Source organism: Brienomyrus brachyistius, chromosome 16 (genome assembly GCF_023856365.1).
Source record: "Brienomyrus brachyistius isolate T26 chromosome 16, BBRACH_0.4, whole genome shotgun sequence".
Lineage (NCBI taxonomy): Eukaryota > Metazoa > Chordata > Actinopteri > Osteoglossiformes > Mormyridae > Brienomyrus > Brienomyrus brachyistius.
In genome coordinates, this window is record NC_064548.1 from 1920371 (window position 1) to 1992459 (window position 72089).

General features: G+C 42.8%; 1 protein-coding gene and 2 long non-coding RNA genes across 4 annotated transcripts; 2 read left to right on the top strand and 1 right to left on the bottom strand.

Moving 5' to 3' along the window:
• The first annotated feature begins 13888 nt into the window (after positions 1-13888).
• LOC125709989 (uncharacterized) lies at positions 13889-14628 on the top strand. Its single transcript, XR_007382895.1, has 3 exons — positions 13889-14010; positions 14096-14234; positions 14611-14628. It is a non-coding gene; the product is annotated as an uncharacterized LOC125709989 (long non-coding RNA).
• A 5738-nt stretch (positions 14629-20366) lies between these two features.
• On the bottom strand, positions 20367-41457 carry LOC125709941 (sodium/potassium-transporting ATPase subunit alpha-1-like). 2 transcript variants are annotated; one of them, XM_048979019.1, is made up of 22 exons: positions 41294-41457; positions 31424-31537; positions 31274-31333; positions 30463-30666; positions 29319-29432; positions 29081-29215; positions 28873-28990; positions 27134-27402; positions 26704-27012; positions 25526-25660; positions 25244-25436; positions 24791-24966; positions 24556-24692; positions 24264-24414; positions 23893-24061; positions 23645-23799; positions 23434-23557; positions 21515-21660; positions 21299-21429; positions 21100-21201; positions 20778-20869; positions 20367-20599 (listed from the first exon to the last, which is right to left on the bottom strand). In XM_048979019.1, exons 1-22 carry the CDS (start codon positions 41303-41305, stop codon positions 20571-20573), a joined length of 3075 nt encoding a protein of 1024 aa, XP_048834976.1. In that variant the 5' UTR covers positions 41306-41457; the 3' UTR covers positions 20367-20570. The 2 variants fall into 2 exon arrangements, with proteins under 2 accessions (XP_048834976.1, XP_048834977.1); XM_048979020.1 differs by lacking the exon at positions 41294-41457 and adding an exon at positions 40825-41187.
• Positions 41458-53786: 12329 nt separating this feature from the next.
• LOC125709985 (uncharacterized) lies at positions 53787-62242 on the top strand. Its single transcript, XR_007382891.1, has 2 exons — positions 53787-53938; positions 60173-62242. It is a non-coding gene; the product is annotated as an uncharacterized LOC125709985 (long non-coding RNA).
• The last annotated feature ends 9847 nt before the right edge of the window (positions 62243-72089 follow it).

Here is a 72089-nt window from a genome sequence, read left to right on the forward strand (position 1 = left end):
GCTCCTCTGCCTCCACCCACAGCTCCGTCCGCACCTTTCACTATAACCCCTTTGACTCCTGTCCCTCCAGCTCCAGTCCCTGAGGAGGCCCCGGACAACCTGACCTGGAATGGGACCCCTCGGGGACCTCCCTGCTAACTCCTTTTCTCTCGCCCCAGCGAGGCCGACCCCGGCCTGTTACCCGTATGTCTGTATCCCGGAAGGGGAGAGGGTACAGACGCAAGGCTGGGGTCACCCGCCTTGCCCCCTGGCTCACCCTCGCTCGCCTTGGCTGGGGCTCGGGGGGCACCTGCGGGTCCCCCTCCGAAGCCTTGTCAACCTGCCTCAGTCCCGCCTCCGACTCCTCCTCTGTCGCCTGCGGGTCCCCCCACTCCAGTGCGTTGGGGGACGTCGCCTTGGCCAGCTGTGGCCTTGCCGTCGCCTGCTCTCTCCCTCTCTCTCTATCCCCCTTCTTCTCTGATTCTCTTTGGCAAATAACATGACAAGGATTTTATAATCATTATTCAGGACTGTAATGGGACACCAATTGTCCAATTTGGAAAGATCTTTTTTAGACTTCGGAATTAATGTAATAATAGGGGGGGGAGTTCTTCTTAATCAATACTTTCTATAAAAACTAATAAAGGACAAAGTTGATCTGCAAAGAATAATAAAGATACTGTTGAAATTCCATCACAGTCTGGGGATTTATTATTCTTTAAATCCTCGATTGTCCTCATTACTATAGTGGAAGTAATATTGCCACTATCAGATATTACTTTACTGTTAGTGATATACCCTCTAGGATGTCCCCCTCCTTCCTTACCTTCACCGGTGTTCCCTTCAGCTCCCTCTTCGCCTTCCCTGGTACCCCCTCTGACTTCCTCCTCGTCCCCTGTGTCTGTCCCTCGCCCTGCCTCCTCTGCCCCTCCGAGGTCCTCTCCTGCTCCGACCTCCTGGTCGCCTGCGGCCCCTCCAGCTGCTCCCCATCGCCTGCTGGGTCTCCCTCGGACTCCCCTTTCTCCCCCGGCCTTTCCTTTTTCTGTTCCTGTATTTACTCCTCATCCCTCTGTTTCTCCTCTGTTTCCTCCGTATTCCTCTGTTCCTCGTCCCTTTGTTCCTCCTCCGTTCACTCCTGGCTGTTTTGATCCACCTGTTCCCTCAGTGTCTTCCTTCCTTCTCTCTCTGTCTGCCTTTCCCGTCCTGTGTCAGGTCTTGTCTTACTTCCTGTCTCTGTGCCTATTCTGTGTTTCAGTTCTGTTCCCTGTTTCCCGTTGATTGTTTTGTTCTCGTCTTCCAGGTCCTGTCTCCCCGGTCTCGTCTCATCTGTCGCCTCCCCTGGAGCGTGCCCGGAGTGCGCACCTTTCAGGGGGGGTTCTGTCATGCCCAGCTCGTACGATCCTCGTATGTGCTATGCCCCCCTGATTACCCACGTGTGCTTCCCTAATTGTACCCAGCTGTACCCTGTTGTTTTGCCATGTCTTGTCTATTTCAGTCCACGTCTTGCCCCACTTTTTGTCCGTCATTGATGTGAGATGTCTGTATTGTCGATCTGTCCTGCCCGTAGCCTTCTTCCCCTAATAAATCCCCAGTTTTCCCGTATTCTGCCTGCCTACCTGTTCCTTCCTGCTCGCTTGCCCGTCCGATCACCCACGATCCTGACACCCCCCCCCCCCCAACTTATTATTAAATAAGTATGAGAGCTGCAGGACTTAATAATAATATACAACCTCTTAAATTCTCATCTTTTCCCCCAAACGCATAGACATGCCAAGGCTGGGCTTGAACCTATGACCACCTGATCACAAACCCAGAGGCTTAGCCCTTACAAAAACTCACCACCTTGGTCTCCTAGTTTATCCTGAAATGGCACCTGTGGGTAACTAATGGTAAGGAAAGAACATCCAGCCACACACACTACTAGACATTTACATGGAGAAACTTTATGAACACCAGCGCGCTCACACACATGTGTGTGCACACAGGTGGACAAACAGGTACTCACAGACACACACTGTTTTGACCAGCTGTTGCTTCTAAACATATAATGTAAAACTAGTTATTTGTACTGTTCAACAACAGTTAACATTTAATGTCCACTGTGACTCATACAGATGTTGGTTATTGTTTTCTCTTTTCAGCAGGTATTGAAGCAGATTATCTGTGTTTTTTGTTTTCTTTTCTCTCCCTCTCTCTCTATCCCCCTTCTTCTCTGATTCTCTTTGGCAAATAACATGACAAGGATTTTATAATCATTATTCAGGACTGTAATGGGACACCAATTGTCCAATTTGGAAAGATCTCTTTTAGACTTCGGAATTAATGTAATAATAGGGGGGAAGTTCTTCTTTATCAATACTTTCTATAAAAACTAATAAAGGACAAAGTTGATCAGCAAAGAATAATAAAGATACTGTTGAAATTCCATCACAGTCTGGGGATTTATTATTCTTTAAATCCTCGATTGTCCTCATTACTATAGTGGAAGTAATATTGCCACTATCAGATATTACTTTACTGTTAGTGATTGAGTTCATAAACAGGGTAAATGTTTCCTCATAGTAGTTGGATCTATAAAGGTCACTACAGAAGCTAACCACAGGACCCAAAACACAATCCTCCCTCATGACTCCTCCGCCCTCGCCCCAGCGTGGTCGATCCTGGCCTAAACCTCGCCTTTCTGTGTCCTGAAAGGGGAGAGGACACAGACCGGGGTCCCGCCCGCCCTGCCCTCTGGCTCACCCTCGCTCGCCTTGGCTGGGGCTTGGGGGGCGCCTGCGAGTCCTGTGGCTCCAGGTCGGCGGTCACCTGCGGGTCCCACCTCCGACACCTTGTCGATCGCCTGTGGGTTCCCCCACTGTGACTCCTTGGTTGCCTGCAGGTCCCCCTACTCCGGTTGCGTTGGTGGATATCATCATTGCCTGCTGCGGCTGCCCCATTGCCTGCTTCAGCTCCCCCTCCCTCCTTGCCTTCACCGGTGCCCCCTCCAACTCCTTCCTCATCCCCTTCGCCTGTCCCTCGGCCTATCTCCTTGGTCCCTCCGAGGTCCCCTCCTGCTCTGGCCTCGCGGTCACCTGCAGCCCCTCTGGCTGCTGCCCGTCGCCCCCTTTGTCCCCCTTTCCCGTCTGGCCTCCTCTGTTTCCTCCTTGTCCCTCTGCGCCTCTGTTCACTCTTGGCCCTTTTGTCCCTCCATTTTCTGTTCCCTCTGTGCCTCCCTTCCTGGTCTGCCTGTCTGCGTTTCCTCCCGTCTTGTGTCAGGTTTGTTCCTGGCTTCTGCCCTTGTGTTTGTTCTGTGTTCCGGTTCCGTTGCCTAATGGTCTTGGTCTTGTTTTCCAGGTCCCGTGTCCCCGGTGTCGTCTTGTCCATCACCTCCCCTGAGGCACGCCTGGACTGGGGGGGGGGGGTTCTGTCACGCCCAGCTCATCTGATCCCTGTGTGTGCCACGCCCCCTTATCGTCCACGTGTGCTTCCCCGATTGTGCCCAGCTGTTCTCTGTTATTTTGACTTGTCTTTTGTCCACGTCTTGCCCTGTGTGATGTCAGTCATTGATGTAATGTGCGTCGCTGTTCCCCAGTTTTCCCAATTAAACCCTCGTTTACCTCGTGTACTCTATGTAAAATCTCTTTGTTATTTTTGTATTTTTCAGATTTACTTTATTTTAATGTGACTGATTACATCAGAACAAATTCCTTCTACTTGGGCCATATAGTTTGATTCTGATTCTAAATAAATAATACTAGATGAGAACTGCAAATCTCCACATTTCCAGCAGAGGGCGCTGACAAAATGTCTCTCCTATAAACCTTTCTCTATGTGCTGAGCTCTGGCTGGTCTGTGGCCCATCTTTGTTTAAACATGCAGATTTAAGACTTGTTACTCATTTCACAGCCCTTGGAAGCAGCACCAGTTGTCACTGTACCACTGAGAACAACAAAGGCCACAGAGTCACCTTAAGATGAAGTACTACAAAAATAGATCATTATGTGTCACACTCAACAGGATAGGAAACAGTTTGATATAGTAGTGGGGGGGATGAATGAATCCAGTTTAATTATTGGGGGTACACATTCCTCCATCCACCCTGCTTCTTACACTCTGGCTTACATGGACTTCAGAACATTTGCAGGCAAACTACACGTATAGGCCTGTGCCACAATGAGAGGGCAATTTTTAACTGCACTGCAAAGGCTTTAAAAGTTTGTTCCGGATGACTTTGTGTTAAATGGTACAGAAGAACCACACAAACAAACATACAGTTTTACCTGAAAAATTGCATCTAATTTCTGCTCCTTTAGTTGCATGTTGTATCAGCTTCACTGAGCAGCACTGAGGGGTCAAAGTTTACCTGGTTAGTTCACCTTTGCCTTCTCCACCCCATCCGAGATTGCATAACAGTCTTCAGCTTCAGCACAGCCCGCCCCTTGTTCTCAGGGAGGCCAGAGGTCACTGGTGCAGGCAGACAAACCAGCAACAGGACCTGAGGGGCAGAAGACCTCCACAAAGCAGAGCTCCTCAGCAGTTTGGTTGTGTTCTGCTTCAATATTTAGGTGATCATTATGGTGAGCACACCAGCAGGGAAGGTCACCCCCGTTAGCTAGCCAATGGGCCAGATCGCTTGACCACCCACAGGGCTGTTGGTTTCCACCTGCAGTGCAGTATGCAATGTATGACATCCCATCGGCTTCCAAATACTGTTAGCCAGTGACAAACATAATTATACTGCCTCAGCTACCCCAAAAGCACTACAAGAACAGTATGGTCAGGATTCTGGGGGATGTATGTTCTGGTCAAGTACAAAAAAAAATCAAAACAAGAATGAATTAAACATTGATCCGCTATGTGCATCCTGTCAATTCAGTTCAATTCTGTAATGCATTTTCACAATTTTAAATTGTCCTTGTTTAATGCCCCAGCAGAGCAAGCCAGAGGTGACAGTGACAAGTAAAAACATCCTAGTAGAGAAAAACCTTGGGAAGACCCAGACGCAGGAGGAGCCAAACCTCCTAGGGTGACAAAAGTAATCCAAAATGTGGGGGTATATTTCAAAAGGTTACAGTATATGCAGTAATACTGTATATAGTACAGATATAAATGCAGAATGTCTAGCTACAGTATGTCAGGACAGAGAGGTGAGGAAGATGCTTCCTTTAGTGGGATAAGAACATAAGAAATTTCCAAATGAGAGGATTGGGGAGAACATAACTAATAACTCAAGAGTTGTTAATTTATGACCAGGGTAACTCTAAGACCAGGAATCATTCTCGTAGCCCTACGTTGCACTTCTTCCAAGGCAGCAATGTCCTTCTACCTTTATTTCAGTGGAACCCATGAAATATCTGTGCTTTATATTTCTGCTCCCTGCATGGATTACCTTGTTTGTTAAATTTCAGCTGCTAGGTATCAGTCCAGTTTCTAATTAAATCCAGATCCCGTTGTAGCCTCTGTGCTGCTAGATCAGTATCTGCTGCACCACCCACCTTGGTGTCGTCTGCAAATTTAACCAGTTTACTGTATGTATTGGTGTCAATATTATTAATGTAAATTAGAAACAATAGTGGTCTTAAAATTGCCCACTGTCACATTGTGCCTCTAATGACTACTCGCTGCTTCCTGTCAGTTAACCAGTTATGGTTGGAGGGGTGGTGTAGTTTAGCAGCAAGCAGGTGAAGATGGCAGATATGTAATCAGGCAGGGCAGGCAGGGTACTGTCCACCATCAGGAGCTCCAAGACAGAGAGCAGTGCAATAATAAAATTGCGTGACAAATAGACACAATTATTTGAGGTATTCTGTAGTGTTGTATGGATATAATGAGGTTCTGGCAGGTCTAATTAACCATGGCAGCTTAACTAGGCAGGTGGGAGGGAATACAGTCATGAGGAATCTCTGAACACCAGCACTCCCATAACACATGAAACACTTGAAGGCAGAATGACAGCACTGGACACCAAGGTCATCCAAAATCAATGACTCCTATCCCCAATCAGCTCCACACATTCCTTATCTACCTCCTGATCACACTATAACCCTTGCTAGGATGGAAACTAGCTGTCACCATATGCTACACTAAAAATATGAGTTTTTAACCTGGAGTCTCACTGTTAGTTTTTTAAACTGAAACCTGGCTAGGACTGTAAACCTGTATTCCTAAGTCCTACGTGTCCCTCTCCTACTTTCCTGTTCTGCGCACCGTGCCTGAACATGACAGAATGACGGATCTCCAAGAGAAAGCGCCTGACCTCACCGAAGAGGAGAACCTCGTCCTGGTTGACGAGGAGTTTCATTGGCTATGGCAGCCTGAGGTAAAAGAAGATCCCACGGCTCAGGCTTTAGTCAACCGAAGCAGGGACATTTTAGAGGAGAAGTCCCAGACCCGCCGGTAACTCATGTTCCTGACCCGCCTGTTTCAGATGTTCCGGTTCCAGCGGCTGACACGCCGCCCTGCGAGGCACCTGCACCAGGGGCTGACGCACCGCCCTGCATGGCTCCTGTACCTCCATTACCCAAGGTTCCTGCGCCTCCAGTCCCTGCAGTGCCTCCTACAGTTCTTGCTCCACCCGAGGTCCCAGCGCCTCCGCCTCCTGCTCCGCCCAGGCCTGAGGTAACGGCTCAGCCTGTCCCTGATCTGCCCACTGTACCTCCTGCTCCAGTCCCCCCAGTTCCTGACCCAGCTCCAGCACCAACAGCTCCCAGGACTCCAGTCCCTGTGCCCGAAGCGGTCCCAGGCTGCCCGACCACTGCTCCTTCCCCCTGGGGGGGGAGGAGCTTGAATAGGATCCCTCAGGGATTTCTCTGATGGCCCCAATGGACCCCTCCAGCGGACTGACTCCTCCGCCATTGCCCCAGCCTTGGTGATCCCGGCCAGGACCCCACCTGTCAGTTTCCTGGAAAGGGAGAGGGCACCAACGCCGGGGTCGTGTCCCGCCCACCCTGCCCCCTGGCTCGCCCTCAGTCTCCCTCTCTGTGGCTAGAGGGGCGCCTGCAGGTCATCCGGCTCCGGCCTGGGTGTCACCAGTGGGTCCCTCTCAAATGGCTCGATGGCTGTCCATGATTGCTGAATGTCCCTACTCCCTGGCTCCATTAAGACCCATATTCCCAAGTCCTATGTGTCCCTCTCCTACTTCCCTGTTCTGCGCACCGCGCCTGAACGTGACACACATGGTTCTGGCCATGGAGGCGGCCTGGCACCTATTTTTAACTCCCTGTTAAAAATTGAACCCAAAATTCTAAAATATTTTGCAACATTTGAAGCGATGCTAATTCAAATGTTGTCTGACCGACCCATCTATATTGTTATAGTATACAGACCACCTGGACCATACACTTAGTTTCTGACTGAATTTGGGGAATTTCTTACTGACTTAGTCATTTAGACTTAGAGATTATTATGGAGATTTTAATATACATGTGAACATAGAGGCTGATGCATTCAGAAAAAGTTACCTGTCCCTCCTCGATTCTGTTGAATGTTACCAGGATGTCACGGGATCATAATAATACACTAGACTTAATTACCACTCACAGAGATATATCTGTCTGTCCATTCAATAAGTCCTTCTCTGACCATTTCCTAATTACTTTTGTGATTCAGCCACCCTCTGACTATGATGGAGAAGATTATTATGACACGTCACCTAAATGATAGACATACCCTATAATTTATTAATGCAGTAAGTAATGTGAACTTCATGTCTAGTACAGATGTCAGCAATGTCGCACAAGACTTTGGACGAAACAGCGCCTTTAAAAAATAAAATCGTAAAAACCACCAGACACTCCCCATGGTTTAATGATCACACACTCTCTTACAAACAGGAGTGCCACAGATTAAAACATGAATGGAAATCCATAAGTTTAGAGGTGTTCAAGTTTGCATGGCCCAACAGCCTGCAACAGTACAAAAATCTTTCTATAGGGTGTGTTCAGCCTTTTACTTTAACCTTATTGATGTCAATAGAAATAACCCTTGCTACCTTAATATGAAAATAGCTCATATAAAAAATAAGGCTTAACCGCTGCTACCAAGTAACAATGGTAATGAACATTTTATGGACTTCTTTAACAATTACATTACAAACATTGGACTTCAGACATATTCAAATGGATTACAAATAACTCAGATGCAAACAGAATGTGCATACACCATTAATGTTTTTAAATTAATCAATGAATAGGAGTTAAAAGCTGTAAGAACTAAAACCAAACTGACCACTCAACCACTTAAAAAATCCCTGTGCATTCTGGCAAGACCTGCCACAATGAGTGTCCTCAGCTGATATGCCTGACCAGTTTAAGTAGTAGTAATCAGAGCACTACTGAACAAACCAAGGTTGGATCCACAGTAGCTCAGCAATTACAGACCTGTCTCTAATGTACCATTTTTCTCCAAGGTTCTGCAGAAGATAGTCACTGCTCAACTTTAAGTCATACTCGGAGACACAACATACTGGATAGATTCCAGTCTGGCTTCTGCTCAGGATACAGCACTGAAACTGCCTTAACTAAAGTCTTAAATGACATAACAATGGCAACGGATGCTGACAATGTGACTTTGCTAATGCTGTTAGACCTTAGTGCAGCCTTTGACATTTGACCATTTTACTCTATTACGAAGACTTAAATTTGATGTTGGGCTATGTGGAATGGTTTTGAAGTGATTTAAATCCTATTTGACTAATCGATATCACTATGTTCAAGTGTTTAATAATTGTACTTTGCTGTCGGTGCCACCAGTCAAATATGGGGTACTACAAGGATTAGTTCTTGGTCCTGAAATATACATTCCAGTTATACCTAATGACAGCACATCTATTGTCACTTTAGCTAATTGCTTTAATGAAGTAAAGACCTGGATGACTGAAAACTTTTTATTACTAAATGCTCAGAAAACTGAGGTTCTGTTGTTTGAAGTCCGCAGATAAGAATGCTATAATATCTGCACTCCATTTCAAGGGGCTGAACGTTCCCCTCAGCAGCTCAGCCTGTAACCTAGGTGTCATCTTAGATACAAGCTTCACATACAAATTGCATGTAAATGCAGTATCGAAGGTTTTCAACAGCTATGCAGGATCACCAAACTACAGCGATTCCTTACTATTCAAGACACTGAGAAATCGATACATGCTGTTGTATACAGTAGGTTAGACTACTGTAATGCTCTGTTATCTGGGAGCACACACTGCATATTAAACACCTTGCAGCATATTCAAACTACAGTAGCATGAATTATTAACAGAAGCATGAAGTTTGAACACATAAAACCCCTGCTCTTAGTTTCCTGCACTGGCTTCCTGGACTAACTTCTCCTCCTTATATATTATACAAAATTACTTAAAGTTTATGAGGTGTAAAATTTCTTTGGTTCGTGTACAAATTGGTTCACCAATACTTTCCTGGAATGGATTGTGTTCGTGAACCGCAGGCACCACTGTAATAGCAACAGTTCAGGAAAAAAATTAAAATCACAGAATCGCTGCGATGGTTAAATACTTTCAAACTCAGGTGTAACCAATCACCTTCTCCATTGCACACTAAGCAAATTGGCTTCCACTTCATAAGAACATAAGAAATTTCCAAACGAGAGGAGGCCATTTGGCCCATGAAGCTCGATTGGGGAGAACATAACTAATAACTCAGAGTTGTTAAAATCTTATCTAGCTCTGATTTAAAGGGACCCAGGAATTTAGCCTGCACTACATGAACAGGAAGACTATTCCATATCCTAACTACATGCTGTGTAAAGAAGTGTTTTCTCAAATTCAGTTTAAAATGTTCTCCCACTAATTTCCACTTATGGCCATTGAAGTAGCAATTTGGTGAACAGCATCCAGACCTGTTAGAATCATGTCCCCCCTTAATTTCCTTTGCGCAAAGCTGAACAGATTCAGCTCAGTTAACCTCTCCTCATAAGCCATATAGCAACTTTGAAGTTGAGTTAGAGGATTTTTTGGCAGCGAGTGGTGATTGTGTGCATGTGACAACTAATGGTCCATAAATGTGGTTTATATGGGTGGGTTGCAAGAAAAAAGCCACACCTCAAGAAAGCCCCCATTAAGTCTCCATTGAGTTATGCCAAAATGCTCCTTGAAAATTCTGAGGCCAAATTGAAAAATGTGGTGCAGTCAGAGGAATCCAAAATCAAACTAAACTAAATAAGCCAAAGAATATATCTGGTGAAATGCCAATACAGCTCAGCATCCAAAGAACACCATACCTACAATAAAGCATGGTGGGGGTAGCATCTTGCTGTGGGGGTGTTTCATAGTGGCTGAAGGTGGAAAAGGTGACTGTCCTTGCATGGCTTAGTTAGAGCACAGACTTAAGGTCTGTTGAAAATCTGTGGAATGACTTGAAGATTGCAGTCCACCAATGGTCACCATGCACTTTGACTGAGCTTGAACAGTTTTGTAAAGAAGGGTGAGCAAATATTGCACAGAGTGTGCAAAGTTGGTAGAGAAGTATCCCAACAGACTCATAGGTGTAATCAAAGCAAAAGGTGATTCTGCAAAGTACTGACACAGGGTGTGATCCTTTAACCATCTCAGTAATTCTGTTTTTAAATTTTTTTCTGAACTGTTGCTATTATATCTTTCACCTAGCTGTTTTAAGTTGCATTGAGTTAACACAACTGGAAAATATTTGTGTGTGTCTTCATTTAAGGCTGTAAAGTAACAGAATGTGAATGAATGAATGGGAGTGATTCATTTTTATACCCATTGTACTAGATTAGTATTTTAATGGCGTTAAATCTTATTATCATGGCATATTCACTTTGTTCACTAGGTTCTTTTTGTAAAACAGTCATACATGAGTTTGCAAAAAGTTTAAAAAGAAAAATGTAAAAGGTAAAAAACTGCTCATCATACACGACAACAGTTAGTATGGAGTTAATCTGCACATTTTTTTTAAACTACACAATAGTTAAGGCTCATAATGAAGCCCTGCTGAAAGGGGGACCTGCATAATAGTGAAGGTTGATGATGAGGCCTGCTGGACAGAGGACTTGCACAATGGTGAAGGATCATGATGAGGCCTGCTGGAAGGGAGAGCTGCATAATGGTGAAGGTAAATGATGAGGCCTGCTGGAAGGAGGAGCTGCATAATGATGGAGGTTCATGATGAGGCCTGCTGGAAGGAGAAGCTGCATGATGGTGAAGGCTCATGACAAGGCCTGCCGGAAGGGGGAGCTGCATAATGGTGAAGGCTCATGATGAGGCATACTGGAAGGAGGAGCTACATCATGGTGAAGGCTCATGACAAAGCCTGCTGGAAGGGGAAAGTGTACAATTTTGAAGGCTCATGACGAGGCCTGCTGGATGGGAGACATTAGCAATTAAGGTAATATGCATCTTTCCACACTCATACCACCGCCCCCCCCCCCCACACACACAGACAATTATCCTTTCAGAATATAAAAAGTACCCATAATGAAATAAGACCTACGACGTTTGATGTTCTGATCTTAGTTAGCATAACACAAGAAGACATTCAATTCTTGTGCAAGATCTACTACTGTGGTCTGTTGCCACCATCTGTTTCCAGTTAATCTGAAATGCCACAGACACAAAACTTGGAATGTTGTCCTTTTTTGTGGTTGGTGCATGAATTCACAAGTGATGGATTTCATCTTTCTGTACCTTCCTATAGTCTTTCTTTTCCTTCTTTGGTTGGTCTGCCTGAAAAACTCCATGAAGCCTATGAACTGTACCAGCCTGCCATGTGATCATATGTTACCATTAAATAGTTACAGCTAAGGCCTCCTGTGATGCAGTTGGAAGACTGTAACAGACAGGCTATTTCATAGAGATGAAGCAATCACAGTAACAAGTTTACCATGGAGATAATCATACGGTGTGAATTTGCTTAACAATATCCTGTGGGTCACTGCCCCCTCCACTCTAACCAATGAAAATGCTTAGCTTATTGTTAAGAGACAGTGGCGTAACTAGACCTGGTGAGGAATGTCTTAGACCTTTGAAATATTGCAAAAGATATATATATGTGGTTAATGCACAATCTGGTTGTAAAATGTCTTTGTGGGAATTCAAAGTACAGTCTATTAAAATGAATGTAACCTTGAAGAGACAAGTTCTACCTTTGAGAGCAAACACATGTAGGTGAGACTGATTTAAGTGAACCATGAACCCAGGCAGCTGACAATGCCGTTTAAGATCTTAGCAGCCAGTGCCCAGTACTGATAAGCAGGTAGCTACCACACCTGCTCCAAGAATGCAGAGAACCCCTTTATTTCTCTGATTTCTCACAAAGTGGCATTCTTTTGAAATAAACATTGTGCCTCCTGTCTTTCTAACATGCACATACATACATACATACATACATACACAAGCTCTGGTTGCTCTTTGGATGAAGTCTGAATTTTTATTCAGTAACTTATGTTCCCTCTCACTTTTTTTTTAATGGAAGCCTAAGTATTTCTAGGAAAGAGGCCGTGCCAACAGAACTTTCACCACAGGGCTCCTTTCCAAATTTTCCAGACATCAGTAAGAACTGCAGGAAGGTCTACACCTTTTCTTGGAGTACAAGAAGGATAGATGAGGCTCCTTTTCTCTTCTGATGCAATCCCTCAATTTTCTAAAAGCATGGCAGCATGCCAGAGAGAGTGAGCATAAAAACACTGGACCTCTAATACCACCAGCTCACTATAATATCACATAACCTAAAATTGATTCATGCATGCGAGCTGGAACAGATTAAACTTATAATGGCTCCTATCGATCCACTGACACCCCCCGCTGGTCCGTGAAATTTTTGTACAACACAGACCAGTCCTTAAACATCAAAAGGTTGAGAACACCTAGTCTAGGTGAATTGATGCCTTTAGAATCCTACTAGTAAGGGGTTGTCCTAGACTTGTATCTTGCTTCTTGGGATAGGTGTCAAATCTGGGCTTGTATTCGCAAAGCATCTTAAGGCTAAAAGTAGCTCCTAACTTGCTGATTTAGCAGAAACTCCTAAGATAATGAGCGTGTCAGTCCTAAATGTAGGATTCCTATTTTTTTTAACTAAGAGCAATTCAAAAAGCCCCGTAGTGCTAAAATTAGCACCTCAACCTGGAGAACTAAAAAGTACACTGCTCAAAAAAATTTAAGGAACACTTTTTAATCAGAGTATAGCATCAAGTTGATTAAACTTCTGGGCCCGTATTCACAAAGCTTCTTAGAATGCTCTCAGAGAGATCCTATCTTAGCCTAAAAAGTCCTAGCTGGGAGTCTTAGACTAAAAGTGATTTAGAAAACTTCTTAGAGCAACTCTGAGTAAGGAAAGTAAGGAGGTGTGGTCGACTCCGTTGCTAGGGATGATGCAGCAATTCAAGGACTGTGATTGGTTGATAACAAAAAAAATCTGTAAAGGTCTTAAAATGGACTTTTGGTAAAAATAGAATATATGATAATAGAATAGACAGTGAAATCATAATGTTTGTATATAAAGAAATTGTATAATCATGACTACAGGATACTTTATGCAAAGTTTCTGTTATAGGCAAAATATATTAAAGGTAATTAAAATAGCCAAATGATGAAAATGTGTCTACTTTTAAAGCAACCAATTTCCACGCAGCAGTTACTATAATTACGTTCTTACATTTATTTACCATACTGATTTTATTACTTGTAATCCATTTCAGATTGATTGGAGCAAAATGGCTTAGCTTTTACCAATGTACATGATTGCAGGCCAGTCTATTCAAGATGCACTTTTGGATGGTATGTAGCCAACAATCCAAGAGAGATGGAAGGAAGTAAAAGACCACGAAAACCAAATTGGACAGAAGAGCAGTGTTTACTTTTAGATCAGTTAGTTGAAGAAAAGAAAGCAATTTTAAAAGGTAAATTTGGCTCCGGTGTCACAACTCAAGGAAAGAGGCAGACCTGGGAGAAAATATCTCAGCAGATAAACTCCTCTTTCCCTCTGGTTGTGCGCACCAGTGAGGAATGTGAAAAGCGGTGGTATGTGTTGCAGTCTCAAGCCAGGAGGGAGATTGCAGCACACAAACGGGATTCTTCAAGCACAGGTGAGTGATTATTGCAGTTTGTTACTATATATGGCTTGATTGAATATGCCTACAGGACTGTACACCTAAGCTACTGTGTTTTTAGGTGGAGGACCACCCGCTAAACAACTGTCTCAGGTAGCGGAAACTGTATTTAATGTACTTGGACACTCAGAAATATCTGTCACTGGGCTGAAGGAAGGCACAGACAGCTCAATGATCCAGCTAATGGGAATACAACAAAGGTAGGACAAAATTTTTAAAGTGTACAATAGGCAAATAATTAGATATTTTCATTTTTTAATTATACAAAAATTTCAATATTTTCTATATTGTACAGAATATTTTTATCCTAGCTAAATGTATTTTCTATTGTATTTCTTTTTATTCATATTTATTTCCTATTAATAAGCTTTTATTTTTAAGGTCACGGGCGGTCGTATAACCATTTCACTGCATATCGTACAGTGTATGACTGTGTATGACTGTGTATGTGACATTTCAAATTCAAGTCAAACAAGTGCTGTTTAATATATAGACAATGTGCCATCTTTTGTGCACTCGCATGTGAACAACAAACAAAACAATAAACAAAAGAATTGTTTTCTGCATTTTTTGCAGCATGGAACCATCAGAGGAACCGCGACCATCAACGTCGCAGGTGTGTGACCCTCGGCCAGTGTATCAGATAAGCCAGCCTGCTGCAGCCACCTCAACACCATCCCTGCTGGACAGAAAATTGGAGATCAAAATTGATACTCTCACACAGCACAAAAAAGTTCTCTGTTTACTGGAGGAGTATTATAAGCTAAAAATTGAGCTGCTAAAATGTAAAAAGAATGACAAATTAAAATTGTATCATGGTCATGTGGTCTTTATAACAGCATTTGTGTTCAACTATAGTTGTATGGAATATTTGTTCAATGGGCTACAGACAGCAGTTACTGTCACTTACCTAAAATGCAAATTTGTAAATCGAGCTCTGTGACGAAGCCCACTCTGGGACATGTCTCTCCCCTGAGTAAACTGAATGTCTTCATCATATTCATTACAATCACCTTCATCACTGTTACCATGGCTGCTTTCGAGAGGTTCGGGGATTTGTCGTACTTTGCAGATGTTGTGAAGCACTGCACAGGCTGTAATGACTTTGCAGACCTTAGCTGGTGACAGGCGCACTTCTCTCCTCCTCTTCAGCTGGCCAATACCCCGCTCAACTACTGAACGTGTTTTCTTGTGGGCTCTAAAAGAGAAAATATCAAAAGATATAAGTTAAGGTGGCCTAATGTACTCAACAATAATGTGGATATGTTTGATTAAAGAGCCTTCTCTTGTTTGTGGTATATTCGAGCACATTTGTAACTACACTTTATTTTCATGCACAATGATTCACTGTTAGTCTACTGTTTAGTACCTGTTGTAGTTTAGCTGTGGTCCTGGGTCTGGGTCGGAGGTACGGTGTGAGGAGCCATGGTTTGCATGGATAGCCACTGTCCCCTAACAAATGACAGTTAACTGGCACATAATGTCCTTCAAAAAGCTGTTTCAGGCCACTCTCGGACAGTATCCTGGCATCATGTGTTGAGCCTGGCCACTTTGCAACAATGTCTAAAATCTTGTACTCTGCACTGAAAACAAGTTGCGTGTTGATGCTGTGGAACCTCTTTCTGTTGACAAAAACATCTTCATTTTCCGATGGTGTGATTATGCAGATGTGTGTCCCATCAATTACACCGACAACCCCCGCTATGTCCATGAATGCCCTTTTGTGAGCCTGCAGAGTGCGAACGTCCAGTGGAAATGAAATGAACTGTTTCACTATATGAGACTGTGAAAGCGCTTCAATAGTTTGTCTGATAACTCTGCTGATGGAAAGTTGTGACAGACACAAGTCATCACTACTGCACTGTTGCATTTTTCCAGTTGCGAAATACCTCAGTGTTGTAATCACTTTAATTTCTGGCGTTATGGCATTACTACGTTGAGTGGGAGATGTGAGCGCATCTCTAATAAGTTCGACCACAAACATTATCCCATCATGATCCAATCTGTAGCGTTTAATTAACTCATGCTCATTCAGTGTTTGGAGAATATTTCTTCTGTCCGCCATTTTGTTCTCTGCTATAGAAACTTTTAAGCCTCTTAAAAGTACTCCTCTCTACTCTTAACAAATTTTACCTTAGGAGCTGTTTTTAGGGCTAAGATGTTTTGTGAATCATTTTTATCTTTATTAAGATTTAATCCTAAATTTAAGGGGAAATTCTAGGAAAATGCCATAATTCTAAGATTTTTCTTAGAATTTCATCACTAGGAGCAACTTTTAGGCTTAAGAAGCTTTGTGAATACGGGCCCAGGGATATTGATCTGGTCAATTAAGTAGCGGAGGCGGTTGTTAATCAGTTTCAGCTGCTTTGGTGTTAATGAACGACCCCCAAGACAGGAATGGTTTAACAGGTGGAGGCCACTGGCATTTTTCCCTCCCCATCTTTTCTGACGGTTTTTTCACTAGTTTTGCATTTGGCGACAGTCAGCGTCACTACTGGTAGCATGAGGCAGTACCTGGACCCTACAGAGGTTGCACAGGTAGTCCAGCTCCTCCAGGATGGCGCATCAATATGTGCCATTGCCAGAAGGTTTGCTGTGTCTCCCAGCACAATCTCAGGGGCATGGAGGAGATTCCAGGAGACAGGCAGATACTCAAGGAGAGCTGGAAAGGGCTGTAGAAGGTCCTTAATCCATCAGTAGGACCAGTATCTGCTCCTTTGTGCAAGGAGGAACAGGATGAACACTGGTGGAGTCCTACAAAAGGACCTCCAGCAGGCCACTGGTGTAAATGTTTCTGATTGTTTGGTCAGAGACAGACTTCATGAGGGTGGCTTGAGGGCCCGAAGTCCTCAAGTGGGCCCTGTGCTCACTACCCAGCATCATGGAGCTGGATTGGCATTTGTCATAGAATACCAGAATTTTCAGGTCTGCCACTGGCACCCTGTGCTTTTCACAGATGAGAGCAGGTTCACCCTGAGCACATGTGACAGACTTGAAAGAGTCTGGAGAAGCCATGGAGAACATTACGCTGACTGCAGCATTGTTCAGCATGACCGGTTTCGTGGTGGGTCAGTGATGGTCTGGGGAGCCATATCCATGGAGGGACGCACAGACCTCTACAGGCTAGACAACGGCACCTTGACTGCCATTAGGTATCAGGATGAAATCCTTGAACCCATTGACAGACCCTACACTGGTGCAGTGGGTCCTGGGTTCCTCCTGGTGCACGACAATGCCCAGCCTCATGTGGCAAGAGCATGTAGGCAGTTCCTGGAGGATGAAGGAATTTATAACATTGACTGCCCCCCATGCTCGCCTTACCTAAATCCAATGGAACACCTCTGGGACATTATGTTTCGTCCATTTGATACCACCAGGATGCACCTCAGAACTCAATGATGCCCTGGTCCAGATCTGAGAGGAGATCTCCTAGGACACCATCCGTCGTCTCATTAGGACCATGCCCCAACATTACAAACTACTGAGTATGATTCTGAGTTACTGTAATGAAATTTCGGCAAAATGGACTAGCCTGCCGCATCATTCTTCACTTTGATTTTCGGGGTGTCTTTGAATGTAGTCCTCTGTAGGTTGATAATTTCATTTCCATCAAACGATGTGGCATCCTTTCATTCCTAACGCATTACCCAGTCTACATCAGTATAGATTTCCAGCATGATTTTTTTCCCCATTGATATCTGATGTGTTTTCAAAGTGTTCCTTTAATTTTTTTGAGCAGTGTAATTGAGAGGACTCCTAAGTCAGAGACCAATTCATAAAGTGTCACAAAATGGCTCCTGTCAATCCACAATGTATTAAAAAACGCAGAATTATACAGTGGAAACCTCTTATAGTGATAACTATAAACAACTTTTTTCTAATTCTTTATGTCTCAGAAAGATTACCATCTACTTGACATTTGTCTATTTATTACGAGTATAAAGTAATAAAATGGACAGCGTCACTATGTTCTGAATTTTGACTTGCTCAAAATGCAGTACAGCCAGTTCAAATGCTTTTCAAATTACTGAACTGTGTATAATTCAAATACGTTATAATACAGTACTGTACATTAAATTTACCTTTATGTAGTTTCGCTGCTGTGTCTCGTTGGCTTGGTTTTGGCAGTTTATTACAAGCGTTGATGAGTCTATCGTGTGGCTCAGTGGGCTAAGCCTGTGTGCCTATAATCACAAGGTTACCAGTTCAAACCCAGTCTCAACATGTCTGTGGGTCCTTGAGCAAGACACTTAACCCCCAGCTCCTGGGTGCCCCAACAGGTGGCTGTCCTTCACTCTACAAAGAGTGAGCAAGAGCAAGTTGAGGGAGTTTCCTCACAGGGACAATAAAGGTTCGATGATTATTATTATGTCATTGAGAGGAAATGACTTCTTCCACCATCATGTTTTCTAGTCACACAGTATTAGCCTCAGGTAGCTAACCAGAAGCAGGGCGATCAAATTAAAGTAAAAAAAAAAAAAAAAATGGTCTGCCTAACGTCACATAATCACAACAAAGGGTTCTCTCTCTCATTGCGGGATTGTGGGTAATCATCTCCCATGCTCGGTCTCAGTCGGCGTGCCTCACTCATATAGTCAAAATTTAGTATAAAAGCACCACCCGAATAAGGGCGTAGCAATGCGAGTGATGAATCAGTTTAACGACAATGCAATGTCCACAAAAGGAGGCAAAAGTGGCTGTCATTGGAGAGGTTCCTTGTTAGTCGCACAAAAAGTAAAAGATTCCATTGAGCCAACAGATAGCAGTGATTCCGTTATAGTGAAAATCCATCCATCCATCCATTTTCCAAACCGCTTATCCTATTGGGTCGCGGGGGGTCCGGAGCCTATCCCGGAAGCAATGGGCACGAGGCAGGGAACAACCCAGGACGGGGGACAAGCCCATCACAGGGCACACTTCCACACCATTCACTCACATATGCACTCTTACGGGCAATTTAGTAACTCCAATTAGCCTCACCATGTCTTTGGACTGTGGGGGGAAACCAGAGTACCCAGAGGAAACCCCACGACAACATGGGGAGAACATGCAAACTCCACATACATATAACCCAGGCAGAGACTCAAACCCGGATCCCAGAGGTGTGAGGCAACAGTATTACCACTGCATCACCATGTCACCCTTCGTCTGAGTTTCCATTATTTCAAATTGGAAAATTCGCTTTGATATACGAGTGCTCTGGATTATGAGCATGTTTCCGAATTATGCTCACAATCTGAGGTTTTACTGTAGTCTTAAATTTTTCTATACGTTATTTTTAAAAAGACCAAAAATGAACACTAAGTGGACTACTATAAAGGGATTATTTAAAAAGTATTTGTACAAAATGATTCTGTCCCAAGATTTTTTTCTGTACAAGTGGTTTTCACCAGCACATACTGGCACATACTCATCAACCCCCATAGTTATTGCAGGCAAGCTCGTGTCCGCTAAAGCGACGGAATGCTACTTTTATCTTAACAATTGCTTTCACTTTGTGAATAGATTTTAGGAAAAAAAATTGTGCAATTTAGGAGTACTCTTAGTGTTACGATAAAATGCTTTGTGAATATGGGCCCTGCTTTCAATTCAATTCACTTTTATATAGCTCCTTTCTCAAGAGTCACCCCAAGGCACTTTATATTGGTGTATTCTGTAATCTGTATAGCTGTACCTATTTTTGAATTCATGGAAGATCAAAATAGTAGCTTAGTTTTTTTAAATCTACATTTTCATTTTTACCAGTTTTATGAAAACTAACTACCTAAACAAACAAAAACAATCTTGAATTACACACAATGACAGCCCTGTAAGCCTGAATTTCTGCATGAAGGATAGTGTAGAGGTAACAAAGATAGACATCCCTCCCAAATGAGCTGTTCCTTTACTACCTGTAACGATAAAGCATGCTAAGAATCTAAAGAATAGCAGGCCCAAGTAACATGCACCTGTATTCAAAATGCATGCGCAAGAGAACAGGTAGGTCCGTGAGTGTACCCTTCGCTGTCAAGCTTTAACAATCAACATAATGCTTAAGTGAACAGCACACTAGTTATCTGCTAAAAAGTAACTTTCTTAGCAGACATTTCAGTTAAAAAATGCAGGTTTCAGGAACAGATTAACAGTATTAACCCAACCATCCTAAATTTGCCCATCTAGTTTATTCATAGGATATATTGCTACAAAATGCACCAGCAAACAAACATCAGGAAGCTGCTATAGATAAGCAAGACCAAATAAGTGGTAAAAATCACCCCATTATGCAACCATGATGACACTAATCTAACGTGAGTCTGCAATCCTAATTAAAAAACCCAAACAAAACACCAAAATCAGTGGAGACTGAGTTTATTTTATTTTACACTGTTAAAAACCATGTATAAAATGTCCTTCAGAACAAAGGCACATCATGTCTTTTTTATAAATCATTTTTTTGTGTTGAGAATTCTCTATATAAAAAGTCCAAATTTACCAGTAGATTGAAATCATCAGCAAGACTACCATGCAAAAGAATAAAAAATGCAGGGGGATGGTGTCTAGTAGTAGGTCTCCCTCTCCACCCAACCTAAAACAGAGAATAATCATTAGCCTTGAGTTAGCTATTTCAGCAGCTATCACAAATGTATCACTACTGGACAGTGACAGTAACAGTACTAACAAATGATGGAAGTGCTTTTATACTTTACAAAGGGTTATGAATCAACCACAAGATAAAAATGGGGAAATCAAATGTTTTATCTCACCCCCTGGGCTGCGTCGGAGAATAAGTTTTCTGATTTCATCATAAATAAAAATGAGGAGTGAGTAAGGGAAAGCGCAGAACCACCAGTTTGGTCTGAGGAAAGAGTAAAAAGTGAGATCAGTTTAAGCAGACTATTCTCCACAAGAGGCTTCTAAGAAGAGTATACGTGATGATATATCATGACTGCTGTAAGAGTGGTAGTGGAATTTAAATAATGTATGCCAAATGCACCGTGGAATTGTGAGAAATAAGTCTCCATGGAGCATTTTTTTAAGAATCAGGACACCATGATTCATCATTTACAGGTGACATCATGAACTTACTTGAGAGGGTACATTCTGAGAGCAACATCCATTCCTGGGCAATAAGACAGGAAAGCAGCAAGAGCAGTTTCTTCAAAGAGTCCAAAGATGAGGATCTTGTTCCTTTGAATAGGAGTAATTAATTAAATAAAATACCAACAATCTTTCAGGTACAAATGAAGGTCAACAAACCCTACTCCTTCCTGTCTTATGCACATACTTCATGCCTTGCTGGAAGACAGAATTCCTCCTGGTCTTACAGATGATTAAGTCAGCCCACTGTACAATCACAATGCTAGTGAAGAAAGCTGTGTGGCAGGTGAACTCTACAATCTTTCTCTGCTCATACGTCTGGAGGAGAGAAGGAGAAGGAAATCAGAAACAGGTCAAACACCATGCCGACACCTCAGGGGCTTATTACAGCACATGCACTCACCCACTGCTGGCCATAACTGTCCTCCAGATCATTGACATATTTGTCATCCCAACGAACACGGATACCAAGCAGTGCAGAGGGCAGGAAGCCATTCTCAGCCAGGATGACAAAGTAGGTGAAGAATCCTGCAAGAGCCTGGATCATACCTGAGTTGGGGAGAGGGGGTAGATAATCAAAATTTGATGTTTAATTCTTACCGACTTGCCCATTTGATTTTCAGTTGCCTGGAAATGTGCACTCAAGCTATTTGTTTTCTCCTGAAAGATGTGTCAATAAGTGTTGGTTTGTAGTAAGAAAATGTCAGGGTGATGCAAGCCATGAAGCAGACAGTGTAAATGTAAAACAATATTATATATTAATTACACTTTAAGATAGGTATGGACGGTTTTATTTCAAAAAGACATAAAATGCGTCATAGGTAATGTTTCCTCATTTTTTACCTCATGTTTTAAAATTTTCGGAGCTACAAGCTGCTTCAGCTGAAAATATAGTTCAGTTAAAAAAAATGCAGGGTTGCCAACTTCAGTCAGCTGGCTGGAGTGAGATATTCAATTCGAAACAAGTCTGCACACACATGCATATGCATTTACATGTATGCAACCATTTTATTACTTTAGAAATAGTCTGTAGGGTTTGCAAACTACTCCAACGCTTTTGATGTCGCCAATTTTAGGTTTGTAATGGAATAATATATATTTGCCATAAGATTTCTACCATGAGTGTAGAAACGTACGTTTTTTGTTTCACATGAGTTGATTTGTATAAAAATATCATTACTTTATACATTTGTTAAAAAAGGTAATCTTTGACGAACATGAAAATACCAGTTATCTACATCCATTTATCCAACATTTGTAAAGTACAGTGTTTGAAAAAATTAAGCTGTACGATTTCAGGACAGAGCAGCTGCTTTGTTAAGAACATGATGGCTTCTTGTTAGATTCGCTACTGTTAACGCTAATGACACATCAGCACAAACAGAGCTGTATAAGCCAAATTACATCTTGCAATGGAGTTAAAGGAGTTTGACGTTTATTGATATGGGAAACAGGTGGTTCTAGTGTTAACTGGGCATCTGTGCCGTTTATCATGCACCTTGCATGAAGGCAGCGGAGCATATATATGCTGAATTGGCGAATATGTCTTATTTTAATTTGCTACTACAAAACCAGGTTATTTTGTTTAATGTGTATAATTACATAAAATCTATTTATTTTGAATTTGTTAATTTGCTATTGCAACATATCATTAGAATGCGTTTAATAGAAAATTGACATAAACGCAGATAAAACATGTACTATTTAACGACAAGTATTTAAATTACAAATGAAGCTTTGAAGAAAATAAAATGCTTTATTTTTCAAAATATCCTGCTGTATAATTAACACAGTATAGTGTAAATCCATATCGTGGCGGAAAATCACACCAGTAATGACTATGACAACGGTGTACCGCCCACCCCCAGACTACTACCATCCTTCTGCAATTTATGGGATGTTAAAGACATGTTAAAGTGTGAGAGCTGAAGGTGAAACGGAGGAGTTGCTCTCCAGACTTGCATTATTTTTTAATCTTTGATTTCCTTCTAATAAATGAATTCATCAAGTTTAATTGAAATCCCTCTCTTTGTCAATAAATAATTCAGTTATTTATGAAAACTGACAACAGGTATCTAGAAGATACTACTGCGGCCAGAAGTACTATATATGCTTAGCAGATGTCTCCTTTAAAGTACAACCCCCAAGACAGTTCTGAAATAAGTCCCAATACTAGCACAGTGCTTATCACCAGAGACTGTATTTGTGGGCCATGGAAAAAGACCATAATAAAGAGACTGCTGCAGATACTCAGACCTTAGAAACCACAGAATCTATAGGTTTTAGTCCAAGATGATGGACTTGGTGAACTCAAGATCTTACCTATTTGACCATAGGCTATGCTGATGAGCCTCTCGTTCACCAGTTTGTCTGTTCTGGGATTCCTTGGCTGCCTCTTCATGATGTCACTCTCAGCAGCTTCATAGGCCAAGGAGATAGCAGGAACCTGCCAGTTTAAAAAGAGAATATTGGTGATCAGGAACCTAATAATTCAGTCACCGATCTACTCAGTAAGGCTATTTTCTTCACTCACCATGTCAGTGCCCAAATCAATACAGAGGATGGTGACTGTTCCCAGGGGCAGAGGGATGTTGGCAATAATAAAGAGCAGGAAGGGTGTAATCTCAGGAATATTGCTGGTCAAAGTGTAGGCAATGGATTTCTTCAGATTGTCAAAGATCAGACGGCCTAGAGAAAATAGAGAACATAGTCAGCGGCAGAGAGGTCATACGTAATTTGGGGGAAATGCAGGCAGGGCTCTTTTATTTGAACTTGCTTTACCTTCTTCAACCCCAGTGACGATGGAGGCAAAGTTGTCATCCAGGAGGATCATATCAGCGGCCTGCTTGGAGACATCAGATCCTGCAATGCCCATAGCCACGCCAATATCGGCCTTCTTCAAGGCGGGGGAGTCATTGACACCATCGCCTGTCACAGCTACAATGGCACCCTGTAGGGTTACATCAACAAGTTCATTCAAGGTATTACTGAAACTGGACAGATGGTCCCAACCCAACTGCTGTAGGTCAATGGTTTTGTTTAGGTCAGTCTATGATCTCACAGGCACCCCTCAAACATAACTGGACCAATAAAAGCATACTTAAATGCAACAGCTGGAAAATACTGAACAATTTGATTATGGTATCTTTTACCTGTCGCTGGCAACCCTCCACAATAATGAGCTTCTGTTGTGGTGATGTCCTGGCAAACACAATTTCTGTGTGATGCCTCAGGATATCATCCAGCTGCTCCGAGGTCAAATCTTTCAGGTCACCACCATGGACCACACAAGCTTTAGCATCTCTACATAAACAATAGTGATATTTCATTGTCATTTCATAACTAATTAAATAAACCACAGGCAAGCCATATTACAGACAATGTAGTAATGCCAGATACATTAAATAAGTATACAACACTAACTATAAAATACAATAATCTTACCTGGGATTGACCTCATGAATAGGGATGTTCAGCCGGGCAGCAATGTCCTCCACAGTCTCATTGCCCTCTGAGATGATGCCCACACCCTTAGCAATGGCCTTAGCTGTGATTGGATGATCACCAGTAACCATGATAACCTAAATCCAGAGAGGAATATTAATTATAAAATGCCAGAAATGTTAAAGTAGGTCAATTTTTCCAAAGATAAGGCTGACTGAGAACTTGGCAGACATACTTTAATTCCAGCACTCCGGCATTTGCCTACAGCATCAGGCACTGCAGCACGGGGAGGGTCGATCATTGACATGAGACCAACAAAGCACAGATTTTCAGTGGGAAAGTTCACATCATCGGTATCAAATTGGAAGTCTTCAGCAAATTGGTCATCCGGAAGGGAGAAATGGCAGAATCCTACAAAAAAAGCAACCCCAACTTAAACATAATTTATCCATTACTTTGCTTAATTTTTTTAGCAAGATGAAAACTGCTTATGAAAGTGTACATTTATTCAGTTCTTCATGATACATTTCCTGAGAAATATTTGCTAAACAATATCAAAGAGCATATTTGTGATTTAATGTTAATGAACATGTAACATTTAAACTGCTGGATCAACACTTCAAATCACCAAACAAGACACTGGGTCACTGATTGGAAAACATCCTCAGCGACATTATATGTACTGTACCCAGCACTCTCTCCCCCAGGCCTCCGAGCTCCAGATAGGCATTTTGAAAAGCATCCTTCATCTCATCATCCAGGGGCTGCTCCTTGCCCTGGATCAGGATGGTGGAACAGCGGTCCAGGATCCTCTCTGGTGCTCCCTTCATGACCAGCAAGTGCTTCGACTCAGAAGTGTTACTATTCTTGTGGATGGAAAGCTGCAAGAATGAGAGGCTGGTATGTTAAAGAAGTTTACTAAAAGTAACTTGGGTCATTATTGTAGAATTACAAGGTAAGATTTTCTTACCTGGTATTTGTTAGTGGAATTGAAAGGAATCTCTGCAATCTTTGGATATTTATCCCTCATGTTCTTCACAGAGCCACAGCACAGTTCAATGCATTTCAGCAGGGCAGATTCTGAGGCATCCCCTGCAACATCTCTCTAAGAAAAATAACCATAAAATAAGGATAAGGAACTTTTCAGATATCACCTCATACTAACTAGATGAGCCCACCTATCAGCAACCTATAATATCCACAGATCATTTAGTAGGATTCCAAATAAATTAAAGAAAAATCTTATTTCATTATGTGCTGATCAAAAATACTGTCTGTTGGCTATAGTATAGTGAGAATAGTACAACGTGTTAAGGCTTAGGAATTCAACTGTGATCCATCCATCCCTCCATTTTCCAAACCGCTTATCCTGCTGGGTCGCGGGGGGTCTGGAGCCTATCCCGGAAGCAATGGGCACGAGGCAGGGAACAACCCAGGATGGGGGGCCAGCCCATCGCAGGGCACACTCACACACCATTCACTCTCACACGCGCACCTACGGGCAATTTAGCAAGTCCAGTTAGCCTCAGCATGTTTTTGGACTGTGGGGGGAAACCGGAGTACCCGGAGGAAACCCCACGACGACATGGGGAGAACATGCAAACTCCACACACATGTAACCCAGGCGGAGACTCGAACCCAGCCCCAGAGGTGTGAGGCAACAGTGCTAACCACTGCACCACCTTTCAAGTGTGATAAAGAAGGATAATTTATTATAAGGGAAGTTTGTTTAAAGATTGTACCAGGATTGCACCGATTGTTTAATTAAGGATTATACCGAATCAGCTGGACTCTGAAACACAATATCAGGAATAGCGCCAGTTTAGCCTAAATCATGTGACTTATAGTATGGGAAACTGTAATCCTGAGTGTTTCCCAAGAGAACAAGCTCAAATAGCCAAAATTTGGGAAAATGCTGTGCTCAGCCAGTAGGCCCAAGTATTACTTGTACTGTGTGCACTCGGTCATATCTCTGAGAAAAAAAACCCTACAATATACATTTTCATGCAATTCATGCAATTCATACTATTCGAGTCCCACTCCACATTAATACTGCATAAATATGCATCTTATACAGCCATTACCCTTTATACACTACCCAGTAATGTGTGGTAAAAACCAAAAACTAAAAATGGAATGAGAACTCACCTTGAGGATGGGGATGTTTTCCTGACTTGCCAAAAAGACGGCACGATTGCAGAGGCCTGCAACTCTGGCCAGGGCAGCCCAAGTGGCAGAGCTCCTATCAAAGGAGGTGCCACTCTGGTTCTCCGTGGTGTCAGCCTCATGGATCTGGTTGTCAAACCACATGTGAGCCACAGTCATGCGGTTCTGAGTTAGGGTGCCTGTCTTGTCAGAGCAGATGGTGGAGGTAGAGCCCAGGGTCTCGACAGCCTCCAGATTTTTCACTAGGCAGTTCTTCTTAGCCATGCGTTTCGCAGTCAGGGTCAGACATACCTGGGAGAAGGAAGCAATATGATGAGCAAAGCAGATGGAGATGCCTGCAAAGTGCTTGGATTTTTCCCTCTGCTGATCTTTACAGTTTAGTAAAATTACAAAGGTTCAGCCCAACACTCACAGTTACAGTGGCCAGAAGCCCCTCAGGCACATTAGCCACAATGATCCCGATGAGGAAGATGACAGCTTCCAGCCATGAGTAACCCAGAATTAGGGACAGGATGAAGAAGGTCACGCCCAGGAAGACAGCCACACCCGTAATGATGTGGATGAAATGCTCAATTTCAATGGAGATTGGGGTACGCCCAACTTCTAGACCAGAGGCAAGGGTAGCGATGCGGCCCATCACAGTACGGTCCCCAGTGTTAATAACAATACCACGGGCAGTGCCTGGGAAAAGATGCACATGATTAACCCTATGGAGTGGGCGGTCCCGCCAGCAGGATCTGACAGAAATTTCGCCAAACTGTTTAAATAACTCTGCGAGTTTTTGTCATATGAACATTTAAAAAACACCCTCAGAAACCTTGGATGGTCTACTTTTCAAATATATATAGGTAGAAACTAAATATATTTTTACAGCTTCATGATACGAATAGAAAAAACAAGAGTGACTGACATAAGCGTCTGTGTCTGGAAGCTGCTCTGATTGCCTGCCCCCTTGCAAATACAGCTATTCGCATGATAACATGATAATCCGATACTTGGTATTGGGTAAAGAAATATGTGGATTGTGACTCAAATAAACAAGAGCATATGTTTGGGTAGTGTTTACACTGATTGGCTACAACACAACACACGCATACATCTCTGCTGCTGAAGCTTTGCGCCAGTGTTGCCACTTTCAGCAGCGGATCTCATACCTGTGTTCATTGTAGCGCTGTTCATTCGAATGCAAATGTGGTTTGAATACGTGGTAATGCAGTTATTTAGAATGTGAATAGCAATCTTCAGGTGAGGGCGGTACTACACGCCCCGATGCAGGTAAAACAAAGAAAGGTGACATGGTTTAAAATAAATTCTTAAATAAATTTTAAATAAATACTTCCGACAATGGACGTTTTGAAAAGAAGCCAGAATACGGATTTAGTCTTTTTTTTCATGATCCTACATAAAGATTTCAGCAAGATATAAACTGAAATACACAAGAAAGATACACGGTCGACAGTGCCTTAGTCCCCAGAGCATTAATAATAGTGAATTATTTTATTTGTTAACTCTGCATCATATTTATCGCTTTATATAGCGACTGATCATAGCAATAAACTTTGAAAAGGATTTTATTGTTGCTATTTTTCTTGCGTTTCAAACTGCCTTTCCACAGTGATGGGTGTGGGGTGCAGTGACATTCCAGACTGATGGGCCATTGACAGTATGCAGACACCTATCTTATCCATATTCATTGTGTAGGCTGCTAACTTTGAGAAAGAGTGTCACTCCAAAGTTCTAACACTTTAGTAATCAAACCACATAAAATTTAAGAATGTATAGCCAACCTCTGTGTCTATAAGCTTCAGAGCTCAAAAGTCTTGGCTAGAAATGTTTATAATGTGATTTTTTACATTTTGTCTGAAAATAGGTTTTTGCATATGTTTAAAGTTGATTTTAACAAAAAATAGAATACCATTCTAAGTGGTCTCAGATTATCGGTGCTGAATTTGTGCTGAATAAAAGCACGTGTAACACTTTAGGATAAATGTTTTTTAGGTAAGGTGAAATATTTTTAAATGTCAAGACATGTCAGACTACCCCGAAGGTGGCCGAGAGGCCTGACTCCTGAGGGTTAATGATCTTTTGCTCCTCAACAATATTATGTTTTGGTAGATCAATATTATATGCATGGTAGATCAAGTAGCTTACCTTCTACACAGTTGGTGGAGAAGAATGCAATATTCCTTGTCTCAAGAGGATTGTCATTTGAGAAGTCAGGAGACCGAGTCTGAGGCTCAGATTCACCAGTGAGGGATGAGTTGTCCACCTGAACAAGGAGAAGAATAATTACCTTATCAAGAAACACACTTACTGATACCTGCTAGAACATAAAGACAGAAAAATGTTACCAACTTGCCTTGCATCCATGAGCAGAAATAATGCGCAAGTCAGCAGGGATTCTGTCTCCTCCTTTCACCTCCACCAGGTCCCCAACCACCACATCCTCAGCATTGATGCTCTTCTTCTCACCATCACGGATCACCAAGGCTTGCTAGAAGACATACACAGTTGAGTTTGCCTTCAGAGTAAGGCCAAGCAAGCAAAGTCTAAAACATATTCACTAATATATATATATATATTCCAGAAGGTGACACCTGAGGAACCAAGTTCTTGAAAGAATCCATGATCTTTGAGCTCTTTGCCTCTTGGTAGTAGGAGAAGCAGCCAGTGATGATGACGACAGCAGAAAGCACAACCCCAAGGTACAACTGCATGGAATAAGAATGGTTTTTAATTAAAATCTCACAACCAAATGATGATATAAAATAGGGATGCACCGATCCGATACCTATATCGGATATCTGCCCACTAATATGGCTTAAATAGGTAGATTGGATATCGGTAGCATTGGGCCGATCTATGGAACCAATCTATTTGATTAAATTATAACGATTTTCTGTATTTGTACACGTTCAGAAGCTACATCAAGTGCACACAAACTCTGTTCTGCATCAGCGGCGTCCAATTAAACCAGCACATTTTGTAAAGAAAAGCTACAAGAACAGCTAATAGTATGGAGCGAGCCAACAACAAAATGTCATCTATGTGGAGGTATTTCATACTTGTTACACCAACAAGTATCACGGCTGTTTACAATATCTGCAAAGCCAATGTTTCGCGGGGAGGCAGCAGCACTGCAAAGTATAATACGACCAACTTAATAAAGCTCTTCCAGAAGCGTCATGCCAAAGAGTGCGAGGAGTTGAACAGAACAACAACAGGGGACTGTTCGAAGCAGTTAACTCTACAGGCAGCATTTCAAAGACGCGAGAAACTCACCAGCATTAGTGTAAAAGCCACAAAAATAACAGAAAAGGTACTCAAATTAATTGTTCTGGATGAGCAACCCCTCGCAGTTGTAGAAAATGAGGGATCTCACCACCTGATTTATATGTTTATAGTTTGCCATTATGGGAAAATTTTTCTGAGACCACTCTATCCGAGCTGTACAAAAAAGTATGCAAACGCGTATCAAAAATGATATAAGATGTACCAGCGATTAGCTAATACCTAAAAACCTAAAAATTAGGTATTTAGGCCTGATGTCTCCTTAAATATAATCTCCATCTTCTCTCCAAAGTGTGACATACGTCTTATTAATTAATCACTGGTATCGGATCGGTACTTGGGATCGACCAATACCCGAAGCCCAGGTACTGGTATCGGAACTGAAAAAGTTGGATCGGTGCATACACAGAGGCAATACACAGAGATGGAAAATTAAATATGGTTTCTTACATTATCATTGGCAGGCTCCTCTTCCATGACAGCCTGGATGCCATATGCTAAGAAGCAGAGGATGGCACCAGTCCACAACAGCATGGAGAACCCTCCAAACATCTGCTTACAGAACTTGACCCACTCTGGGGTGGTGGGGGGCGGCGTTAACGCATTAGGGCCATCCCGTGCAAAGATTTCTGCTGCACGAGTACCTGTCAGTCCCTGAAAGATAAACAGATCATCCAGGAGTGCACGGCCACAAAAAGCACATAAAGCTGGAATACATTAGACATATCTGGAAAATGAACAGAATCTATAGCATATTTTATCTATGCAGTATCAGTTTGCATAGTTATTTTGAAACAATCCCACCAAATGTGACAAAAAAAAATAAATCATACCCAGCAAGTCTAACAGGACTCAGGTGATATGGGTGTTGCTAGGCAACAATTTGCAGCATTAACTATCAACTAAAACCCCTGTCTGCTTCAGTAGAGTGTATAATACCACAGCTGGTGTTTGTGGTTAATTCAATGGTATGAAATTGTACAAAAGTGATGAATATACTGTACAATTCTGTCTGATCTGGTGCACAATAAAAGCTGCATTTATGTGAAGAATTGGAACACCTATTGGAACATCTACTGTGTGTTGATAAGGAAGGAAATCATGTATACAGCACAAGCCTGGCAATAGCACCTAGCTCAAATGAATGGCTGCCATCTTAAATCACCCTGAATAAAAAGGTCAGCTATTAAAAACAACAAAAAAATCCTGAATATATATATATACACACACTACTTTTTGAGAACTTCAGTGAGAAACTCACCCTGTTTAGATCTGTACCATATTTCCGTTGAAGTTCATCCAGCGTAAGCTTATGGTCATCCTACAAAATAAACATATACATAGAATCAAGGACACACAAGCACCACATAGATGAAAATTTTAACAACCAAGTTAAGTACCAATAACTCACCAAGTCAACTTCCTTCTTTAGCTCATCCATATCCTTCTCTTTCTTCTTTGCTTTGGACTTCTTCTTGCCTGACTGCTCTGAGGTCGCTGCCAGCTCATACTGGTCCCGTCCATCCTGAGACACAAATTGATACCAGCCATCTTTAGGCCCATAGTATATGAGCTTCAAGGTTGTTCATTTACAGAAGAGTGCTAAGGTGTTGTGCATACTACATTTACTTAGCTGACACTTATCTAAAGCAATATGAATCTAAGAAAGCAGGGCTAGGCAGCGCTTGGAACAATTGGAAGTTGAGAGCCTTGCATAGGGGCCCAACGGTGACTTCAACCATAGAGCTTAAACCAGCGACCTTCCAATGATAGATGCAGTGTCTTAACCCACTGAGCCACACACCACTCCAGAAACTGAGCGCTATGAAGTAAAGTATGGTAGCTTATGGTATATGGTTGAAATACATTTTTTGTTAAATGCGTGAAATGTACTTGTAGCTGAAATACAATGCATAATTGAGTATGATGAATATGGATGCTACTGGTATCCTGCCCAGGGAGCAAACCCCAGCCTTGTACATCATCTGCTGGCTGGCACAGGCTGTAGCCGCCCCTGACCCTGATCTGGAAATCCCACTACTAGTTTGTGCTGGCAGTGAGCTGTTAATAAAGGCAGAACTTTCATTCTAAAAGAGCAGTCTCTGTCTTAAAGTGATACTCTTCAGAACGATCCAAAAGCTTACAGCAGTATGTAGTATTGTTAATAACCAATTGAGCATTTAACCAACAATTCCATCTTTACAAAAATACGTCTTGTAGCATTATAGTAATAAACTTAATCATTACGATGTGAACATACTGTATATATGCACATATTTAAAAAAATTTTGCCCCTGGGCAAAACGTTCACGACTTAGAATGTTATTCTATTTTTTGTTAAAATCAACTTTAAACATATGCAAAAACCTATTTTCAGACAAAATGTCAACCACCACAATTCAAGGGCCCTTGGCAGCCAAACACCCTCCCTATAGGGTCAGGGGCCCTTGTAGGCAGAGGATCAAAGAATGTAGGCCCTCTAAAATAGACAAACGAAAATACATTGTTGATAAGCGTTGCAAATTGTTTTGGGCTAGGGGCCCCATTGGCCCCCTGCACCCCAAGGGCCCCTGGGCAGCGGCCCCGCTGGCCCGGTCCGTAATCCGTCCCTGAATAGAGTATAGACAAATAAAATTGGAAGAGTTGCTACTAGAGATGACCTGATCAACATTTTTTTTAGTTCCGATTCGATTCTGATATACAATTGCCGATACCGATACAGACTCTTTTTACTTTAATATTAATACATAATGCTTATACATTGATATTTTTAAACTGGTATATACAGATGAAAAATGCATGTCAAAACGTCTTTAATTAGGCTACTAGGAACATATAATGTACTGTTGTTTGTACATCTTGTTTTAAGCGTTTGATGCAATTTACAATTTAATATGAATATCTTCCAAGCAAGGATACACAAGTGGCGAATGCTTAAAATGCCCCACAATACTCCTCCCACTGGCAACACTTCATTGAGACAGCAGCCCCTCGTGTATCACAAACTGTGTGCAAAACAGCCCAAGCTAGTGACTCCCAAATCATCCATTGCTTTTTTCATGTTACTCACGTTGATTTGCACAATTGTGTGCACTTTTAGTATGATTTTCCACTAAATGCTACTCCCACTTCTCAAAACTTTGTTTTTACAAAGACTGCAAAACCCTGTGCTACTAGTTGCTGTTTAAAGTATAAAATACTCTCAAATTATCACCTTCTTATCTGATGTTTACGCTTCTTGTACTGCAAAGCATTTGTGCATGATGTCACAGCAAGCGCTCACACCCACTGAGTAGCAAAAAACCAGAGTGGCACATCTGTCGTGCGACTGATTGTACAAAAACATTTAACACGAAATAGGAGCCATCTTTTTAGATACTGTCAAAAACTAAATAGGTAAGTATTGGACATGGATTGGTCATGTATGGCTGATGCCGATCCAGACCTATTTAACAGATCAGGTATCTCTAGTAGTTAGCTCTTGTACCGATGGTACCTTTGCATAGTTTGCAAATTATAGTACCCAGCCAACATCTGTGTGGGTCCGCCATGGGCAGGTGTAGGTTTACTGTGGGCCAGTGTGGGCATGGCAAACCCACACTAATCCCATGCGGGGCCCCCAATGGGTCAGCCCATGCGGGGCCCACAGCAGGTGTGTCCTTTGCAACCCATGTGGGTTTTCTGTGGGCAAGTCCAGAAAGAGGCATCCAGCAGGTCAAAACTGCAGGTCGCAGTGAGCCCCATAGTAGCACACCCAGTCCAAAGTGATGGCATGCTGTGGGTTCACTTTGCTTAGTGTGGGCAGCCCACATGTGCCCGTAACAGGGTCCACAGTGGGCTGCCAGCAGTGACCCACACAGTCCTGAAATGGGTATGTTCGATGGGTAGCATCAGTTTACACAAACCCAAACCATTTCCACCAAATCAAAACAGAAACAATTTTTCCTCATCAGCCATGTAAACACTTGACTATGTAGCTATCCTGTCTATGCTGTTTACTGCGTGACATGGGTACAATGTTTGTAGCAGTCTGTTATATATAGTATTTGGGTTTTCGACCGTTTAAACTGGTTGATTAAGTTCAGATCCAGATCAAGCCACTAAATTGGCATCCACTGAGACAGATGACCGACAAAGTAGTGAGATATACAGACAGTGTTATGCAGGCCGAAATTGCTTTGTATCACATCGGTCTGTTTTTGTTGTTGTACTGTGGCAGTCTGAACACACTGGCATTACGTGACAGGCACTTGCGACTTTGTTTAGTCATAGAAATAACAGTGTTAAGTAGTGTACTTGTAAGTGGGCATTCATTGGGAGCTCAGCACTTATACCTGATTGTTGATTACAAGTCACAAGTAATAGCCTATCAACATTTAAGACAACTGTGCCACAGACAGGTATAGAGGAACATATGTGCAGACTGTAGAAGCTCCAGTTAGGAGAAAGAGCAGTTTCTTGAAGATAAGGCAGCAGATGCTGCCAAAGTTGCAATAAACATCACAATCCTCTACAGTGAAGCTGCAATAACACCACAATCACAATTTCTGTGGTGACAAGCATGCCCACTATCTCAGTTACACAAAAATGCCCAAATAATGCACTTTGTTGCAATGATATACAGTTAACTATATGAGATAATAGTTTATTCATGTAACAAAAGCTATATCTTTCAGTAACGTTGGTGCCAGAATAAATGGAACTTATTTTAGCTACCATATTGCAAATGTATCATTACTTGTCCAGGTGTTAACTTGAGTTGGTGTTAATGGTTCACATTAATTTATGTTGAACATGACAGCGTACGTCAGCAAGTTCATTATTTGACACATAATTTAGCCAGGCGACTAGTAAAAACAACTGGCAGGCTATAACATTAGTTCTTGTACATCACTTACCAAGGCCAGTCATACTTCTGGTCAGTGCATTTGCATGCATTTAATAACCAAATTATGATTGGTGTATGGCCAGTAACCCCATTACTCAAGTGCCCTGCACCTTCTGTTTTAGAAATGTTCTTTTAATTCAACATATCCTTAAGGGAATTCAACAGTGTTTGTGTTTAAGTGTATACTATTCTAAATTTTGCCACCAAAACTCATTTACTGCAAATGTACATCGGTGCCAAATATCAGTTAGTCTCTTTGATTACTACTAATTGGTACTGGCCCAGAAAATAACAGTGGTACTGTCATAGGTACTGTCATAGTAAGTGGAATTATTGCAAAGTGTTAACAGTAAGTCAGCCACGAATTGACAGACCACGTAAAGTAACAGAGCAGGGTGGCTGAGTGCTGAGGCACAAAGCTGCCAACATTATGTTAACTGTATAACTGCAAAGTTTCAGACCTCCTTTGGCATTAACCCCAGCACAAAAACTGCACACTGGGAGCTTAATGGAATGGGCACCCATGGCCAAGTAGCTGTACGCAGGCCTCACATCACCAAGTGCAATGCTGAGAGTCAGGTGAAGTGGTGTAAAGCATGCTACCATTGAAGTTTTGGGAAGGCCCTTTGCTGTTCTAGCATGATTGTGCCCCAGTGCACTAAACACTGTCTATAAAGACATGGTTGGGTGTGTGTGCTGTTGAAGATCTTGACTATTATATATAATATACACACACATATACACACACACACACACACACACACACACACACACACACACACACACACACACACACACACACACACACACGTGTAATTAATTTATATATATTTTACTGGAATCTAATCATTTCCTCCATGCTTACCTAGGGACTTTGCCCTGTTGCCATGGTGATGAAGCCACACCTCTGGCTATCTGAATTGACAAGTCACATGCCCCACCACTCTACAGCTGTTTAAAGATTAGCTCACTAATGAGGAATAAACTAGGACTTTTTTTGCCAAGGCATTGAAATTTATTCCATAGCTTTATCAATAACAACCACAATGTACAAAATCCTAAGGTTGCTATGAAGCCAGTCAAGCAGCTTTGGTGAAATGGGTGACAACAAGTGACACTGCAGCACACATCATGTGTCATACAAGCTGTTTTTTGGTGCAGGGTTTATTTTACCAGGTTGCTAATGTCTGCCGCTAAAAAGGGAATTTCTGCTAAAATTCAGAAAGCAGCCAGCAGAAATAAAGGCTAATATTCCAAGTACAGACATCCAACTCAAAGGCACAAATCATGACAGTTATACAGCAGAACCCTATACAGTCACCCATCTGCAAAACAAGCTTTTTTTTTGTGTTGCCAGAATATTCGCAGTGCTCCTTATACATATGGAATTATTTACACATTTAACTGATTTATGATCATGTATGATTATTCTTTTCACATAATATAAGAAAACCAATACTGCATAATTGTTTAAATTATTTTGATTCCTCAGGGAAGTTCTGTAACATTCTGATTTTATCAATATGTTCTAAATATCATCACTTATTGTTCTGATATAATAATCTGATTACGAACCAATATTCTGCCATCAGAACTTACCTGCATGCTGCGAAAATGACATTCTACAAGCTTATGGTTAAAGAAAAGAATGCAATAGTACCGTAAATGTCCTTACTCAGCATTTTTGAAATTCCATTTACATAAGCTATACTGTTGTCACACCACATATTTTGGCACTAGACTGAGGTGCAGACTAAATACTCTTAAGACCAAATGTCTCGATACACGTAAAAAAATTAATCCAACCCTGTGACAATTTTAGATCATTTCAACTTAGGCAGCCAGATTAAGGCCAGTTATTCAGTTGGAGGTGGGGGGATGCAGATGTGTTGGACGTTAATGTTCGTGATGTAGGGAAGACCACCTAAACCGAGCCCAAGACCAAGTCATGGCCATTGCCAGTCGAGACCAGAGTGTATCGAGACTGAAACAACACCAAGACCAAGGCAGGGCAAGACAGAAAACACCAAGACAAGACTAGATCAAGTCAAGATCAGAACCAGACTACATAACACACTATAAAATGTGGAGCATAGGCACCATCTTGGGGCTATGCAGAATGGCCTAAAATTTATAAGGACATTCTGCACTACTCCGATACGTCATAATTTGATGTGTAAATGCTGACACGGTCTTGATATCATCCTTCTTATGAGGAAAAACTACTTGCACCCAGAAATTTCTCAATTTATTGTCACATCTACAAATAAAAATTTGCACGCACTTTCATGTATAATTTTATAAATGCTTAGGTTAGAATCCATAATATGGGAATGTAGGGTTTTCATTGGGGACCTTTCTATAGCTTAGTATTGTGAAGAAATGTATCATTAGTGCCAGGAGGAAATGAATATCTTATTTTGCACCCATTTGGTAACTTGTTGAAGTTGTCAGACAGACAGCAATGCATGGTTTTATATTTTTATATATAGTTTTTATTTATTATTTTATAACATCTGAAAGAAATTGAAACAGAAAAGCAGTTTTAGTTTATGGTCCACTGGATAAACACAGGCATAGCAGCCAGTTTTAGGGTCCAATGTTGAATGTTTATCACTATAGTTTTTCCGCCTATATACGCCATGATTGGTAATGTGAAATTTAAGAATAACACTTTTAGTCTGCATTTTAGCCTCAAACAACAAACCAACGCTGTAGCACATCACTGTGATTACATTTCAGAGGTGTTCTAGTTACATGATGGGCGCCATTGTATTTCAACTGTCTTGACGGAGCTCGACATCAAACATACATATACAAACTTTTGTGAATAAATATTGTGAAAAAACATTTCATGTAATTGCCTTCCTAACAAATAGAACTCTGCCTTTTGTCATTTCTAGTAGAACTCCAGCCCCTTTGAGTGTTTTCTATACATTTATTTATAGGTTTATAACAAATAAATTATAAAATAAATATTATGGTAACACTTTATATGAAGCCCATATTCATAAAGTTTAACAGTTGTTCTTATAATTCATTGTAACATTCATAAAGACATGGCTATAGTTATAAAAAGGCATAACACATTATAGCTATGTTTCTCATGCATTATGAATGCTCTACGAAAGTCTAATCTTTAATGCACTATGAATACCTTCATAATACTTATATACTGACCATAAATATCCATACTTATAGATATTCATAGTGCATTATAGATAAGACTCTCAAAGAGCATGCATAACATCTATATCGTGTTATGCCTTTTTATGAATAGTTAAAGCCACGTTTATAATACTTTATAAATGTATAATGCAATATATATAATGCAATGTATATAATTAGGCATGCATAATGGAATATAATGATTGCTTTAGGTAAAGTGTTACCAAAAAGGTAGTGCGTGGATCACTACAGAGGCGAAAATGCACGTTGTTTTCTGTCTAATGTGCTTAATATCAATGTTTTATGGATTATTAGAGGTGGTTTAAAATATATGCCTTATTATGCATAAGATTACTCTAGAATATTTTAGCACACAAAGCAACTTGGACAACCGGATCAAGCAGGTTCTTTTGATTGCAAAGATGAATGCAATTCATGTCTGTGCGTTACACCTATACAAAGTTACGAGCCTGAGGTTAATGGGCGAGAAAATCAACAAATTTTGTGTAAATTGGGTTCTATGGGTTAAACATATGAATATTAAGCTGTTGTGATAAATATTGAGGCATTTTGATGAGTGGTCTTGACTGTTCTTAAAATAAAACCTTGAGTCCTTTATTTCCTAAATCGAGACAAGACAGAATCAAAATGAAGTTGATTCTGAGAGAAGACCAAGACCTCATAAAGTGGTCTCGAGACCAAGACCGGTCTCGGGTATTACAGGACTACTCAATGACCTCCAGGTATTACTTTCACAAGATTGCCAGCATTAAGAAGCAAAAGTCAATTTTGAAAACACATAATTACTGCTTTGCAGTTACATTTTTATAGATATGCAACTCACTCTGGTTTCTTTTTGAGACAGTCTTGCTTCTACAGTCATAATTCTTTTCTGTCATTAACTTCACTTTTCACCAACTGAAGCGACTCAACAACCTAGCACACCCACGTCAAGAGTCTGTTGAGAAAATGCGCTTACATTTGCGTTTTGCCTATTCCCACTGCACCAATTTTTAGGCCATATATACCAATGTAAAAATACACTTATTCCAGACCCAAGTAGCATACATATTTAGGGGGGCCACAGCGAGGCCATGCATGTAGTCATGGGGGCACTGCCCCGCCCCCGCCAGCCCGCTCCTGTTCCAAGCAATGGGCACAGGAGACCATTTGATGTTGGGTTGGTGGTGGCGGGCAATTAAAGAATTTAAATACAATGGTCATTTTTCGGGGAGATCAGTGAAACCAACTTAAAAGTGATTATTAAAAGAATCAGACACTAAACATATATTATATATACATATATATATATACACATATATATACATACACATATATATATACATACATACATACATATACATACATACATACATATATATATACACATACACATACATACACATACATATATACATACATGCACACACACACACATTACACTACATACAAACAGGCAACATGATAAAGTCCCAGTAGGTGTGTGCTGCCTTGTAGACCCACCATTCCAGCTAACAGGGAAAGCTCCCAGAATTTCAACCAATGTTACGCGAATCTTCTCAAAGCCGGCAGAGATTGTTCTTACTGTAACACAATGGAACGTTATTTCCAAATTTTACATTAAGGTTCTGTCAGTGTCAGTTTTTTTTTTAACTTGTTTACTGTTTACACCATGTGTAATGTCTTTGTACTTTGTTTTGCATTAAATGTTGCTTTCCCTATTCTGTGGTTGAACAGGCAAATCTAGAAACTGCATTTGCAGCCATGTCCAGTTTTCCTAATGTAATCGTGGCAGTAGACAGCACTGACATTGCAGTAAGAACATATTAGGTCAAAGTTTATTGCACTGCATAAGTACAGAAGTATATGCAATGAAATAAGTTCTAATTAAGCTACTTTTGTCAGTCGAAAGCCATTTAATTCTATTAATTCGTAATTTGTGATGGTTAAACGACATTGACAAATACAGTAGCTCCAATGACTGGGTCAACTTGATTCGTTTATTTTTAGTTTACTGCAACACATCACTATACTGCTCTGACCAAACACGTGTAATAAGGCATCCCATATTAGGTCCCTAAAGGTAACATTCTGTTGTGCCTCCACCGTCGCTATCGTCCTACTTTGCAAACAGAAACGCTTGATTTGCACATTCTATGAACATGTAGCTCATTTGCCTTTATCATTTATCGCCGTCTGTGCGCAACAACTGGGCAAGATCACAGGCTCGTGCACGTACACATATTTAGATAGTTTCGATATTTCCAAGGGGAAATTTGCGTAAGGCAGGCTAGACAAATTCGAATATTGTTCGTGCATTTTTCTTCACGATTAAGTTTGATAAATGAATCCCCTGAATATGACGCGTAAGCTAAACGCGTTTCAGTCAAAAGAGGCTGGTCATACGTTCAGAAAGCACAGCTTTCATTGAGCCTCTTAACACTTAATTTATTATGCGAGCCGGCATTTATAATGTACAGGGAACAGTAATGTTCTCAGAGTCTTTCCTCGCACTTCAAAAACAGGACAGTTTATCTGAATCCTTCTGACACAAATGCTTTAATGTAGTCATATATGACTTTTACTTCCCTTCTATCACTTTTCATCTTAACGTCAGACGACGGTATTCTCTCATTTGAAGACTAACATTTACATTTTTCATCTAAAGTGCCTTCGAACCCTGGAAATGATACGGATTCACGGGATCGGCTTCCCACTCAGTAACAGAACGACGAGTCATGCGTTTTTGCACTTACGGCAGCACACCGCTGATTTTGAAACTCTCCGGAAAACCATGCCACTACCACATCTTCAATAAGAAACGGTTGATTAAACGTTTTTTCTTCCTCGATGAACGATACTTATTGATTAAGCTTACCCTGTAGATGAGAAAACGTTCAACGGGAACAAAGTACAACCCGATGTCAAACTAAGACCAGTTTTGTTTTGCATAATGCGGAAGTTAAATGGACACTAATACACAATTGCAGGCCTTCCTGAAAACTAGGTAACAAGATTTTATCCAGAAGCAGCGGTTTTAGAAATACAGACTGCATTTCCCCCTTAAGAAACACCTGTTACAGCAACATCTGTAGTTCTAGTTCCCACAGTTAAAGAAACTGACACACGACAGATACCAAACAATCAAAAACCAGAAAATGTGGTGCTTTTTACTACAGAAACAGGACTTTAAAAGAAAACAAAGTTTCCAAGAATATTACTTACTCCAAATCCCATTTTCCGACTTTGTATAAATCTTCAGAAAATATCTAAATCCCAATGATTTATGATATAATAAAATTAAAATCGCATGTACTTTACTGCCTCTAACTGAGCCCCATTCACACGTGTCACACACTAAAAAAAAAAAACTCCCTTGTCTTAAGCCGCGATTCAAAAGCTTTTATACCAGGTTCCTCGTCCGGTGACGTCTGCTCTATTTGCCATGGTAACAGAAAAAAGGGAGGAGTTTGAAGTACGGTTCAGTCTATTGACCCAGGCTTTATAATGAAGCCATGTGTTGGATTTTCTTCACGATTAAGTATGATAAATGAATCGCCTACGATAAGAATAAAAATTTATAATCTTAATCAAATTGTAAATTATGGTTTTCTGCGCACTTCCTCTGAAAATAATATAAATCGACTTAGGGGTTAACATTATTTCAAAAGACTGTTACAGGGCGTTCTTTTCTTTTCTTTTCTTTTCTTTTCTTTTCTAAATAGTATGTTCCTGTTCATTCTCTTTAAAACCAGACATCCCCCACCCAAGTAATGGCCTAGCCCTTCTATTAATACATCTTAAACTCCTGGGGAATGTTATTTTTACTTTGAAAAAAATATAGAGAGAAAGGATATAATAAAGTATATGAATAAAGTAATTTGGCTCTAAGCTTTTGTCTATATATGCTACACACTTCGAACTTATGAACAGATAGGATTGTACAGACAGACAACATGAATAGCCGAAACGTGTCTCCCGAAACATCTTTAAAATTACACACTTTAAAAATGATACATGATGAAACTGATTAAATAGGTGAACATCCATAAAATAATTCTCCTATTGCAATAATCTGTTTGACCTTGACCACATGAATGAAAGGTCATCTAACATTTTTTTTTTACTAATAAATAATTAACTGTTTAAGTTAGTATCTAACTAGAACCGTGTCTCTAAGGTCTCATTTACAAAAATGCATTTTATTAGCATGCTGGTGTTGGCAGTATTGACACTATTCACACTTAGGAATATCCTCCCTTTTTACATTTCTCTTTTTCTATTTTGTCATTTTAGGGTTATGTGTGAAAAAGTTATAGTGATCTCTGTCTGTTCCACTCATAAGCAAAGGTGGAACTAAAGCTAGTTACTTCTTAACCCATGCCATCCATCCATTTTCCAAACCACTTATCCTTCTGGGTCGCAGGGGGGGGGGGGGGGTCCGGAGCCTACTTCTTAACCTATTTTCATTTTTGATGTTTCACCACATTTTTTTGTAGTTGTGGTTTTTTTTTTTTTTGAAGAGTAAAAGAGTCCATCCATCCATCCATTTTCCAAACTGCTTAACCTATTGGGTCGCGGGGGGTCCGGAGCCTATCCCGGAAGCAATGGGCACGAGGCAGGGAACAACCCAGGATGGGGGGCCAGCCCATCGCAGGGCACACTCACACACCAGGCACTCACACATGCACACCTATGGGCAATTTAGCGACTCCAATTAGCCTCAGCATGTTTTTGGACTGTGGGGGGAAACCGGAGTACCCGGAGGAAAACCCCACGACAACATGGGGAGAACATGCAAACTCCACACACATGTGACCCAGGCGGAGACTCGAACCCGGGTCCCAGAGGTGTGAGGCAACAGTGCTAACCACTGCACCACCATGCCGCCCCCGAGTAAAAGAGTCTCGAGAAAAAATTCAGCCAGTTACAAGCAATGTTTGACCTCTGACCTCTACACAAAAATATGGCAATCACTGGTCCACACGGTAAGTATAAAATATATTCAGTTTTTTCTTGTAAAAGTTTTAATTGCTGGCTTGTATGGCAAACAAAAACCAGAGATTACCTGAAAGCTCTTTGAAATTATTTACGTTTTTAAATATAATTTATTTTCTGATATTTTTGACTTAGAGAGCAGCAAATAGCATTGTAGCAGTTATTGACTTTATGTAAAAATATAATATTAAAAGTTAGAATGAAAGAGACACAGGGCTACAGAGCTGTGAACCAAACACAGGGGAGGTATATATACACAGGTTTAGGACCCTTTGACTTCCAAAACCCCGAACTTTGCGAAGAGATTAAGAAAAATTGTGTACAACATTAAGAAAGGTGAGTTGAATGTCAGTTTTCGAAGATTACGTGTCTCCTTATGTCAATTTTAACCAAAAATAATTAAAAAAAAAATCACCTGAACGGTATTGCTCTGATGAAATCTGAAGAACCATTTTAGTCATAAACACCTGGCCAAGAGTAGTCACACTGGTAAAACCCTCAGTGTTTGAGTTTGACTTTTGTTCTTCTTCCACTCAATTTTCCCACAGATTGAAAAGTCCCCAGTTGTGATCTGGAATGGAAGACTAACAATATCACTCTTTTTGTAAGCAGAGCCTAAAATTTTGTTGGAAACTACCATGATATGTCTGCCTTGGATTAAAGTACAGTACTGTACTGCTGGGTTTCCTGATATGTTTAGCGCCATCTGCTGGGACACATGTAACACATTATTAAATATATGCTGTATATTTTTTACCTGTTTGAATAGTATGCAGAGGGATGCCTAGATTCCCTGATGTATAATGTTTACAACAACAACAAACAAACGAATTTATTTTTATATAGCGCATTATCACAACATTACATTGTCTCAAAGCGTTTTACAGCATCCTCACCCAAAGCCCCCAGTGAGTAAGCCATAGGCGACAGTGGCAAGGAAAAACTCCCTAGAAGGAAGAAACCTTGGGAGGGACCAGACTCAAAGGGGGAGCCCATCCTCCAGGGGCCGGCAGGGATAGTCAAATAGAGAGATGGTTAAGTGCCAGAGATGGGCCAAGTCACATTGTCCCCAATAAGATTTGGGAAATAATTTACATCTCTGTTATGATAGTTGTATTTTTTATTCATATTTTTACAATTGACTGGGCAGTCAATCATGAGTCAGCAAGTGGTGAGTCAAGAATGATACTTCTCTTTGCAACATGAGCGCGATAACATGCATTATGTTACATTCATAATTGTTAAGTCGGCAAACAGCATCAAAATGAGAGGTCATAAAATATGCAAGCAGGCACATTAAGTACACTGCACATAGTGTATTGAGAGGTAAGTAGTGTAACAATGGTACACAGTGTCCTGAAGCACACAGGGACTCTCTGTCCGGCTGAACAGGAATGGCGGTTACTCTCTGAGCATGTGTGTGGGGGCACCAACCTCTGTCTGGAGAGCATTTCATTTTTTTACCATGAACAATTTATGACCCCATTGTTTCTGACAAAAGAAAGATAGACTACACTGACACAGGCCCAGTGTTGAAGTTTGAGTAGGAAGTGACATGAGGCGGGGGGGGGCAGGGGGTAAGCAAATGGAAACTTGCAACTATTGTCTCCTGTACTGAACAGAACATAGGATAATGGTAACAATAAAGCTTTAAAACTGAACTTATAATGCTTCATCAGATACTACTTTTTCATTTTAAATGGGGGAAAACTACAATGTTGATCGACCTTATGTGTTCATTTGTGCCAAAAATATTACGACACACACACTGTCTATGTAGACTGAACGCATACCAAAAAAATTGTCTTCATATATTCAAGTTTGAATCGAACTTCAGCTGCGACAAAACTATTTTTACAGCAAGACGACAAAATACCTTCTGTGCCAATTCAACTTTTAATTGTACTTCTGTCCTTGTCGTTTGACTGTTGTGTTGCAAGTTGACCAAAACAATATGTCATCTTCACCGATTGTGTTATTCTGCATGTCATCTTGATGTGTCGTTGCCCTCGTTGTTTTACTGCATTGTTACGCATGTTGTCCTGATGTGTTCTCTGACTGTGTTGTGGTGAACGTAGTCTTGATATGTAATTCTCTTTGTTATTTGACTTTGTTGTTATGGATTTCATTTTGATATAATGTTTGTCTGTGTTGTTTTGCACTTAATCCCGCTTTATCATTCTTCCTGTCCTTGACAGTGATGCTGAATGTCAAAAGTCTAACTGTTTGAAAGGGATTTGTACGATGTATTCTGCACTGATGCGAAAACTGTGTAAATAGATTTTCAAAAGGTAATTTGGTTCAGCTAACATAGACAGTGTGCACGTCGACATATTTTTAGCGTATTTTGGCCCCATAATCCTTATAAAATGAAGTATATATCAATACTTACAGGAAAGCTAGTACATAGCCACAGGGGCGCTGCTAAGGATTTTGGGCCCCATGAAAAGAATCTTGACAGGGCCCCCAACACATTTATTGGGGGCTTCTCTGGGCCCCCTCTCAGTCATGGGCCCCGAGAATCGTCATCGTTTACCCCCCCTTTAAAGCGCCCCTGCATAGCCATAACAAGCACGATCCAGTATAATAATACTACTGTGTGAACTTCCAGTAAAATTAAAAGCTGAATGTTGCAATCTGTTAGACATTTCGTCACCTTTTATTATCTGTTAATGTAACTTCAACATAAACCTGATGATCTTAATTCCATTTCTCACATGCACCTGTATTCTGGCTTTTTTCACTTTTTAAAAAAAAGACATCTGACATTTACCACAAAAGTTATAATACAGACAGTGAGGCACAGGACATCCTGAAATAGGAAGCCAAACTTACTTGGGACAACACAATACCTTGAATCAGCAGTTACTCTGTTGCTACAGTGTTAATTGCTATTGTTAGTTGTTTTTTCAATATGGACTGTACTGATGATACAAATATTACCAACAAATTGTTCACATTTAGAAATGTCTCCCAAAGTGAAGTGAAACAAATCATCAATACAGTCGTAACTGTGGGTCTGTTTCTGTGGGCTCTTCTTTAGGTTTCCTGACTGCTTGATGTCTTTGAACATCGGCTTTTTTATTTACCCTGCTGCCAGATTCTTATTGAAAGATAGGACTGATCTGCAAAGTGTTTTAGCTTCACAGGAGGTTTTTGAAGCCACCCAGATCCAGTAGACTATCCAGCACACACCACAAATAATCTCTCACTGCAGGCAGCCTACAGCTTTTCTGCTTGGGGAAAAACCCTCATTATGTAGATGTAGTTATTTTTCAATACTATGTCACATATCCCTGCTTAACAGTTCAAGTAGTTGCATTAGAAGGGTTCCAATGCAGGGCTACAAGAATGATTCCTGGCCTAAGGGGGGATGCCTTATGAACAGATGTTGGCAGAGCTTAATTTGTTTATCCTTGAGCAAAGGAGACTAAGGGGTGACATGATCCAGGTATATAAGATTCTAACAGGTCTAGATGTTGTTCAGCCAAATGGCTACTTCAATATTAGTTTAAGTACTAGAACTCGTGGCCATAAATTTCTGGAAATTAGCGGGACAACAATTTATTTCGTTATTTCAGAATAAATTCCAATTCAAAAACCTGTGGCTGCAGTCAGAAAATAATGAGGGAACACTTTAGTTTGGATCTGAGAAAGAACTACTTCTCACAGCGTGTAATTAGAATGTAGAACAGTTTGCCCGAAGGGGTAGTGCAAGCTAAAACCCTAGATCTGAACTTGACAATATTCTGGCAACTTTAAATTATTAGTTTAATTCCCTCCAAGTGTGCTCGTTGGCCAAATGGCCTCCTATTTGTAACTTTCTTATCTTCTTGTGTTCTTATGTGCACCACAGTGACACTCAGGAGAAGGACAAAGGTGAGTATTGACATCAGCTTTTGGGAAAAAAAATTTTTTGAGGTGAGTTAAAATTGCAGGGCTATATGCAACATTACTAAAAACATATAATTGCTGTTTTTATCTTAAATAACAAACAGTTACATTGAGTCTGGGTACAGGAATCCCATAATATCAGGTTTGGTGAAGGATGAATGTTTTCATTCTACTCATAAACACTAATTTGAGGTTCACACTGGAGATTTGCTGGTGCTTCGGTGCTTTCTTTGAGAAAGGTACAGGCGAGACTAGGAGTATTTTGATTAATGTGGATGACAAGAAAATCACCTCTCTTCTCCTTCCTCACAACTAGCGGACATTAACCCATGCCCCCCCATATACTCATAAAAAAAGAAGAAGAAATGGAGTATTTCTCATCACCCACTTGGACCTACCTTGGACTACGTTTTTGAATTGGAAATTTTATGTGAAAACTGAGAAAGTTTCTGTTACCATGACAACAGCTAATCAGGGGTGCGTTTCCCAAAACCATAGTACTTGTCAGACTCACGGCGAGTCATGCTCAAAAACTAACAAACTACTTTCACACCCGGTCATGTACAAAAACTCACAAACTGTGTAATATAATATTAATATATAATAATCATATATATATATATATATATATATATATATATATATGTCATCAATTTATTGTGTCAGTCACATAGCACCAATAATATGAAAAACTCAGAAATAGCAATAGCAGCAAAATAATGAGACGCTTCTTGCAGTGGTAAACAGAAAAACTTTTAGCTGTGGTACTGCATTTTGTGAAAGACGCTCAATCTGTATTTACGTTGATTTCAGTTCATTATGTTTCAATCACACTACGAACACTTACTATTCCTATTATTCCTGGTCCGATGTTGTTGCTTACAGAATGGTAGTGGCTGAATGGAATAAACAGATGTGTGTAATATCCAAACATCACAGGCGTCATTTCCCCAGTACAAAGGCAAGGATTCGTATATGACCGCTGTAGTGTCATTCTGCTCTTCCATTATGGCACTGACACCTGTCAGTGATGAAGGAGTACCTCATCAAAGTGCTGTACTCTTTTCTAAGGCGACCCTGTCCCTCTGAAGTTGTGTGTAATGAAGAAATTGCACAACACCCAATGGCCTGCATAGGGCTAAAATACACATATGTACACATACAAGGGATAATGATTTATTATTATTATTTTTGGGTTTTATTCTTTTCTTTTTGTTTGATGTTTTTTTATTATTTTTCAATTTTTTTACTGTATGTGGTGAAGTGTACCATATACCACTGGGTACACAACATTCTTTATCAAGCACTACACACTAACTGCATATGCTACTACAGGGATTGGCGATCTTATCCAGAAAGGGCCGGTGTGTTTGCAGGTTTTTTTGGGATAACTGTTCGATCAATTGTTCAAACCCAGGAGTGAAAACTCTTCAGTCGATCAGTCCTCTACGTACTACTCTAAGTAAGTTTAGCTGAGATAAGGGGATTAAATGAGTGGCTAAAATGGTGGTGTAGGAAAGAGGGGTTTAGGTTTATGGGGCACTGGAAGACTTCTGGAACAGGTGGGACCTGTTCAAGCCGGACGGGTTGCATCTGAACCAGAGGGGAAAGAGTGTATTGGGGAGGAGTATGTGTAGAGTAGCTGAGGAATGTTTAAACTAGGGACTGGGGGGGCAGGGGCGCCGCTAGCAATTTTGGGCCCTATGACAAAATATGAGGTTGGGCCCCCCTACCACACCCATTCAGATCTCTGGGGGCCCCTAAAGGGCGTGGACCCTTAGAATTGTCCCAACTTTCCCCCCCTTAGCGGCGCCCCTGCTGGGGGGCAGGGAGGTTAGTTAAGAATTTAGGTAGGGAGAGATGGAAAGCCCCATTAAAAGTGGACACTGTAATAGGCCTACCCTTTGCTGTCTGTACTTAAACACTAGGAGTATTAGAAACAAAATTCATGATTTAGAGGCTTTAATATCATCAGACACTTACGACATTATAGGAATAACTGCAACATGGATGACTGACAATGATGGTGAAGAATATAATATGGATGGTTATATGTTGTTCCGTAGAGACCAGATAGGCGAGAAGGGAGGTGATGTTGCAGTATATGGAAAAGAAAACTTGCAGGCAAGGGAGCTCACTGATAAAAATAAAAGTACAGAAATTGTATGGATAAAACTAAATGCTAAAAACTCAAATGGCCTTATTGTCGGGGTTTGTTATAGAGCACCTAATGTAGCTGCAGAGGAAAGCAGAATGTTGTATGACGATATCAGTAATATGAGTAACAAAAATTATGTGGTGGTTATGTGTGATTTTAATTTGCCTGGGATTCAGTGGGACAATCTCTGGTTCCTCTGTAAATGCACTTGAGATGGTGGAATTAGTAGGGGATTGTTTTTTACTCAGTCTGTAAATACCCCTACCTGGGGAGAAGCCCTTCTTGATCTTGTTTTCTCTAACAACCAGGATATGATTGGAAAATTAGAGGTTTTAGAACCATTGAACGGTAGTGATCATGGCATGGTTAAATTTCAGGTTAATTTTAGTGTCCAAAGAACAAAGTCCAAAAGAAAAGTATACAATGTTGTGGCTAACTTTAATGGTATGAGACTGAAACTGTAACCTGTAAACTGGATGGAGGCATGGAAATTTTTTAAAAGCACATTGTTGCAAGTGCAAGAGGACTTCATACTTGTTTCCAGCAAAACTAAATCTAGGAAACTACAACCAAGGTGGTTTACTAAGGAAATTAAGAATAAAGTCAGAAGGAAAAGGGCTACAGGTTGAGTTAAAAAACAACATTAGACTCTCTAAGAGGAATGTCGAAAGAAAAATAGCATTGGAGGCTAAGGGTGACAATAAAAGTTTCTTTTATTGTCAAAAAGAGCTCTAAAAGCTGAAATCACTAATTTGTAGGATAGCAAGGGGCTTATAATTGAAAATGAAATTGATATACATGCTCCTAAACCTCGTGGACAGCCCTCCCAGAAGAGTTGAAGCTGTTATAGCTGCAAAGGGTGGGCCAACTCCATATTAAAGCCTATATATTAAGAGTGGGATGTCATTAAAGTTCATGTGTCTGTAAAGTCAGGTGTCAGGGGACAAAGGGGAGCCCGAGGGAGCCACAGCGGGCGACGGCGGCAGCCAGAGGAGCAGCATACGACCGGAGCAGGAGGGGACTTCACAGAGGGCGAGGAGACAGGCACAGAGAGTGACGCAGGAGGCAAGGAGGAAGCAGGAGGGGGCACCGGGTAAGGCGAAGAGGAAGGCGGAGGGGACCATGGCGCAGGTGAGATGGAGGGGAAAGCCGGCGCAGGCGACGGCACAGCCAAAGCCGGGGAAGGCACCGTCTGACACCGAGCTGCAGTGGGGGGACCTGCAGGCAACTGAGGAGTCGAAGCATGGGAACCCGGAGGCTGCCGACGGGGCGTCGGAGGAGGGACCATCGGCGGACGATGAGCTCTCGGAGGGGGACCCGCAGGCGACAGCCTGACCGGAGCCGGAGGACCCGCAAGCAGCCGCCAAGCTACAGCCCGGGAGAGCAAGGGCGACCCCGGGGGCAGGGCGGGAGGTTGCGCCGTGTCCGCAGGGACGGGCGGCAGGTCTCCAGCCTCCGCCTTAAGTGATGCGACCAGCTGCAGCCTCCTCTGTCACGCGCCGCATCAGCAGCCGGAGATTGTCACAAAGAGGTGTGTGTTCCCAGGCGGGGACACCTCCTCCAGGAGAGTCCCGCTTCGCCTGGCTAGCTCTAGCGCCTCGGGGTCTTCATGGACCTCGAGCTGGTTGAGCCAATAGCTCACCTCCTGGAGCAAGCCGATGCGCTTGCTCTTGGCTCGCTGAGGTGAGTCTTTATGGAGCTCTGTCATGACAATAAGGAAAGATAAAAAGTAACTGTAGCCTACTGCTCCACTTGCTCCACTTATATCTCTTATAAATATCTAACTAGGGTATATGTGGTGATCTGCTAGAACTACATATACTAGGCAGTATAATTTATGCACTTACTCTTTCAGCAATTTTCTGCCAAGCCATTTGTATTCCTTGTACAGTTTCACCAACAGGGTTTGCTCTGCTACTGTGAAGAAATATCATTTACAAGATCCAGCTGATTTCGGTTAATGGAATGGATTTAGCCTTAAGTGAAAATCTCCACTAATCCAAGACAGGATTTTTCAAATAAACGATTTCTTAAACAACATTGATGGAACATGCCCCCCACCCCAGGCAACAACAAGAGCAGAAACTAGAAAAAACAAGCAGAGAAACAGTACTCAGTAACAAGGGCAATGGCAGACTGAAGAACAGGGTAGAACCAGGCACTTATGGTGCGTTCCATCTCATAACTCGGAAAATCTGAGATCCTAGTCAGAAATTTCAGTTGGAACACCCCCTCAAGTCAAAATTCTGACTCATGAACTGAAGAAGAATCAACATCAACCCCAAGCTCAGAATTCAAGATGGCTGTGCCCTATATCAACAGAAGTGAAACTTGTAGTTACACTGTTTATTAGCACTTACATCGTATTTGTGGCTCATTAAATTGGTTGTTCACACAATACTGTCCCACTTATCTGTGTACATGTTGCTATGGAGTTTTATGCGCAAGACACCATGTAATGTGTTATCAACTGATATTTCTAACAACAGCTAACAATTAACTGCGCTAGAGCTGGACTTCATGCTTAGTTGCATTATTTCTCGGATGTAAGATAGTCCTGGCTAAACGTAAGTGAACGAAGATAAAGCCCATTTAAACTTAGGTACCTTAAATCTAACAAGTTGTCCAGCTAAGCAAGAAACCTTGCTTTTGAAACGGGTCCCTGGTATTGTTAAATGGCTTTCTGACTTCTTGTACTGGAACGTGTGACATTCCAAGTTCTGACCTCCAAGGGAAATGGAATGCAGCATCAAATACAAATAGACAAATAGGGTAACAAGGAAGCAGGTGTGGCACACAAAACAATAAACCAATAGCAAGGGCACAGGGAAAACAAACGACAGGTGTGGTAACTTTGACTAATGAACACAGGACTAGGACCTTACAAGACCTGATTCTAAGGAAACACAGGGAAATACTACACTAGGAAAATAATCAAGAAATTAAGCACAAGTTAAAACCAGAATAGAACACAAGGAGGGCAAACCTAGAACAGGAACCATAACAAAACACTGGGGAACAGAAACCCATAAGTACAAAGAAACAGATGGTTGATCATTAGACAGTCTCGAAACCATGACTATGGGAATTACAGTTTCTAAGCCACACACTCAACCCATAAATCCATGCGGCAGTCCACAGAGTAGGGAAAACACAAGTGTATGATATGACAGAGGAGGAAAGACAGAATGACCAGCAATGCCTGCTGGCCAAACAGGGAAAGGTAATGGAAGGTCAGACAGCACTACCGAATGCCACCCCCCACCAAACACACGAACACTAGGTGCATGAGAATATTGCCAGAGCCACACAGAACAGAAGCACAAAAAGCATAAAAGGGAAGGGAAAAATAAGAAATTAATGGAAAGCAGAGAATTGGACAGACAGAGCCAGGAGATGGAACAAGGGACAAGGACAAAACAGGACGAACACAAAGAACTGGGAGAGGGTCATCAGACAAAGGAACAAGGCAGGGGATAGACCTTGGGGACCTGGAATACACGGAATGGGGAAAGGACCAGAGACATGAGGCAGGGTCGAGGATGGAGTAGGGGCACCGGAAAGGAAGAGGAGCTTGATGGGGCAGCAGGCTTGGGAACAGAGGAAGGGACTGCATAAGAACAGACTAGGCTCAAAGGGACACTGGAGGGTGATGATGATTGTCATGACCTGCGCGTCCAGTCCTCATGTGTTCCACACCCCCTGATCATCCACGTGTGCTTCCCCGATTGTGCCCAGCTGTTTCCTGTTATTTTGGCTTGTCTGGTGTATTTAGTCCTCGTCTAAGTCCGTATTCCCCAGGTCTGTCAGTCATGTTCGTCGTTGTCTGCTCTGTCTTTCCCAGTAAACCCTTGTATTCCTGCATTCTGCTTACCTGCCTCGTTCTTCCCCGCTTCCTGATTGCTCGCCTGACCCTGGGTGTCACAGAATGATGGATCTCACTGAAGAAGCACCGCAGCAGACCAAGAACCGGCATCTCAGTCTGCTGCACGAGGTGATATATTAGCTGAACCAGCCGGAGGTCCAGGAGGACCCGGTAGCGCTGGATTTAGCCAATCGGAGCGGCGATCTCCTGACGGAGATTTCCGCGCCCGAGGACATGCACCGCTGGGCGCCCGGAGTGCGTGCCTTTGGGGGGGGGGGATTTCTGTCATGACCTGCGCGTCCAGTCCACTTGTGTGCCACGCCCCCTGATCATCCACGTGTGCTTCCCCGATTGTGTGTATGTGCCGCAGACACAATAAACAAAATCTTAATAACAAATTAAAAAAAAAATTGTTTAAGTCCTAAATGGAGTAGGAATAAGTATGTAAATACTTATTAATTCCTACCCCATGCTCAACACTCTATCAAACAGACCAGGGATGAAACACAAAAGGACAAGGTGAGTGGACCATCGCAAGCCTAGGAGGATCGGCTGGGCTGAGTGATAGCATGTCAGTTGCTGGAAGCAGGTCCATTGGGCACCCAGATACCACAAGATGGGAGCTGGAGGGTGTGGAGAGCAATACCTGCAGGGGAACAAGGACACGTAAGGAGGCTCTGTGTGTACCAAAATTAACCTATTAACGCAGGCTGTGGCAGCAATTGCTAGACATAGCAGCGGCTAGGATAACATACCGAACAACATGGTGTACCAGATAAGGCGAAACTGCCAGAAAGTGGAAAAGTACGGACAGGGGCAGGGGCTGCTTGTAGAGGGGTATAAGACACACATGAATAGTAAGGAAGTCGAACTCTGCTGGGACACGGTGTGTCGCAGGGTTCCCAGATCGATCTGATGGAATAAAAAATGGAATAAAAGGTTATTGGAATAAAAGGTTATTGGACAACTCATCCACGCCTCCGGGTGATCTCTTCTCATCTATGGACCCGGTGGAGTCGGCGTACTCCAACAAATTGGGGGCTCGTCCGGGATGAGATAGAGATCGGCATTTGGCAAATACCAGACGAGACCTGAGTGGGCACAGAAGGCTGCAGGCGCGCCACTAATAAAAGGTAAGCAGAGCCTGTTTTATCAAAATCTGCATATTGGCTATATTAAATAAAGTAGTCCGAAGTGTCCATCAGGGCCGTCAGTAAATTGAGGCGGCGGATGAGTTTAGGTAAAGGAACCTTAAGGCTGGGTTGAAGTCCCAGGACGGTGGGTTAAAGTCCCACTGTGGTGTCCTTAGTGTGGCAGCCCCACTATTCGCTGAAGAGCGAATAGAAACACTGGGTAAGGGTCCCAGTGAGCTGGGTTAGAGTCCCGGGGAATTCAGGACCCCCGAATGCTAGTTGGCTAGAGGAATAAGGTTCTGCCTCTCTAAAACGGGTTGGAGTCCCGAGGTTAAAATCCTCAAAGTACTGGGTTGGAGTTCTGAGGTTAAAATCCTCAAAGCACCGGGTTGGAGTCCCGAGACCAGGGGTAAAAGTGTAATAGTGTTATTTTGTGTTATCATGTGTTGCGTGTGAGTCTATGTATTGGTGGTATGTGTTAGTTGTGTTTTTCCAGAAAGCGGTGTAGAAAGTGTGGCTGGATTAACCCTAGCCCCGAGTATATGGTTTTGCAAAGAGAGACGGATGAGTTAGAATGGACGGGGAATTCGATAGGGAAGTGGACGACGGGGGCTGGGCACCCCCAGTCGAAAAAGGGGCATGGAAGCCCCGTCAAGGCAAATGCAAGTCGTAGGAGTAGCGGTGTCAAAGGCAGCAAAGGAGAAGGAGAGAGATAGAGCGGTAGCCGCAGCAAAAGACAGGATGTGTACTGTGGTTCGGGGTGCGGGATATCAGCCAGAAAATAGACAGTCCTTGGGTGGGTTACAATGGCGGAAAGAAAGGGAGCACGCTAGTCACAGGGACGAGGCGGCTAAACAGAGGCAGCAGGCCAGGATAATGGGAAAAGGAAGTTGAACGTTGGCGGAAGGCAGACAGGACCAGGTGGCGTTTGCAGCTCGAGTAAGGAGAGAGCAGTTAGAGGAACAAGGGGGAGTAGATTCGCCCGGTCAGCGGGCAGGGACCAACACAGGGAAACTAGAGGATGGTAAAAAGGTGAAAATGTGGGGTCACATTAAGGGGGTATGGAAGGACGACCCAGAGCACAGGGCCCTCGCAGACCAGGTAGAGGAGCAGATGGCCAAAAAAGAGGCGGCACTACAGCGGGAAACCTCACTCTTAGAGGAAATGGTGAGGGCTCAGGCTCAGGGCTTTGCCCTCGATGAAGAGGGAGAGAGCGAGGGGGCGTGTCATTACAAGGTCTCAAGGCCCCCAAAGCACCAACTCCCTTTGCTAAGAGGGACGGGCCATACGCAGGATAAATATAGACCCTTCCCGATAGGAGACGTGCAGGCACTGGCTGATAAAATGCCGCCCCCAGCAGAAGGAGGAGGACAGTGGATGGATAAGCTAGACCAGCTCACTCAGGGACAATGTTGGCACTGGGAGATTTCCGGGCAGTGGCAGCCAGATGTCTGACTAAACACTCATTGCTGGAGGTGGAAGATAGGGCAGGAACACTGGCGCATCCTGATGACATTAGCTTGACAGCAGGAACGCCATGAGAGAAATGTTTCCTCCTCCAACTGGAGCAGGTGTCCCAAAGCTGGCGTGGGATAAAACCATACACCCCAAGGAATACCTGGATAAGTATAAGGAGGTGTTTGGACGCGTGTCACCCCGGACAGGAGAAGGGGCAGCAGGAATGGTTCCGGCGGGCTACAATGTAGGGGGTTCCAGAGGGGTGCGGGCTGGGATCCTGGACAACCCAGACTTACCGGGTGCGGACTCCCACGTGTTTTGCATAGGCATGTGATACACTACCTACAGTGGGCCAAGGACGAGGCTGGGAAGGAGGAGAGTGACATTAAAGAGCTCCAAACCCAATTGCTGGGAAGCAGATGGCGGCAGAGGCGACCACAGGGGTTCCACCCCCACAACCTATGCCAGGCCAGTGGGGAGAAACGTACCTCGCTCCACTCTACCAATACGGCGGGTGGGCACCCAATTGGGGGAGAGGACAAGGTGGTCCAGGTCGGGGGTCGAGAGGCCAAGGTTAGGAAAGGGGCACTCCGCAGAGAGGACAACCATGGGGAGGCGCCTGCTACCAGTGTGGGAACTTTGGGCACTGGGCCAGACACTGCCCTGCACCCACTGCCCAATAAGGGGCAGAGGCCGTGGGGGCCCCACCAGGGGACACATGGTGGCCCCAAACCCACAAGCCGCACCCCAGACAGGAGGCCAATATCCAGCTCTGGATGGCGGGGAGTGGGAAGATTTCTCCCTCCCCCAATGACACAACCCAAGAGAGGCCCGGGACAGAAGAGTGGCAGACCCTATGCTGTCCCTCGTGGTCATGGACGAAGAACTGCCATTTCTGGTGGATACTGGAGCCACATATTCCATTCTGAACATGGTTCCAAAGGATGATCAGGTGTCCACCTCCACAGTGACCGTGGTGGGCTTCTCCGGGGAGGAACAGAAACTGCCAGTGACGAAACCAGTGAAGGTTTCAATTGGTAAACAGACTTTCCTGTTTGTGATCTCGCCCACAATCCCAGTCAACCTGTTGGGGAGAGACGTCCTGGTGAAGCTGGGGGCCTCCATACTGTGTAGCGCGGATGGCCTGGTGGTGACAGTGCCGGAAGGCACCCGGCTACAGTGCGGGACTCAATACCAGGGCAGCGGTTAGTGTCTCATGCGGCCGGTGCGACCCCGTGCTGCAGACATCTACTGGGGGCCTGCTGGAGCCTGGCTATGCGGGCCTCCTCGGGGCCTACTCGATGTGAAGGCCCTGGATCTCACTCCTCGAGCCCTATTTCCCTCCGCCCGATCCACCTCATGTAACTCTGTTCTATGATAGGGATAGAACTGAGTGGTATGAGGAGCTTTTTTCTGAGCAGCTGGAAGGCCATAAATGGCAAGTTCCTTCCCAAAACATCTATGTGGGCCCTGAGGGGGTGGCCTCAGCTACCATCCTCACTTCCGAGCAGCAACCTTGATACAGGATGGGTCAGGAGGCAGTTCCTCACATTTCACTCGCCCTGCACCCCAGACATCAGGCCAGAGATCTCGGCCCCATGGTCAAAAGTCACGAGAATCTGAGGACTGGGTGGCGACCCAGATCCCGGCTGTCACCTTCTCCCCCACGTGCAATACATACTGCATTAAAGTGTCGGCCCATGACGCCGACACCCTTCAGCATGACCAGATATTACAGGACCATGTAAGGGAAAAAATGGACCACCCGGATGCTAAAGTCCTGGTGGCCTCCCTCCCAGATTCCCTGTGGTCCCAGAGCCCCACAGATGTAGGCCACGTTCATTGCTCCCCCATTGCGTTCGAACTCCGCCTCGGGGAAGGGCCCCTATGGATCAGACAATACCCCTACAAACCGGCCGCAGAGGAAGGAATAGCATAGACCATTGAAGGGTTAATCTCAGGCGGGGTGTTGGAACCCTCCTGCTCTGCCTGGAATACACCCATTCTCTCAGTAGAAAAGGCAGGTACCGGTAAATATCGAATGGCTCATGATCTGCACTCCATTAACAACCTCCACGCAGGCAGTCCCGAACCCCTATGTGGCTCTCACCAATCTGGCCCCAGAACAAAAGTGGTTCACTTGTATTGACTTAGCCAATGCTTTCTAGCTCTGGCTGATCACTCCCGGGACATCTTCTCATTCACCTACAGGGGGTGCCAGTTGAGGTACACTCATCTCCCTTAGGGCTTTGCCCTGTCTCCAGGGATCATTTCTTGGGGTGCTCTCTGGGACAGGGACAGGGCTGTCCCCTGCCCATTGATCTGCCATCTTGCATCACCCCAAACCAGTGACAGTCAAGGACATGCTGTCATTCCTGGGGCTCACAGGGTACAGCCGCACATACATCCTTGATTACACAGGTCTCACACAGCCACTTCAGGCCCTAGTGAAGGAACATGGGCTGAGACGACTGACTGCCCCCCTTAACTGGGACACTGCAGCAGAAGAGACGTTCATCTCTCTAAAGCAGTGCCTGGCGCAGGCTGCTGACCTTGCTCTGCCAGACTACTCCCTTTCCTTCTATCTTGGTGTTTCTGAAACAGAGAATGTGGCGAACAGCGTTCTGTTTCAGAAAAAAGGGGGAGAGAGGAAGGTACTGATGTATGTCAGCGTAGGCTCAGACACAACAGCCCCTGCATCTAGGGAAAGGCAAGGATGTGACCATTTACTCGGATTCAGCCTATGTAGTAGGGGCAGTTCATGTGGAATTGAGCCAGTGGGTGAGAGCAGGATTCCTAAAGGCAGGAAACAAGCCCATTAAGTATGAGGCCGAGATGAGGGAACTAGCGGAGGCACTTTAGCTGCCGAGGACAGTGGCGGTGGTCAAATGTAAAGGCCATGAGGTATCAGGGACCGTGGTGGCAAGAGGAAACCAGGCCACAGACAAGGAGGCCAAAAGGGTTGCAGGCTATCAAACGGTGAGGCAAATGGTAAGTGTAGATGAGGAAATCAAGCAAGAACAGGAGCTCACCAGAGTGAGGGTAGGACAAGAGCAGGAGAAGGCATCACCAGAGAAGGTAGTATGGATGCAGAATGGAGTACAGAAGGAACAGGCGTTATGGCAGAGCGCGGACAGAAGTCCGGCGCTTCCCCCAGGAATCAGGCAGGGTGTGATGGAGGAGGCACACGGCATAGGACATGTAGGTGTGATCAGACAATGGCTCCCACTTAAAAAATAAGGATTTGCGCACAGTTGAGATCGCACTTGGACTCAGACATTCCTTCAGTACAGTGTACCATCCCCAATCCCAGGGTAAGGTCCCAGACAGTCAAACAAAAATTGGCAAAAATCTGTGCACAGACAAAAATGAATTGGGTTGACGCGTTACCCTTTGCCCTTATGTCCATCAGATGCTCCGTAAATCGGGGAACGGGGTTCACCCCCTTTGAGCTCCAGACAGGGAGGCAATTCCCTGGTCCCCACAGGGAACTGAAGTGGGGGCCAGAACAAAAGGGGGACGGGAAGGCCAAAGCATATTATGATGGATTGCAAGTTCTCGTTTCAGATTTCTCCCGCTAGGTCCAAGAGGGGCAGTCACCAAGCAGGTACCGGCAAGCCTCACACGGCGGAGTGGGTCCTCCTGAGAGTCATCAAGAGGAAGTGGTGAGAGGCACAGTGGACCGGCCCTTTCGAAGTCACTGAGAGGACCACGCAGTGCGGCTGAAAGGGAAAGGAGACATGTGGTTCCACTGGAGCCAGTGCGCCGCGACACAGGAGCCAGGCAGATCTGTAGCAGAGATCCAGGAGGAGTCGCTGGGAAAGCACAGAGTTCTGGTTCAGAGGAACTAGACCCAACTCAGGTCTCCACAAAGGGGCAGAATAATCCCCTGACCTGAGAGGATCGGCAGGGTAGTCTACCCCTGTCCGGCAGAAGAAGCAGAAGGCCTCATCCGACATCAGACCGAGACCAGGATGGAGACGACTGAGATAAAAAGGGGGGCTTTGGGGGAAAACTATATGGATGCTATGCAGTGTGCTTTGACCATGTATTTATCCATGTTACTAATGTTAGCATTCTGCCTGAAAGCCCTGTCCGTACGACTGATCACATCCACCATAGAGAAACGTGATCCGAGTCTACCACACATTATGCCCCTCCTCTCCCTTCCGGATGGGGAGGAGGAGCTCAGGGAAGAAGACTTCCACCATAAGTAGTGATCTCCTAGCAGAGATCAAAAGGGGGAGTCGCAATTTCCCCAATCGCACAGGTGATCTCTTTTCAGATATCAAAAGGGGGAATTGTGGAGAGCAATATCTGCAGGGGAACAAGGACACGTAGGGAGGCTCTGTGCGTACCAAAATTAACCTATTGATGCAGGCTGTGGTGGCAGCTGCTAGACATAGCAGCTGCTAGGATAACGTACCGAACAACATGGTGTACCAGATAAGGCGAAACTGCCAGAAAGTGGAAAAGCACGGACAGGGGCAGGGGCTGCTTGTAGAGGGGTATAAGACACACATGAATAGTAAGGAAGTCGAACTCTGCTGGGACACGGTGTGTCGCAGGGTTCCCAGATCGATCTGATGGAATAAAAGGTTATTGGAATAAAAGGTTATTGGACAACTCATCCACGCCTCCGGGTGATCTCTTCTCATCTATGGACCCGGTGGAGTCGGCGTACTCCAACAAATTGGGGGCTCGTCCGGGATGAGATAGAGATCGGCATTTGGCAAATACCAGACGAGACCTGAGTGGGCACGGAAGGCTGCAGGCGCGCCACTAATGAAAGGTAAGCAGAGCCTGTTTTATCAAAATCTGCATATTGGCTATACTAAATAAAGTAGTCCGAAGTGTCCATCGGTGTACTCCAACAAGGGCAAAGAGGGGAACACAGGGTGGGAGCTGGAGGGTGGCAAAGTACCTACATTTTGGTGGCAGTCCTGAATGGAGTGTCTCCGACTCCCCCTTTGGGAGACTGAATCGACTAACCCGTCCCTGATACTGGTGACTGCCCTGGAGCTTGGAGTCGAAGCTGCATAAGCCTCAAACAGAGTGGGGCTCAGGGAAAGACCTATAAACCAGCAACTTAGCCAGGTCCACAGAGCGCCAGAAGACTGTTTAGTCTGCGCACCTCCTTGGCTAGGGCTGTGGGAGAGAGCCACAGAAGCAATCTACCTGCTTCAATCAGACATTTGCACAACCACGGGACAGGAGAACGGTTAAAGTTTCAGGCAAGTTTTTCCAGATAGCTGGAAGGACACAGTTCACTCACCCAGGTATCAGCTGGGTCAGGAGCTGGAGAAGGCATGAGGGATATTATTGTTCCCAGTTTGATGGGTGTCCCAGGGCCTGGGGATCATTTTTTAGAGTCTGCCACTCTTTCACATAGTGGTATGGTGAGCCCAAGGAATTGGGTGATGATCCACTGTTGAGCTTCAAGAGAAATAGGGATTTAATGTAAATAACAATACAAAAAATGGGACCACGAGGGGTCATATCTAATTGGGAGTAATAACTATTAAGAAACCATAAATAAACAGGCTAGGGAAACCATGCAACAAAGGAAGCAGGAACTAAAGAGGAAATAGGAAAAAAAAACCCAAGCAGCACAACAAAACACAGTAACATAGGCAATGGCAGGATGAAGAACAGAGTAGAACCAACCAGGTACTTAAATACAAACAGACGACCAGCTAACGAGGGGGCAGGTGTAGCACATACAGACAAATTAATAGCAAGGGCACAGGAAAAACACATGGGGTACCTTACACTAATGAACACAGGACTAGGAACTTACAAGACCTGAAAGGGAACACAGAGAAATACTACACTAGGAAAATAAGTGAAAATAAGGAAAATAAACAAGAAAAATAAGCACAAGATAAAATCAGAAAAGTACACAAGGAGGGCAAACCTAGAACGGGAAATGTAACAAAGTACTGGGGAACAGAAACGAATGAGGTTGATCGTTAACCAGTCTCAATCCCATGACTAGGGGAATAGTTTCGAAGCCACACATTCAGCCCATAGAGATATGTGGCAGTCCGGGTAGCAGGGAAAACACACAATGGTTGAAGGACTATATGACGAGGGGGGGCGCAGAATGACCAGCAATGACTGCTGGCCAAATGAGGAAAGGTCACAGTAGGTGGGGTCAGATGGCACAGACACTGACATATCCCATTGTAAATTCGTAGGGATCAATATGGGGTTGGTCCCCCATTTGCAGTTATACCGTGTTTCCCCAAAAATAAGACCAACCCCGAAAATAAGCCCTAGCATGATTTTTCAGCATGCTCGTAATATATGCCCTACTCCAAAAATAAACCCTAATTACTATCCCATGGATTGTACAATAACTAGAATGAGATGTGATTATATGTAAACAGGAAATAATATTTTGACTCCCAGACAAGATGATGCAAAAAGAAAGGAAATTCTGGTTCAAAAGGAAATTGAGTTGCAAGATATTCAGGATGGAATTTGGAGCTTGGAAATTTACGATGATGTTCCAGAAGAAGACGACATGACGACTATATTTGAATAAATGTATACACAGTAGATTTTTGTTCATAAATGTACTGTTAGATTGTCTACATGGAAAGATATGATTAGAAGGTGACATGATGTCTGTATTTGAATAAATGTAGATTTTTGTTCATGAATACTGGTAAATGTACTGTAGTTTGTTGTACATGGGAAAATAAGACCTAACGTGTCTTTTGGATCAAAAATTAATATAAGATCCTGAAACACGGTAGCAGCTGCTACTCTTCTGGGAAAGCTTTCCATAACATTTTGGAGTGTGTCTGTGGGAACTTTTCCCACTCATCCAGAAGAGCAGTAGTGAGGTCAGGCACTGATGTTGGATGTGAAGTCCAGGCTCACAATCTCTGTTGTAATTCACACAAAGGTGTTCGATTTGGTTGTGGTCAAGACCAGTTTTTTCCACACCAAACTCACCCAACTATGTCTTTATGGATGTTGTTTGTGTACAGTCATGCTGAAACAGAAAAGGGCTTTACAAAGTTGGAAGCATAGAATTGTCCAAACTGTCTTGGTATGCTGAAGCATTAGCAGTTCTCGTCACTATAACTAAGGGGCCTAGACTAATCCCTGAAAAACAGCCCCATATCATTATCACTTCTCCACCAAACTTTGCAGTACAGTACAGAACTTTGTAGTTCAGGCACACTGCGGTCACGTAGGTTAAGTTCTTCTGGCATCCACCAAACCCATCAGTCTGCCTGACAGGTAACCATGATTCATCACTCCACACAACACATTTCCTAGTCTATTGGCGGGGTGCTTTACACCACTCTATCCAAAGCTTGGCGTTGTGCTTGGATATGTGAGGTTTGCATGCAGTTGCTTGGCAATGGAATCCTATTCCATGAAGCTCCCATTACACAATTTCTGTGCTGGGGTTAATTCCAGAGAAAGTTTGGAACTTGCAGTTATTGAGTCAACAGAGTGTTGGTGACTTTTACACATGATGGGTTAGATTTTCCACCTGGGCAAAGCACGATGCAAAGTGGTTTCTTTAGTTTCCTAACAGCACATTGTTCATTTTCATTGCAAAATATAGGTAATTTTTCATCAAAATATTAAATGATATTATTACTGCTTCCCACTCATAAAAGTAGTGTTTTTTAAATGTGGCGTGTCTGGGTATTGCTGATGTGTTGCTATTTTAAGAGCAATGTCATTGCACCTTTGACCAAAAAAAAACATTTCTAAAGTCAGTGGTGCATTATTAAATGGCACTTAAGGGGCGTGTTTTAGAAATGTGCGGGCGCACGACGCTCATTATAGGCAAAGGCTGCACTAATGGTTTTTTGTTATTTTATTATATTTTATCCATCCATCCATTTTCCAAACCTCTTATCCTACTGGGTCATGGGGGTCCGGAGTATTCCATCATTGGTGATCTGGGACTGATTAAATCACACCAAAATTGAGGCAGCACCTGAAAGTGGTAGGAAAGGGAAGGGTAACCGCATACATTCATCTTGTTGTTAACGATATCTGTCAGATCTTTTTAAAACTTCATCAGGACTTTTTATAGGAGACGGCCTGTAACTGCCTTAATTTTGAGACATCCATCCATCCATTTTCCAAACCGCTTATCCTACTGGGGGGGTCCGGAGCCTATCCCGGAAGCAATGGGCACGAGGCAGGGAACAACCCAGGATGGGGGGCCAGCCCATCGCAGGGCACACTCACACGCCATTCACTCACACATGCACACCTATGGGCAATTTAGCAAGTCCAATTAGCCTCAGCATGTTTTTGACTGTGGGGGGAAACCGGAGTACCCGGAGGAAACCCCACGACGACATGGGGAGAACATGCAAACTCCACACACATGTGACCCAGGCGGAAATTCGAACCCGGGTCCCAGAGGTGTGAGGCAACAGTGCTAACCACTGCACCACCATGCCGCCCCCTATATTTTATTTTACTTATATATATTTTATTGTAGAGTACATCTGGCATTTTCACGTAATCAAACTGTTCAATAAAACAACAGCAGGAAAACAATATTTTAAGTAAAGAACAAACTGCATTACTAAAAAACCTTTTGAGTTTGGTATCAGAATTAAGCATGTAATTTAACTGAAAGGACATTTAGATTTCTAAAAATGTATTTCAGATATTTAGATAAGTCAACTGGAACATTACAATGCAGCCCTCAGAAGGTCATGGCATTCTTTGTGGCATGTTGTATGTTGTGTAACATTGGCACATGTGATGGATGCCTGTCGGACATAAGTAGGGACGTATTAGAGGACTTTAGAAGACTTGTGAGAGCAGAAAAATAACAGCCCGATTGCCTTTTATTTTAAAACATCTTCAAAACTGAAGGTTGTTTCGTTTGAACAAAGATTGCACTTTTTTCTATATGTTGTGAACTGCAGATCCAAAATTGAAATAAAAAACCCAGAAGCATACTTAAGTCCCTGTTCCAAGGAGCTTCTGCTTCTTCCATCTTCTGACATCATTATGCCGCTTTCGGCACTGTGCGGATGATCTGGTAATGCCAGAAAACAAGGACATGCTCACTGCTACCTCATCGCATGCCTGCTTCCCTTCAAAAGGCTTAGGTGGAACAGTGGTGCCCTCGTAGATGATATGCTCGTGCATTTTCACGTCACGCACAAGTGCTCCATTTCTTTACGCAAAAAAGCAAACCGGTCTGCTGGGCAAATGCACAATTTTAAATGTGATCCGCCGTAGATCATGCAGGTGAGGTGACGCGCCATTCCGACTGGTTCATTGCACGCCTCTGAATAATTTGGAGAGTTAGGACAACCTTTTTTTGCCTTGTGCTGGCACAAAATCTGTTTTTTTTTCTGCCGTCAAAATTGCTAAATGGATTTAGACATTCTGATAACTTAGTTTCACTTTGTGTTAGATCGTCAAAATACAGCCCTGTATGCCTCAGTACTCAGCAAACCCACTGTTACTTTATATGGTATGCCATGTCAAGGCTGAGTTTCTTTTGTTTATAATTGCTTCCACTTTGTAATAATACCACTCATAGTTGACCCTGGAATATCTAAGCAGGGAAGAAATTTCACAAACTGACTGCTATTACAGTACCATGCTTCAATTCATTGTGCTTCATTGTGACCCATTTTTTCACAGATGTTTGTAAACATGACTGCCTGGATAGGTGCTTGATTTTATATATCTGTGGCAATGGGTCTATATGAAACATCTTAAATTAAATGATTGAAGGGCATGTCCCAATACATTTGTCCATATAGTGTATTTCAGTGTATTATAATCCATGTTACTGTGTCTGCTGAGACATCCCCATATTTCACTTTGATATTATTCTGCATGACATCATGAAAATTGTCTTGTTCACCTCGGAACATTTCTGTTCTAGAATCTTGGGTGGGTCTGAGAACCAGTACCAAATAAACTTGTTTTGTTTTGGCTCCAGCTGAGCCCTATGTCAGAGACTTGGGTGGTTCGGGCACGAGGACGAGGCATGGTGCAGGCAGGAAGGGAATGTGGATGACCCACTTGTGGCTTGCAGGAAAACAGGGGTTTATTAATAAGAAAAACACAAGAAACACTTACAAAACAAAAGGACCATGTGTCATACCCGGCTCGTCCGCTCCTCGTGTGTGCCACGCCCCCTGATTACCCACGTGTGTTTCCCTGATCGTCTCCAGCTTTGTCTAGTTACTTTGATTAGTCCTGTGTATTTAAGTCCTCGTCTCCCCGGTTTCCCTTGTTCGTCATTGATGTTTGTAAGCGTGAGTTGTTTCCCGGTCCCCGTATATTCATTAAACCCGTGTTTGATCCTGTACTCTGCCTGCCTGCTTCCTGCTTGCACGCTCACCCAGCGATCGCGAGCGTTTTCGTGACACCATGTGGGGTAAAAAGGAAAAAACAAAGACTAATTACAACAAGGAGCAGGTAGGCAGGCAGGTAACAAAGAACACAGCATAAGACATCAAACAAATATCAGGATCAGACACTTAAATGCAAAACAAAACCAGGTAATGACACAACAGGAGTGAGAGACAATTAACCAATCGGGGAGGGGGCAGGGCAATGAGCAATCAAGTAAACACGGAAGGGCAGGCACAAAAACAGGCGACAGCTGAAACTAATAATTAAACTCAGGGAACTCTGACAACAAGAAACAGAATCTACACTAGAGGAATAACAGAGAGGTAAAAACACAAGCACGGGGCACAAAACATGAAGCCAAAACCAAAAACAAATCACAAGACACAGGAACAAGAAAACTCACAATGAAACACTAGGGAGCAAAATACAAAAACAGAGAAGGCAGGATTCAAACACAGGACAAATAGATTTGAAAGTAGCCACATACTCAACACATTGACCCATGCATCTGACAGGAAACACAACGACTGACAAGAGGGACAGGACGGCCTGTGACGACTGCTGGACAAACGGGGAAGGGACACAAGAGACAACAGGGGTCGACCCTGACACCCTTGATTAATTAACTTTGCTTGGGTTGTGATTAGATAGCTGACGCATTTCAATTAACATGTTAGATGAGGACATTTAATTTCAAAGCCTTTATAAAGATAATTTATATATATTGAACAATGACCTGTGTTGGGGAATGAGCAAGTGATCTGAAATTTCTCCTCACTATGTCATACTCTGTGAGCTCAGGAACCCTGCAGAGAATCCTGACTCAAGCTACTTGTACATGTGACCTTGTTATCTCATTCTTTACCCACAGCTAAAGAACATGGCAGGATTGGGACACAGGCTAACAGATGATGAGCTATGTCTAATGACCGCAAACTTTTCTGCTGCTTTGCTGGCTCCTTTTTCTAGTTATTATTCAACAGCCAGGGTTAGGATTTTGACTGCAGTGAAGTTTTTAGCTCTGAGAAAAAGACCTAAATGCTTTTCTTTGTAGCAGCCAGAAAGGTCTAGCATCTGTAACGGATGGACACCTGTCATGTGGGATTTCTCTTTTCTGAGAGATTAATACATGATATCTGCTAATGTAGATTATTCACACATTAAACCAAGGACATATAAGGACAGGGGAAACATTTTTGGGGGACTAGAGTTTACCAGGCAGGAATCTTCTCTCTTCTCTTTACTGTACTTGGTTACTGTCACGCCCAGCTCGTCCGATCCTCGTGTGTGCCACGCCCCCTCATCATCCACGTGTGCTTCTCCGATTGTGCCCAGTTGTTTCCTGTTATTTTCGTTATTTTTGTATATCAGTCCACATCTTGCCCTGTCTGAGGTCGGTCATTGTTGTAATGCGTGTCCTTCTACCCCCCGTTAGTACCAATAAACCCTCGTCTGCCCTTATTCCGCCAACCTGCCTCATCCTTCGCTGCTTCCAGCCTGCCCGTCCTCCGTGGTGCCTGACAGTCACCTTGTCTTAGACCATGAACAAGGGTGATTAACTCCTATTTAGAGGCAGCAACTTTTGTGAGACAACAAAGTATGTTTGATTGTGACATCCCAACAGAAGTAAATCCCAAAAAGCATAATTAAAGACATACCCTCAGCCCTTACAAATGCTACTGACCAGATCTATCTACAGTATATAACTGATTCTGACATAACTAGGCCTTGGTGCTTGAGATGAAACTGAACAGTGACATACATCAGCCGTAAGCTTTATAACTACATATACAGTACCTACAAGCAATAACAGACAGTTTTAATCAAAAAGTGAAAACTTCAGAGACCGTTCTAACCAAGAGAGTGTCAAAACCTTAACATTTTACACATACATACATGTTCTGAACTACACATACACTACTGCTGACACTACTGCTGGTTAAGAAATTTATTTAATATACACTTTATAGATTTTACAAATGAAATTTTTAATTTGTAACCTCTTGACTGATAATTTAATTTCTAAACTGCAGTCACCCCATTCTTATTGTGTTTTTATTGTTATGTTTTATTTAGAACTTAGACCAGTCAGCTAATAATTGAAAGAACCAGCTTTATAAACAGCTAGCCCTGTGTGTTTTTACTCTTAATTCATCACAGCTAATCTAAGTAAGGGTTACTACATGATGAACTTGGCTTACACGTTTGTACTTGAAGCCATGATTTTCATGTTTGCAAGCTGGAAACTGATCTATTTGTAGAACTAGGTTGAGTGGGCTAAGCCTATGTGTCTGTAATGAAAAGCTTTCTATTTGAGCCATAGCCTTGGCAGAATAATCAGACATCCGTGGGCCCTTGAGCTAGGCCCTTAACCCCCATCTCCAGGGATACTGCAAACTGGTTAATCCGGCAGTGTGATCCCCAAGCTTGGTCTCACTGGTAGGTGTCTCATGGAGAGCAAGATGGGGCAGGTGAAGAGACGCATTTAAAAGCAGCTGTTTTCCTATTTGCCAAATAAAAGGTTTTCATTTCAACTACTATTTAAACTTGGGCAATATTATGGTAACATGGCACCTGCACCTTAGGAAACCCCCACCCAGCCAATTATATACAATACAATAAATTTATTTTTTATATAGCGCCTTTCACAACAGAGTTGTCCCAAAGCACTTTACAGGGTTGTGTTGTAATACATAAAACATAATTAGAGAGAGATACAGAAAGGGATAGAAGGAAGGAAAGAAACTGAATAAAGAAAGAAGAAAGCCAGAAGACAACAGAGGAGAGGAACCAAAACCTCCAAAGTACAGAGAAAAAAAACCTCTGGGGGTCCAAGGTCAACTGGCTGCCCAACCCCCTGGGTATACTAACATTACTGAAAACAGGAAAGAGTGGACATGCTTGCTAAAAGGCAGGTATAAGATGGGATTAAGAATGAAGACAAAGCCCATCAGTTACACGTCTGCAAGATAACATATTATTGAAATACTGTATAGTCTGGACAGTATGAAAAATTAAATGCCTTTCAAGCTTACCATTATTAACCATTTTGCTTACTATTACGGCTCTCTGCACTACTATTATTAAGTCTAGGGGTTAGGGCAACGTAATTTAAAAAAAGGGAGAAATTCTCAGCACTTCAAACAAACCACATCAATTTTAATAAAGACAGCTATTTATAAAGAATGGGAAGCATAACATAAACCTCAGGAGAGGGAAAGGCCAAAATAACAAACCAACCAAAACTAACTATTTGGGGTGGAACTAACCTCAAAAAAAGACAAATCAGCAACAGAAACTGCCCTTATTAGTAAAGCTCCAACTAAATGGCACCCACCTCCCTACGAAGTTCCCAAAAAGGCTTATTTACAACAAAGGAGAATACAAACAGTGAGCTTACAGCACACCGAGCAAGAGCAAGTCTGTTGTGACAGAGGAGTGACTGTCTCTGTGTGAGCAACCAGAGCAGCCAGGCTTTTATCCCCAACTTCGGTGTCTCTCAGTCAATCGAAATAGGTCTTGCTAACAGGCTAGTCTCCTCCCCCTAGTTATCTTCATTGCCTGTTAACATAGGGGAGCAGAGAGGGACAGCAGAACAGCACAAGCAGCCTACAGCATAGCGTAATTACACAATACATCCACAGAAGTACAGTGCATTAAAACACAGAAAAAAAATTACCAAATAAATAAATAAGTCTTAGGACATAAAATTACACATTATGACCACATAATGTAAAAATGGCACATGTCAAGATCTGCAATATATTAGATAACTGCCGACATTTTGAATGCAGAAGTAATAGGCAGAGGGAAAGACTTGAGGTACATTGTTTTAGCCAGGCCTGTATGCAACTGTATTCTTTTAATATTGGGTAATGATGTTCGTGCTGAATGTATTGGGGAGGAAGAAATGACAATATTCCATTCAGTGACTGTGTGGATATACAATTTTGTTGCTGCAAACATTCAACTGCAGATGAAGTGCATTGACATTAATTACTTCATATGCATACGCTCATGTCCACATGTGTGTACTGTAGCATAATACGCATAAGGATCATTTATATGTGACACACCCAAATTTTGATGTTTCTGGCCCTAAAGTGTGTAACTAGCCTATGTACAACTAAATACCTCAATTAATATAATGGGAGAATACACTTAACTGAAAACCACCCTTTTTATTTAAGCGCATGGGAGAATTGACCCCTATATCTGTAAACAGAATAGTGCACCTAGGGAAATTGGTTACCTACAAACTGCTCAGTCCTTCACATTTTACCAGGCTTTTCAAAAGTGTCCTGTGCTCTCAATGTCACAGGTAAAAATCAAAGTGAATAACCCCAGAAAACACATAGGCAAAATAAGTATACTAGTAAATTACACTCTATATAAAGCTCTGGAAAAAACATAAGAGACCACAGCACAATTTTTTGTTTCACTCATTTCTCAATTTATGGTGTATGTGTCCATGAATTTTATATATATATATATATATATATATATAGTAAGGAAAAGTAGTAAAAATGCCCCAAGGTTCTTGGTTGATCATTTGAATGCAGACAATGTTAGGAATTTATGATCATGGGGGAAGCCAGGGAGAGAATGGGGGTTCCAGTTGGCACCACTAGGGTGATAAGGATAAGATAAGGTGATAAGAATTTAATTACAATGATCATAAAAGTCTCCACTCTGTCCTGTCCCGTCTCTGTCTCAGGATCCTCACACTCCAGGGGGTCACTCTTTATATGTAAATTCACTCACAACACCTACACACAACACCTTGGTGGGGAGGGCCTTTTGGGGTATAAAGGGGGGTGAAGAACTGTCTTCAATTTGTATCTGAGCTGCCTTTCAGTACCCGGTGTGTCTCTCTACACTGTATTGCATTATATTATTTTTGCTGTTCAATAAACCACCATTTTGCTGAAACTGCGGAGACTCTGCAAGTGGATTCCCTATAATATATATATATATATATTGTCACGGGAGACGGCAGCGATAGCGGGCAGAGCGGCGATCGTGCGGAAGGAGCAGGCAGGCAAGCGGGATACGGGAAAACGGGGGTTTATTTGAGGTAGACGGAGCACGAACATTGACCAACATCAATGACAGACAAGGAAAACTGGGGAGACCAGGACTTAAATACACAAGACTGATTGGAAGCAAACGGAAACAGCTGGATACAATTCGGGAAACACACGTGGGTAAGCAGGGGGCGTGGCACACAGGAGGAGCGGACGAGCCGGGCGTGACATATATATATATATATATTTCTCTCTCTTCAAACTGCAGCCTGGCTCACTGTTTCTCAGTAATAAAGGGCTTCTTCCTTGCTTTATGGGACGCTAGTCCTACTTCTAGGGGCCTAACACAAACTGTCCTAGCAGCACACTTCACACCTGCACTTAATGTTTCCCATTCCCTTTGAAGGTCACTTGATGTCATCCTCTGATTCTTGAGACACTGTCAGATAAGTTGACGGTCATCTCTGCCTTTAGAAAGTTGCTTCTGCCCTCTACCTGGCTGGTGTTTTGTTGTTCCCAGTGTCTTCTGTTTCGTCGTGTTCTTGTGTACTGCTGTCTTAGAAATGTTGAGCATGAAAGCAACTTCAGTGTAGCCTACTGCCAGCAGAAGCAGGATTAAATGAGGATTTAACAAGTCAGATTTAGGGAAAAAATATGGACAAAATTTTTTCCAGAGTTGTACATATCCTGATTTTTGTGACAAGCAGACCTCAGGGTGTCTGAATGGGCAGCCACACTTCATCAAATCTCATCCTCAACACAGGAACTCTCTTCTGAACCCTTTGCTGTTCTCCTTGTACACACACGACACTGCAACCATAATGCTGTCAAGTTTACTGACAAGACAGTCATGGTTGGTTGGGATTTCAGCAATAAGGAAGGTGCCTCCCAGAAGGAGATGGAGACCCTGGCAAGCTGAAGACCGGAAAACGATCTTCTTCTAAAAATAAGCAAGACAAAAATTGAATTGACTGTAGATTTACAGAGGAAACAGGTGAATCACTTCCACCCCTCACAATAAACAGGATGTCTGTGGAGAGGGTGGCACGCTTCAGATACCTGGGTGTCTACATCACAGAGGACCTGACATGAGCATTGCACATCAGCACAT

Excerpts from the sequence above, each read along its gene's own strand:
- LOC125709941 (XM_048979019.1), bottom strand. Across the intron at positions 24,062-24,263 it reads TGGAGGGTTGCCAGCGACAG|GGTGCCATTGTAGCTGTGAC; the intron begins GTAAAAGATACC and ends GTAACCCTACAG. Across the intron at positions 21,430-21,514 it reads ACAGTTATGGCCAGCAGTGG|ACGTATGAGCAGAGAAAGAT; the intron begins GTGAGTGCATGT and ends TCTCTCCTCCAG.